Raw genomic sequence first — 60,948 nt, 5'->3', positions numbered from 1 at the left:
CAGAGCTTTATAGAAATCCGTCGAAATCGGTGGAAAACTCCATGGCATGATGAAAGCTGTAAATAAACAAGATTGCCAAGGGAGGCAACTCTGAAGCGCTATCAAAAGCCTTCCCGCTAAAAATAGTGCTGCCATTGAAGATATATGAAGTGAGATATGTGCCAAAGCCCACACTCAAAACTTTAAACATTGTGACCCATAACAATTATCACTTCATCAATGATAATGCAAATTACAAAAAAAAACCACTCACATAACACTATCTAGATTTAAAGAGAGACACGGCATTTCGTTTAGACAAGTCTGTGGTGAGGCAAAAGTTAGGGAAATGACATTAGAGTCGATATTGAGTGAGGAAATTGTTCATTGATGTTATCATACATGTACTTTTGTTTCTGTGGAAAGACCACTCACTCAGGGTATCCATTCTTCTTTACCTTTCTTTACGTGCAAATGATTGGAAACATTGAGATATGTATGACAAAAGAAGATTTTCCCTGGTTCGTTAGAAAGATAAGACCTAAACTTGAAAGGATGTAAAAATATATCTTTGGTGTCATAAACGTCTCTATATTTATCCCTGTTATCCCAAAGGCTGCCATCTTTTACAAAATGAATGTCATTCACCATCTGAAGGCCATAAACAATATTTGCAAATCCTATTTCCACCATGACATCATGTTTCAACAGCAGGTTAGCCACAAAAGTGAAATTCTCTTTAAAAGACGTTGGCACGTACATGAAATCACAACCTTGAATAAATAAATTTGTAAGATTATTGGAGTTATGCTGAAAATTGTGAAGAAAGCGATGTGCCAAGGATTTGGGTGACTTTAGCAGTGACATGCTTCTTATTTCATCAATGACCGCCAATATGGCTGGTTTACCCTGTTTCCACCATACCCAATTGGGTGTTAATCTTTCGGCAGAGGTATTAGCGCGTCTGCCCCCTGTATGTAGCCAGATCTTGCCACGTGGCAGCTTGTACATATTCCAAGGGTTGATTAGAGTGTCATCTCCAATCTGTAAGAATCCTTTCACATCAACATTGAGCTTCATAGCTTCAATAAGGCATTCATACATGTAGTACCATCCTCTCTTGAAGAGCTCCATGTATATGAAATACCCTGATGTGGTATTCTGAACATGGGATGTAAACTCCTTGATGTTTGGTCCACAGAAAATGATGTTATGGAAATATGGGCGATACATGGCTTGTAATAATGGAATGTTTGAATACAATGCTGGTTCGTTAAAGGATATAATAAGTGCTATATCATTTATGGTTTTATGAGGGAATGTTATGTTAGTTTTTGGACAAACTGTGCGAAGAATGTCCTTTGCCTCTTTCCATACAGATGTGGAGTATATCGGTGTAGATATAATTCCTGCTGTAAGATCTTTCTTTAAATGAATGACTTTCTTCTGAATAGTCCGTTTTGGAAGTTGATAATAGATAGACCTTAAATCAGAAACCCATTGGTCCACTAAATGTTTATCTCGCAAAGTAACGAGTTGATGGTCTTTCATGAGTTTGACCAAGTCACTCATGCATTGTAACACATCTAAGTCCGCTTTACATTGCCAATACTTCAACAGATCTATCACAGGTTTTGAGGAAGTGTTGTTCATTGTATCTGACTCTTGTTGTACAGACAAGGGATAAATCCCAGCTCTGCCCCCTATATCCCATAAGACCCGTTGCGCCATAAGATCCCCATTGTTGACACCCATCAAAGGAAGAGCCCAGAGGGCACTGTACTGGAAAATCATCAGATCTGAACTAAAGAAGGTGAATGTTTTGAATGGAAGGAATATTGGGGGTTGTACATTAATTGATTCAGAATATGTGGCCTGTTCTTGTGTTGTGCCTGTACGTCTTCTATGCATTTGGGGAAAGTATACTGATAGCATCAAAGCGTTTACATGATCTTCAATGTAAAATGCATTAAATGGCGAGTTCTCTTTCAAGAGACTGTTTGATTTGTTTCCAGTAATGGTTGGTTCAAAGAACGTTTTGTTTGTCATAAGAACTAAGCCAGACCGGGGAAGATCATCAGCTATTCTCTTCAAGGTTTCCGACACAAGTGTATTCACGTGATGAAGGAGACACACGACATTTGCTCTGTGAGATATGGCATAGATGTAAGCCTTGTTTACATCATCAGCATCTTCATCTGATGTGCTTATTGTGTTCATTGTAACACACCATGGTAACCTGTAAGTAAAGAAAGTGAATGAATGGTTTGTGACATTGCCTTTGCTGTTTTGTAGTGTCGCACTCACCATTTTCCTCCTCTACGACGGCATCAACCTGTGCAGTCAAATGTCATGAAGCAAAATCTAGAGTAGTTACAGTATCCACAAGCTGCAAGACAAACTTGACTTGGGTGAAAACGGATTCTCCAAACCCTTTCTCACCTACTACCTCTACTCAAACAGGAGAGTCACTGCCTGGTACATCTCAAATACAATTAGGGACATCCCCTGATCATGAACCATCTTCTCAGTCGTCAACAAGGTCTCACTAAAACCAAAAGTAAAAAGCCAGATTCATCGAAAAAGCTTAGTGGCAGGGCCCGAAAAGGGTCAGACAATAAAATTCAATTATACAACAAATATGGATCTCTTGAGGATATGGACGTGTCCGAAAACGTCCGTAGTAGGGCACACAGCTTGTCGCCCACCAAAAAAGTGCTGGGTAGATCTCCAATAAATCCCCCCAAAAGATAAGTTATCAGAATAATGTTATACAGTGGAATTGCAGAGGTTTAAAGACTAATTTCAATGAATTGCAGCTTTTAGTCTAGGTTTTAACACCATCAGGGTTCTGTCTGCAGGAGACCTATTTAAAACAGACAGATACTTTTGTCCTGCGTTCTTTCAATGCATATCATAGTTTTTCACCTCCGGGTGACAAAGCCACTGGAGGATCTCCCATCCTAGTTGAACAGAACGTTATCCATAGCCCTATTTTACTTACTGCCAATCTGCAGGCTGTTGCAGTGCGACTTACTTTAAACGTTGCGTTTACATTATGCTCTTTATATATCTCTCTCCGTCTTCAACGTTTCACCAAACCGATCTTCAAGCTCTATATGACCAACTGCCGAAACCATGTATTATCATGGGAGATTTAAATGGGCACAATCCACTCTGGGGTGGTGCAACTACAAACGCTAAAGGTAAACTGCTGGATGAGTTTTGTTCAGATAATGATTTATGTATTTGTAACGATGGTTCCAACACTTATTTACACCCTGGCACAGGAACATATTCTGCTCTCGACTTGTCAGTTACAAATTCAGAACTACTGAATGAATTCGAATTGTCAGTCCACGAGGATCTCTGTGGAAGTGACCATTGTCCTACTATACTAAAACCTGTAACTCCATCTGATGTTCCTCCATCATGAAGGCGGAATTTTAAAAAGGCTAATTGGGCTCTGTATGAAACACTGTGTGCTGCAAAACTTAAACTTGAACTTTTTATTGACGTTCCTGATGCTGTCAAGTGTTTTTCTGATGCACTGAACATCATAGCTGATGAATGTATACCAAAATCCTCTGCAATTCCACACATTCGGAAACCTTGGTTCAACAATGAATGCAAACAAGCTAGGAAGGCAAGGAAAAAGCAGAACGTTATTTCCGTCGCCACCCTATAGTGCATAATTAAGATAAATTCAAAATTTGAAATGCTAAAGCGCGGCGTACCTTTCAACTGAATAAACGCCAATTTTGGAAAAATTATGTATCCAAAATAAATTCTCGAACGCCCATGTCTAAAGTGTAGAACATGGTACAGAAAATTAAAGGTAAAGGTACTAAATCTAGCGTCCATCATCTTAAACATGGAGATCAATTACTTACTGATAAATCAGATATTGCAAATAAACTGGGTGAAACTCTTGCTAAACATTCTTCCTCTTCTAATTATGTGCCTAAATTCCAGCAATATCAAAAACAACAAGAAAAGAAACCTATTAATTTCAATTCAGATAATGGGGAAGACTATAATGAACTATTTTCTATTCATGAGCTCCATACTGCTCTTGAACAAGCTCATGATACTCTTACAGGGGCTGATAACATACATAATCAACTCCTGAAGCACTAACCAGAATCCTGTCTAGAAACTCTCTTAAATATTTTTGATGATATTTGGATATCAGGTAAATTTCCTCCCTCATGGCGTGACGCTATAGTAGTACCAATACCTAAACCTGGACGCGATCATACGGATCCGTCAAATTATTGACCTATTAAACTAACTAGCTGTGTTTGCAAAACCGTTGAACAAATGATAACTAATCGACTTGTTTGGTACTTAGAAACAAATAACCTTATAACAGATATACATTGTTGTTTCCGTAAAAACAGAATTACTGTCTATCACTTAGTGCGTTTGGAATCCTTTGTTAAAAACGCTCTAATTAATAAACAACCCGCTGTGTCTATCTTGAAAAGGCATATGACACTACGATGAAATATGGCATTTTAAGAGATTTACATGGCTTCGGATTGATTTGCCTCAATTTATACCCAACTTTTAAATGACACAATTTCAAGTCCGCGTGGGTTCTACCCTGTCTGATCATTACAATCAGGATCAGGATGTTCCCCAAGACAGTATTTTGTCTGTCACAATATTTAGTATAAAGATAAATAGTTTGTGAAAAGTTTTAAATGATTCAATCGATGGATCACTTTTTGTGGATGATTTTAACATTTCCTGTAGTGGTAAAAATATGCATACTATTGAACGGCAACTGCAGTTGTGTTTAAACAAGATACATAAATGGTGTCTTGAAAATGGCTTTAAATTTTCTAAAACGAAAACTAATTGCATCATACATTTCTGCCATAAATACAAACCACATAAAGACCCTGAACTATCTCTAGATGCCACGCCCATTAATGTTGTCAAGGAGGCCAAGTTCTTGGGTCTACTTTTTGACTCACACTTAACGTTTCTGCCACATATTAAATCCCTTAAAACTAAATGCCTGAAGGCACTTGACTTGTTGAAGGTGGTTTTAAATTCTAAATGGGGAGGGGATCAAGCTACCCTCCTTCATCTATATAGATCACTGGTCCGCACCAAGCTTGATTATGGCTCCATGGTATACGGTAGTGCTTGTAGCAGCTCATTATGTTCATCTTTGCAAACTATGCACGGGTACTTAGTGACGAAAACGTTATTTTCAAATATCACAAGGATCATCAGATCCTGATTTTTTTGTTCAAGTGTTTCTCACCTCAATTTGGAGTTCACAAAACTTTCTTACAGCTGACCCTGGATTTTTAAAAATATTTGCATTCAAGCAGCTTCAAGCGAACGTGAAGGTGATTTAACAACGAATGTAATTTTGCCATTGTCTAAATAATCTCAGTTCTCTTACTTACAACCCGGCCCATTAGGACAATTACCGCTGTACTGTTTTTTTACTGGTGTTTGGCCTAGTTTGAAGTGAACTAAGGCATTCCGAGCAGATGAATAAGATGACTTTACCACTACTGGGGGAATAAGTCAGAAACCAACAAAACAAAGTAAAACACGGTAAGAAGTACTTTTGGATTTGCACACACGATGACAGGATTCTGGCATACCTAAGACAGTATATAGCCATCCATACCCCTGTGAGTGGAAATATCTTCTTGTCATTGACATCAGATGCAGAACTGCAAAGTTTCAGCAGAAAATGAAAGCATGGATACCAATGCCCAATGTTTTACCTGCAAGCAGATTCTGATTTGGTTGACCTTTCCAGCAACAATACTCTCCACCCTGCCACTCTGATGTCGTTCATCTCAGCAACCGTTGATAGGATCAGCCATTTGTCACGTGCAGCAGATATGTTCTGACGTACGGTATAGGGGACATCCCTTGAAAATAAACAGACAAATGTTTGTCACCACAGTTTTGCACATGGTAGATCACCACACCATAGTCTTAACATGATGTGAACACTGGCTACTTACTAGTAAACTGAGCTTTCCATCTAAATAAAACAGAACCAGGTATAAAAGATATATAAATATTTACACTTTACTATGGTGTATGCTAAAATATTGAATTACATTATGGACAAATAGCTGCGCTTGCCAAATGATGATTTCTTTAAACAGTGTAAAATAAGCCTTTATACCTACCCATTATTATCCCCAGATGGTGAAGTTGCTGAAATCCGTGCATGATTCAGCTTTGACAACTCAGTCCAATAAAACTGATATACAAGAACCACGAGTAACAGGACAAACGTCGAAAGGACGATCCCCTTTTCTGTCAATGAATAAATCAATCAATCACAGTGTACACAAAACAAGAGGGGTGAAACTATTCTTGAAGTATGCTATACCTCGCTTAGATACATTGTACTGACTTCGAGAAACCAGTTCTTGTTTTATCCCCGAGATGCCGACCGCTATGCAAGGTAACACTAATTACCACAATAAGCACGGCGCTGACACCCTAACATACTGGAATGCAAATGTAAAAGTACGTGCTTCATACCTAATCTCAAAAGCTGTTGTTCGTATGTCCACCTTCTAGCCCTGGTGCTAAGACATTTTTGTGTATAAATGTCATGTTTGCGTCATACTTACAACTGTTTTCTGAACGGATATAAAAGATGATCAGTACTTGCAAAGACAGAGGGCAACAACTCATTATCACAAATTGAAATATTTCAAATACTAGAATTTATAATGTTCACTCGGATATGTAATCTAAAAAAATAACTATTGGCTTAATACATAACGATTCCAAGTGGTCATACAAAAATTATATGAATGAGAATAAATACTAAGAACCTGTTCGTCTCTGCATCATTACCCGCGTCTCGATGTAAATGGTTTGACGCTTGTACCGGGAGCTGAAGGTTTGTGAAGAGGCCACAACACGTCCGTTCAATCTTGACAGCAGGGTAGATTTGCCTGAGACAGCCAACGATCTAACACAAGACACAAATCGAAAATTTACAAAATTATTACTTTTGTAAAGTTCATATTTACAACAATTTACAAAGTTTTGTAAAGTTCATATTTACAAAGCTTGTAATTTCTTTTCGTTAATTCAAAGGATTTAACACCTGCCTCTTTCAGTTTCTCCTTTTCCTATGATGGATCCCCTGTTTTCACATCTCTCCGATGTCAGTGACAAGTCACATTCTAATATAATCCTTTTATGCGTCATAGTAATGCAGCTGGTCCTGACACGTTAAGAAATAAAATATGTATTTTTTCTCAATATTTTTTTTTTTATAGTTAGAATAATTTTCCATGTAAGAATTTTTATATTCACAATCTTCTGTGAACAAGTAGGTTCCAGTGAGTGAGTGAATTTAGTTTGACGCCGCTTTTAGCAATAATCCAGTAATATCACGACGGGGGACACCACAAACAGACATCAGTCATTGCAACCATGTGGGGAATCGAACCCAGGTCTCCAGCGTGACCACTAGGCTACACTACCGCCTTGATCATCAAGGAACGAGTTCCATAAATAGGCATAACATTTACTCAATCTGCATCCTTCTTATTGTATGTTTCAAAATTCATATTGACAATGCACCATTTACACGTGCCGTACAAACAGCACATACCATCACGTGCATGCACGGGCAAACAGCACCTACCAACACTTGTATGCACCTCGCTACATAAGTGAAATAATCTCGAACGCAATGTATAACCCCATTTTAATAGTTTACTTTGAAATATCTTATAATATTTTATAATTTTATAATTCAGGTTAGCTAAGCCAACATAAGGCATCAGTCTGTAATGGTCAAGAACAAATCCAATTCCCTATGTATATGTCCGTGCGCTAGATATGAAAGAGGTCACTATATTTGTTTCATATCTATATCCATGAAAAAAATCCCAGGGTGACAAGAAATATAATCAAGGACTGTATGGTAAGAGGGTATTACTTCTTCTCTTTCCAAAAGTCAACACCACTTCATGTGAGAAATATTCATTCAGTTCCAACATTTATGCCACGCTGGTCATCACATTCAGATGCCATTGATCAATATCAGTGAAGATCAGGGTTAGAATTAATCTTCAGCTACCCATGCTTGTCAAAAAGGCGACTAACGGGATCGGGTGATGGGGCTCGCTGTGTGCTGTTGATCACTGGATTGTCTTGTCCAGACTCGATTCTTTCAGACCACCCACATATAGCTGGAATATTGGTAAGTGCGGCGTTAAACAAACGAACAGGCAAACAAACAAACATTGATCAACCAGTCTTAGAGCACGACTGCATCAGCTCGCTGTGGTTCCATTTACTAAAAGGCTCGAACACTATTTGACAAAACAAGAACACATTCACATTCAGTGACACAAAATTCCACTACGGATCTTCATGTCTACTCAAAGTAGCATGTAGGTGATGTACAAACTCATGAATTCCAAATTACTAAATGTTCAAAGACCAGTTTAAGAAATTGAAAGCACAAATGACTTTTAAATAAAAGAAGCGAGAATTTATAGACAGAGAAACTAAGAAAACAGACAATTGTAAAAGTGACAGGTTCCAAGAAGTATCTGTTGAAACACTGGCAAAGCAATTAATGGATATACTGAATATGAAACAGAATGGGGGTGGTGGGACGGTGGGGGTAGGGGTGTGTGTGTGGTGGTGGTGGTGTCATTGTCTTCAGAGAATGAATACGAGACCAGTGGTATCGCAAATAGTTTTAGTCAAGGCGATGGTTTGTTCTATTGATGAATTCCGGTGTCGGTATCTGCAATATCCGAACGTGGTATTCTGATGTTTCAAGTTTTCAAAATTAGATTTATATTCTCTGTGTGAGACATGTTTAACATTTGAACCTGTTGTATCAAAATAAAATAGAAGAATGCATACTTTGAGAAACATATGATGACTGTTCACAAACAATTATTTTCATAAATATACCCAATATTAAGTGCTGCTGCAACAGGTGTATTCAGGTTATACAGATATCTTAACTACTGAAGTGATGCAGTCAGCGTATCGATGCCAGCACAGTGCCGAAACTGCTCTTGTTAGAGTACAGAATGGCATCTTGGAAGCTGTTGATACCAGTGGAGCTGTCATTCTTGTATTACTAGACCTAACAGCTGCATTTGACACCATCGACCAGACCATCTTGCTGCAGACCCTAAACCATGGATTTGGTGTTGACAGCTCCGCTTATGACTGGCTTCAATCATATCTATCTGGGCGCACTCAGGCTGTGAAGATGAAGAATAGCATGTCTATGAAGGTAGAACTTCGCTATATGGTGTACCTCAGGGATCCGTCTTAGGGCCGATCTTATTCACCATATATACTTCTTCTTTGGGAGATATAGCCCGCCGTCATGGTCTGTCCATACATCTCTATGCAGATGACACGCAACTATATCTAGCATTCAAACCCACCGACCAGAGATCTATCAGCACGGCTTTCTGTCGGATGACACTCTGTGCAGAAGACATCAAACAGTGGATGGCTTGCCACTTCTTAAAGCTGAACAGCGAAAAAACAGAATTAATGATCTTTTGTTACAAATCTGCACAACAGAAGTTGAGTCTTCCATCATTTCACATTGGAGAACATGTCATAAAACAAGCACATGAGGCAAGGAATCTTGGATTTGTCTTTGAGTCAACTCTCTCAGCTGAATCACACATCAACAAAATCTGAAATCTGACAGCATAACAGCTGTTCTGAAGCGCCTTCATTGGTTGAAAGTGGAGAAAAGGGTGAAATACAAAGTACTGATGCTTGTGTTTAAGTCAAAACACAACTTGCGCCACCTTATCTTCAGTATCTCATCACAGATTATCAACCAGACAGAGCCTTACTGTCAGCTAGCCAGAATCTGCTTGACACTCCATCTTCAAGGTCAGCAACCTAGTATGGTGACCGTAGATTTACAGCAGCAGGCCCAGCACTGCGGAACTCACTTCCAGAAAGCATATGATCTATTTCGTATCTTGATGATTTCAAGAATGCCATCAAGACTAACTTGTTCCAAGAGGCATACAGATAGACATTCCCAGCATTGTGTATATCCATACGTTGTCACACTTTAGCATCGCTTTTGAGCAGCTCTGCTCAGCTAGTAAATGCGCTATATAAATCTTAAAGTTATTATGTTTTACAGATTAAAGATGAAAATGCAGCAGAAAGGGTTCGGGTGATCCTGGCACAGTCAGGCTGGTAAGGCTCATCATCAGCTCAGGGCCCCCTCTACACGCAGCCCTGACAGCGAATGGGACTTTTCCCAGGAAACACTGCCTAGTCGAACCCACCAAGACCTTTTCGGAGAATATGAAGGGTCCCCAACACTGCAGCCTTCTGCATTACCCAGAGCGTCAGAAGGTCTGTGCTCCCGGTGGAGAACCCGGGCACTCCCCTGGTCTGCGCCAAGAGATCAGGAGGTACCAAACCAAGGGCACCGAGAACAATGGGGAGCCTGACGACAGTGTACTTGGGATGCAAGTGACACATTTCAAAGGCGAGGTCCGCATATTTATCATGCTTGTCAATCTTGTCAATCACATTGCTGTCAAAAGGGACAGAAAATTCAATGATATAAATAAATTCGCTGGCTTTATCAAAAAGAACAAGATCAGGTTTGTTGGCAGGAATTCTTCTGAGGCTGCATATGGGCCTGTTCCACAGAAGTTTGAAAGCATCATTTTCCATGATGCCCTGGACATGTTCAGGGTCGTACCATGGATTGACCTCGGAGTCAAAGCCACAAACATGTCGGAGACGGTAGTAAAAGCAACGAGCCATGCCATCATGTCTTTTAAGATATGCTGTTTGTGCCAAGGTAGGGCATCCACTAACAACACAAGAAAAAAAATGGTGATTTCCAAATATTTCCAATTTGGAAATATCATATTTCCAAAAATTTCCAAAATTGGAAACATCATGTTTCCAAAAATTTCCAAGGCTTGGAAATATTTGGAAATTTAAGAAGGATTTTAGTACCACTTTTTTCAATTTCTCCTCAACCCAAGGATCCCCATGAGTGTATAGATGTTTCACGCATCTTTTGTTCTGTTCGAGTTCTTATTGTTGATATACATAATGCATCTTGCATGTGACATATTTTTTCATGAGAACTGCAGGAATAGGCCGTATTTTGATATTATGCATTTGTGCTTTATATTAATGTAATTGCATCTGACGTGTGAAGAGATACGTTTCTGAAAGTCGGGATCATGTTGAAAGTAAGTGTTTTCTATTCGCCGTCCTATGCGATCAACTGGGAACCAATTCTATATAATAGTATAACTTCACTCATCTGCATCCTTCTTGTTCTAAGTGTCAAAAATTGATATTGACTGTCAGTATGGCTAGCATTTTTAAGTGTATGTTTTACTGTTATCCACAGAAGCGCAAAACAAATTTCCCTTGTTACTGTTTGTATAAACACAAATTACATAGACCTACGTTACATCATGGATTAAATAAAGGTTTACCGGACTCACTGGCTGACTGGGCAGGGTTTATTAATGTCATAAAAGTGAATCCTTGCCAGGGAATAATAGACATATCGTTGCAGAATACATTCTCTAATTGGTACCGTCTAGTTAACACCTGTCACAAGGGATGGGCCGTTTGGGTTTATGGTCAGAGATGGTGTTATGCAATTGATGTATTCACGAAATATCATGACTTGTTTATAGATAATTGCTTATGTTGTCCACACACGGGCGGACTGAGGCAAAAACGGTGGTATCTTCTTTTGCCAGTCGGGCAAAGTTGTTTATTTAAAGAGTAAGAAGATTATGAGGCATGGTCGACTGGGTTTGTTTGTTTAACTAATCCCACACGGCCTTCACTAGTAGAGGGAATGATTCTGGTTCAGTTATTACATGGCTGTTCTCCATACATCTCCATGTTCCCCATACATCTCCATGTATCTAGAATAGCAATAAATAACAATGTTGTTTTACTGTAAGGTATATTAGGTGCCAAGTTATGGCAAGTTTTCACTTTATGATGGCAAATGCTTTGGTGAACTTTCAGTTTGTTCCAAATGATCGAGGTGGTAGACGTTTAGTGTATCAGGGATATAAGTTTCGAATTATGACTAGCAAGCGGGATACAACACATTGGAGATGTTGCTATCCTTCTTGTTGAGCAACGATTAACACCAGGGACGACTTGATCACAAGCTACAGAGACCATTTCCTTGTCGCCTAATCACAATCATACATAACACATAACATACGTAACTGTACACAATGTTTAGCATTATGTAACTGCGTAAATATAAGAAATTGATAAGGTACTAATCACAATCACAATCATACATCATCAATGTCCACAATTATGGTTCATACACAATTGACTTTAAAGTCAAACAAGATGAGAAACAGCATCTCCATATTCTATCATGGTCTTCCTTCCTGCTTGAAGATAGTCTTTTTCTCTCTGTAGTCTGTCGTTTAGTTCTCTGTATTTTCGTTTTCTGGGTCATTTATGTATGCTGAACATAAAAATACAATTGATAGTCCACTTGTGTCTTTCTTGGCTTGGTCATCTCCTCAGTCATCCCCTACCATTGTCTTGCTAATTAACATGATCTGGTGATCATCTTAATCCCTAAATAAACAACTTGCCCGACTGGCAAAAGAGGAACACCCTGCAAAAACAACCCAAATGAATTCCTTCTTTAATAAATTATAGTATAACTAATTAATTTGGTCATTTACAATAAAAGGTGACTAAATGTTTAATACATTATTCACTTTAGATCACGTTGAATAACTTCTAAAGAATCAGTACACAAGTTCATCTCACAGATGATTCCAGAAACATATAGTTTATGAGATTCTAGTTTATGAAAAGCATTAAAGGGCCACTGATCGAGAGCGATTAATGTTTCTCGCCAACAGTCTTATTACGAAACCTAGCTGCAAACTGGTCAGCCCCTACTCCCTCGACCGTGACGGACGCGGGGACACTGCTACTGTCCGCCTTGGCAGAATTTCTTCAACCTAATCAGTGGGACATTAGGAAGGGTGGATACCCATCAGACGCTGTTAATTGAAACTATCCCCAGCAGTTCTTGTCTAATTGTAATAAAGTATGCCAGCAGTGTAGGCTTTTTCAGATTTTCAAATGTTTTGATGGTTTAGTGACTGATCCAAATTGATCCTATTTCTGTGTTTTTTACCTCAATATTTAATCGTGTAAGAATATGATGTCTATTACGTATGATATGATATCAAAAACACACATTAGATATATTTGAATCCATAAACTAAACAAGCCCACTTTGCCATTGCAAAATAAATCTGAAATTGTACTTAGGTACATAGGTATATATACATTTTTTAACTAAGTACACAGCAAATGCTTATATATATTTCCTATGTGACAATGAAGTTCCGTTCGTATCCTCAAAACAGTGTTGGCCCATAAGTTGTTGTTTTTTCAGGCAAAGAAACTTGCATGCAATACAGCGATTACTAATCTCTTGCTGTAACCCTTGTTTGGTGGTAAACCTACACATATGTTATTTGTCATCATTCACTTGATGGTCAGTCAAAAAGGTATAATTAGTGATAACACCACTCAGATTATCCGACAAAGGTTCCCATTTGGCATTTCTTGTGTCTGGAGTAAATACTCATCATTATAAATTGAGGTCTGATGTGGCAAATGTATTACATCTTATGTAATACGCGCATGGAAGTGCAGTAAGAGGAATTATCAGCTGAGTTACAAAACAAACATCAATCAAAGGATTAACCGATAACACGCTAATTGATTAATTGCTTTTATCCTGCACAGCGGATTTGTAAAAGGTAGTGTTTATGTATGTAGATTCACTCGTCTATACTGAATACACCCTGTCGTTAAGTGCCTGTGTAAAAAACAATGTCCTTCCTTCAAAGGATTAACCGCCAATACATTGATTCATTGCTCATTACTGGCTAACTAAATTACTTTTTTTTTAAAATGGCGGACATCATGCAATTAGTTGCCAGGTGTGCTATCTTGGGTGACCAATGGGACTATACACCAATGTGAAAAACCTGAAACAATAGATTTCTTTTTTCGCATATTAGACTGTTAAAAGACACATGTCATGGAACAGGATACTTTGTCAGCTGCAGATGAATGGCATCTCATTCATTTATGTGGATATTGATGGATACATTCCCCGAATAAGGTAATAGCTTGATATCGTTGCTATAACTTTAGTCTGTTTTAATTTTAATATTTGCATTTTGTTTTTATTTATTTGTTATGACATTCAACAGAATCATTTCTTTTTGCCGTGAAGTGTAATAAGACAGACAACATACACCAGGTCGCACTCAGGGCGCGGGTGTGAAATATGATACACGTTGGCAATTTATGAAATGTCTAGATATTACAATCTTGTTATAAATTCACTAAGTATAAGCATTCTATTAAGTTTCAAAGTGCATACAAATATGATAGTAAACTAATTAGGATTTAAAGACAAAATATAAAGACGTACATTGACTTCGTTATCAGTCCTAACATTTTTTACCACTGGCAGATGGTTAAACTTAAAAAGTTAAAACCTGCATTGAGAACACAACGTCAATCGTAATCCAATGCTTGTTTGATCAGCATTCTTGATTTACTCCCACTTTGCCAGTAGTTAATCTGACTACATTTAACGAATATCAGATTATAATTAACACCCTAATTAGCAAGGTCATGTCTGGCTGGTTTTTGCCAGTTTCTGAGGTGTCCTCTCACGCAGCCAGATTCTGTCAAAACAGGTCTCTAACATAGCCAGAGCGGGATCTGGCTGACCAGGGTTAGTGTTTTGATAACGTATGTCCAGATGAGCCATATAGTCAACAAAATGCTCAATTAGTGAGATTTGTGAATTTTGTACTGAGACACATTTGGATGGTATTATTTGAATTTCTTTACATTTGTCATATTACGTGTGCTCAGTTTGTAAGATTAGTAAGTTTATATTTAAGTGAGATACATTGATATGGTATTATTTGAGTTCTTTACATTTTACAGAGAATGTAAATACAAATATGCTTGGTGCAAAAGATGTAGTGTATTAAGAAAATTAAGAGAAATGGTGGCTGAAAATGTTAACAAATGATGCTTCTTTGGCTGTAATATTACACACACATGGACACCACATATATCGAGTGCAAGTATCCACTTCTGAATACCAGCCTAATCATTGAGAGTGCTAGTAACCACTTCTAAATCCTAGCCTATTCACAAAGTCAACAATCGGTTCTAAAGTCATGTTTTTTTGCTGCTTGTTAAGAACCAGTTCTTAAGTCAAGACTATTTATGTATGTTAGCATCCACTTTTTAACAGTGATAAACAGTGCCAATACCAATCAACACGTGTACGACAAGGTAACATTTTAACTGTTACACTTACAAATTCCATTCACATATGTATTCCTGTATGGACCAATGGATTATAAGTGACACTGGGCGGTGGGACAGCCTTGTGGACACGAAATTGTGCAGAACTATGGATTGAGAAATAACTAAATTTTACGTTGTCGTATTAGACTGGGATGCAGCAACTTGGACACTGCATTATCTAATCTTTGAAGGACTGTTGTAATATGTATTAGTTTGGGGAGCGACATTAATATAGGGGAAACACTGTTTGTCAATCCCACTGTACACTACTAGTGGTACAAGAATAAGTATTGTTTAAACTATACACACACTTGCATACATCTTCAATCGTGTCGCATTGTAGACATACACTATAGCCCTAGAACAAAGGCTCACCCTTCAAGTGGCTAATGCTAATTCCCTGGCTCGCGTCTCTCACCTAGCCATAGTGCAATGTTGTCTTAACAAGACCTTTCTAGGAAGACTCGGGCTAAGTGAGAGTGAACCGTTTCTGAGTGTGGTGAGCCATGAACAGTGTTCACCACATGCAAAACAATTTTAATCAATAAGTGTTCACAATTTGTAGCTTCAATTATCAATTTCTTATGCTGTCTCCCACTTAGTGGGATTGTAAATATTTGTATTGTGTTTGTATTTGATTAAAATGACATTACATGATTATAAGTTATATATGTATCATTTATTTATCTGTAACTAAATTTATAACACTAATCATCTGCTAAAAATGATTAAAATGTTAAAGAAACATTATGTGACTATAAACTGTTATGTTATGTTATAATTATATATGTATAATGAATGATTTGTTTATTTTTGTATATCTGTAACTTTATATATAACATGAATCGTATATATTTTTGTAAATTTTGTAAAATGAAATAAATTGGCAAAGTGTTGAATCCCAAACTAATCCCCTTTGTTGCACCATTAACGTTAATTAATTGCTTGACAATGAAACTGGCAAAGTGGGAGGACACCACATTCTTAAAGTACGACTTTACAAATGCCGATTTCTTGTCGATTTATAGAGGGGAGATTTTATATTTATTCCCACACCGTTATCAATATAAAAGTTACTACAACCAGGTGAATAGAAGTATATATGCATAATGACAACCAGCAAATTAACAGATAATTTAGCAAGTAGCACATCGTTGGATGGAGGCAGCAGGAGAGTAAGATCAACAAATTGTAAACAGGCTGATTGGATGCTAATTGAACAGCTGATTGACAGATTCTAGCTGTAAATCAACTTCAGTATGACAAAGTCGAAATCCACTCCATTGTCAAAGTGATGGAATCAATCAACATTCAAATCAGCTTGTTTATCCTGAACGATGTACATCGAAATGCCGCTCTATTCAATAAACAGGTAGTTGTTATCACTTAAGTGATAATATTTCGTTATGTACCCCCATACTGTTTACTGCAGTATAAGTGAGATCTGATTCAGTTTGCGAATGACCACACTTTTGAAGATTATTTAAGTTCTACTTTAGTAAACTGCATCCTAAAAATTTGATTTCAGATTGAAACATCTCATTCCGAATTTGTGTAATCCTATTTCAGGTACTAAGAAATGCTGTATTTTTACATATTAGATATAAATCTATCAGTACCAGTTTGATGTGTCTGGTCATGAGTTAACTAACATAATGATTATATATTTATTGTCATTACATGTGTCATTTATGCAATTATAATGTTCTCTAAGCCATTTCATCGTACAGCATTTATTTCATTCAATATTTTCAATCTCACATGATGACATGAGAAATGTTACTGTTCCAGTTAAGTTCTTTCTTCAAGTGTTCCAACCAATATCGTCATTATGGTTACAAACGGCCTGATTTTAATACCTATCAAGTTAGATGTTATATATGAGTGTATACACACACATTCACACAAAACATACGTAATTTGTGAATTCTGTTCAGACGAAACAGAAATATCTAATTTGATAAGAAACACTACTTAAAGTATCTTCCCTCACTCTGAGAGATGCATGGCATTATTCGTTCAGTTTAAATAATTTTATCCGCATAAAAGAAGGGATTATAACAAAAGCTGAAACAAACTTCCGTATACTAGCATTTCACCAACATTGCGACATTGACCATGGAATCATGTTAATTTCAGTCTGATATTAATGTCATAATTATGCGAGGTTCCTCATTCACACATTCATACCAACTGACAGCTCAACACAAAACAATATGCAACCAACCAAATTCAATACAACTTTCACCTGCTGTGCATACCACACTGGTGATTTTGTATATTTGTATACATGCAATATTGTGTATGCATATGATGTTACATGCAATATTAGTAAATTAAAAATGTCACCATATTTTCAAATAACTCATATTCGTATATTTGCTATTGCTATATGCATTAAACAAAATAGGATAAACTTTACTGTTTACCAACAAGCGCTGAATGCTTGCTTTTCTACAACAGACTATAGCTTTAATCCCCATTGTTGTAAGGATTAGTACGGTCCAGTAATTTCAATCTCAAAACAGTACGTGCAGGCAAAAAGATAACACCCCGAAGCTTGGAACTTGGTTTTCCTTCCAGAGGCCGTCTTAAATGACTTGACTCACTCATAAATCAACAAGGCAGTACGCCTTGTTAATTGGTGAATCTTAACTGCCTTGAATCACTCATCAATTAACAGGGGATTAGGTCTTGGGGCGTGCAAACTACAATCCTTTACCATCACCCACCAGTTATCTCCCCTTGTGGACATTTCCATAATTGGAAATCTCATATTTCCAAGATTGGAAATTTTTGGAAATCTCATCTTTCCAAAATTGGAAATGTCTTGGAAACATCATCTTTCCAAGACATTTCCAAGCTTGTTAATGTGGACTTTTTTCCAGTGCAAGGTGTTGGACAGTCTCTGTAAATTCATTACACAGTCGACATTTCATATTGATATTTTCTTTAAGAATCACATTTTGGCGATTACGAGTGGGAAGTGACTGGTCCTGAGCAGCAAAAAGGAAGCCCTCAGTTTCACATTTGAGATCACCCGACTTCATCCAGGCGAAGGAGTCGGTGGGATTGCTATTCTGTTCCACACACTGCATGTACACACGATGCAATAGCTTTCAGAAAGCCTCTCCACAAAAGACCGACTCTGGGCAGACTTGGTAAAGGACTTCACCTGGTTTACTCCCATCGCTGTACCGTCCAGGAGTACATCACCATCATCAAAATCAACCTCAAATTTCAGATTCTGTCCAACAACCTTGGCATGCTTAAAATAGCTGTGGAATTCTTCGCTTTCATCACGAGTCTTCACATGCATCACCAGAGGATCATCCGATGCATAAATATGTGCAAAAGTACACAGAAGAATTCTATCATGAAGAGCCTCCACATTAATCAAACGCCGTCCTCCAGAATTGACTGGCATGTATAAACGGTTGAGAGAGGAACGAGGGTGGTGGGCTCTGTTATCTGACATGATCCTTCTGGTCAGGCGGTCAAGACTCTGAATGTCTGGTTTTGTCCAATCAACTACTCCAAAGGAATAGGACAGGACTGGCACAGCAAAAGTATTGGTGGCCTTGACCTTGTTTCGCGCATTTAGCTCAGAGCTCCAAATTTTCTTTAAGCGAGATTAATACTCGGCCGGATTTTTGACTTGAATTTGGACATTCTGGAGCTTGTCTCGAACTTGCATTCCAAGATAGGTGTAGGCCTGATCTTCCACAAGATGCTCAATAACTCCTCCCCCATGTAACTTGACCGATCCACCATTAACTACCTTGCCACGTTTCAAATGAAGAGTATTACATTTGTCGAGTCCAAATGGCATGCTAATATCATTAGAAAACGACTCGACAAGGCGAACCTGCTTTTTCAAATTGGTATCTCCTTTGGCAAGGAGCTCGATGTCATCTATGTAAAGGAGATGAATAAGCGGTGTTGGGGATCTGTGCTGAGGAGGACCGGGATGGTAACCCTCCTCTCTGTTGAGCAGAAAGCTCAAAGGATTTAAAGACAAACAAAAAAGTAAAGGACTGAAGGAGTCCCCTGGAAAATTCCCCTTCTGAAGTCTGCACCTGCCCTTGCGAGTACATCTTAGGTTGAGTCGACCAGCAACTCATTAAAGACTTGTGTAAATCAAGTAGTCGCTCCGGGAGGTCAATACAACGAAGAGACTTCAGAATCCATACCTGAGGGACAGAGTCGTATGCTTTTTTGTAGTCAATCCAGCACGTGGAGAGGTTGCGATGATATGTTTTAGCCTCTAGTGCAGGGGCTTATGTAGCAAAAATGCTTCCCGTGGGAAGTGCATGTTAATATTGGAACCACTGATAATTGTGATCAGTATTGCATATGGATTCAGAAAAAAACATGGTTCCATTTTTTTCTGATGATTATAAGTGTCATTCTGGGGTAACTGAACATCGGTACCCATAATCGAGCTGCAACACCAATGTGAGAAAAACATATTTTTATAAAGCTATCACAACATAGGCATGTAGTATGTCAAAATGTACCTTGTGATGGGTGTTTTACAACTACCATATATATCATGAATCACAACAATATATGTATGCATAATAATCACTATGATCATAATTGCTTCTGCCAAAACGGAAGGTTTGTCACAGAGGGTATGCATTTAATCCTGTTTGTGTGTGTGTGTATTTATGTGTTAGCATCTTTACTCAAATACTGCTAGACGGATTTCAATGAAACTTTCTGGATCTCTTGGGTATGTCCCCAGGTCAAATCAATTAAATGTTGAAAAAGTACACTCTTCAAGAAAAGAAACGCAAAAGCAAAATATCATTGAAACATTTGGTCTTCTTCAATTATGTAAATCAACGAAAATAAACGGTAGAGCATTGAAATTATGTAGAGCAATACATTGATATCTCGTGCACATTTCACAAGAATGACAGTTATCATAGTCATTACTGCTGTCCACGAGGTGACGTTGCCTTTACTGCCTTGTATGGCCACCTCTTACTGCTAGAACTGCACGACACCTCCTTGACACAGATTGAATCAGTTGTTGGATGTTTCGTTGTGGAATCCTCCATTTCTCCTGCAGCATGTTGAACAACAGTTACTGTTAAAGCCTGAATGGCGGATTACGACGTTGACGTACACGTTTATCTATCTGATCCCACATGTAATCAATTGGTTTCAGATCTTGGGATCTGGAGGGCCAGGTGAGGACATTGATGTTGTTATTGTCCAGGTAGTCCACTGTAGTACGTGCTGTGTGAGATCTGGCGTTGACCTGGTGGTACAGCTCCCTTTGGCGGTCGACAAGACAATGCACTAGAGAACAGAGAATCTGGTCGGTATATCTCGCGGCCGTAAGATTGCCTTGGACGAGCACCAATTCCGATGTACCCCCACATCATCACACCGCCTCCACCAAATCTGTCCACTTGCCTAATGCAGTTGGATGCAAAACGTTCATTGCGTGGTCTGTAGACACGTTTTCTTCCGTCACGTTGCTTGAGGGGATACCGCGATTCATCCTTTAACTATATGTACCTTCAGTTTGAAATGCACCATGGCTGCTCCGTGTCACACCACCTGACGGACGTTGATGTAATCATGTCAGAGAGGGGGCAACTTGTTGACATCTGGCATGCACACCTACCTCTCGGATACGGTTCCTGATTGTCTGGTCGGACCTTCTCCGGGCTCCAAACCGTTTTTGTGCTGTGTCCCTGGTGGAACGATGGCAGTCACGTAGGTGGGTTACCCGGATGTAGCGATCTTGGGCTGTGTGGTGACTCACGGTCTTCCTGGTCTTGGATGGTCATTTGTCGAAATGGAATGCACAAAACGATCCCACAAACAAGTTATTGTGCTGGGATGAATGCTGAAGGTCCTCACCACGACACTCTTGGAATCCCTAGCTTGTAATCGTCCAAAGGCATTATTTCGGTGGGCACCGTTGATACGTCCCATTTTCTCATCCAATATTTGCAAGGGTCTTTTATAGTCATAGGTTGCACGCGAAAAGCAATAATTGCGGCTTTTGGTTGTGTTCCATACCAGTCAAGCTCATCATGACAATCATGACATTTGCGTACAAACTTTCATTTTTATGTTATGAGTGTATGTTAAAGTACATGTACACAGAGGTACTCTGAAAATAAACATAATGATAAATAAATGGAGAATATGAATAATAACAAAAAGTTATGGAAGGATTTGAATGAATCTTGGTGGTTAAGTTAGGTACTACACAAGGGATATCTGCGTACGGTTTTGTGAAAGAACATTAAAGTACAAGTACACAGTAGTACTTGTACTTTAAATGTAATAGTGAAAGGAAATTGCTGTGCAAAGCAGAGGCATGTTCTCTAACGAGGGCCCTTCTAGTTTCCAAATTAAGGGGAAAAAAGAATCAATGCTTGTGTTTGAATGACAAATAATGTCGAAGCTTGTATTTCAACAGCATATTTTGTTCTTTCAGGTTAATGACGGATTGATTGACTATGCAAGTTACTTAACAATGTGAAAATTAAAATGAATATACTAGTGCACATTATATATTGCACTTGCATACCCCACTTGTAATATGTAGTTATCTGTGTACTGTGATATAATTTCTCACTCCTGTATTAATACATTCAGTTTGTATTGACTGCAGATTTGGCTTTATGTCATTTGTCATTTAATTAACTAGACACGAGTGTCACTTGTGCACGACTATATGATAGTCACATTAACCTTACCTGGGTACTATTATTACTGCGTATATAAGTGTGTCATGGTAGTATATATTATGAAATGGGAGAATACATCAATTGAATAAATGACTTCGATTGACATAGGCCAATACTTACATTGTTGGTGTCCGATGAAGGAAAGACAATATTTGATTAATTTATATGATTATGTCATATTTTATGTCACCAAATTGAAATTAGAAGCATATTATGTGGTTATCTCTATGTCAAACATCATAAGCTGCATTTTGATATGCTACATGACTATGTTGTGATAGGTTTATGAAAACATTCTCGAAATGGTGTCGCAAGCAATTTTGGGAACTCATATTCAATCTCCCCAGAATGACACTTATAGCAAACAGAAAATGGAACCATGTTTTTCCTTAATCCATATACAACAGTGATTACACCCCCAACCCCCAACATCCCTTTCTGGCACCCTTCTGCTCTCTGTAATTTATATCATTTGAAGAGCAGTAAGATGACACGAGACTTCACCCTGTGAAGATTTTATATTGAGTATTCAAACATGTGATAGGGCGGAAGTTTTTGGGATCAGTCAAGTCTCCTTTTTGTGGGGAAGGAGTATTGTGCGACCTTTGCAGAACCATGGAGGAACATCACCTGTGTCTACAAGAGAATTGAAACAGTGAAGTAATGGTGTTGAGACACAGGGGAACAGTGTCCAGTACCGGTTTCGAATGCCATCAGGCCCTGGAGCTGTATTAGATTTGAACTTTTTGATGACACTTTTCAGGCAATCTGGTGAGATGTAACAGACAAACGACCTAGTTACTTTCCCATGCATTGCATGGTCATAATCACGGACCCATGGTGCCTCCAGGTTACAGTCGCCGGGTACAGATCACAGCTGTTTCCACAACCTTTCATTGGCATCCATGGGAGGCCGTTTATCATGTCACCATCACCCTTTGTTTTAAGTTGCCTGTAAAAGTGTTTTTCATTATTTCTAAAAAGTTTATTTTGTTTGATGAATTTATTTTTCTTTTCCCATTTTTTCTTTCTTTCAATCCAAACCTTTATTTTGGCCTTTAGGGGAATCGACAATTTGGACAAGTATCTTTTTTTTCGTTGTTTTGTATTTCAGTTTTAATTTTCTCCAAATTGCCTTTTGCCGTTTAGACATAGGATTCCCTGATGATCTTAACTTTGGGCAAAAGCTATATCCAGGAAATGTATTTTCTAGTTTCTGTTAGTTTCACTTGAAACCGTTTTTTCTTTGGTGTATTGTTCTTAGTACTGGATGTGGCTTTTTTTTTGAAACTGTGTGAAGTTCCTCGAAGGTTGAAGCGGCAGCATGGACACAACAACTTCATGTAACGAACAGTCCGCAGACAGTTTCATAGAAATAATATCATTTAATAAATTAATTTCATTTTTGGGAAAAGATTCAGTTGTTTGTTTAATTGGACTCCGTTTTTCTAAAGTCAAATCAGATATTTCATCATAAATAGAATGAAACAAAATATACACAGGATTTTCGGAAAGATCTGCAACTGAGGATGATGAAGAGAGAGAATCCGAAATTTCGGGGCCAATTGGCTCTATGCCGGAAGAGTTTCCACCAGGAAGAGGAGAGAGGTTAACGCGGACGTCCATTAGAAGTTTTGGGTTTGCTGCCACTTGAGCATTCTGTTCATGCAATAGTTCCTGACGGGCATCAGTTATGGGTTGAACTGGGTCACGGGGCAAGAGAGTTTTTAGCCGCCGGAATTGATCTCGGAGATTATGCTCCGTCAGGAAAGCATACATGGGCATGGCATTGTCCCAATGCAGCTTAAGCGACTTGCCCTTTATTCGCGGATTTGCAGGCCATCCTGTCGCTCTTGCACACTCAAGTTGTGTGGTTTTCATGTGGTTTGACCAAGATAGTCTTGATCGGGTGCTGTGCCTTCCCCTGGGGCAAGTCCCATCTTCAGTGTGGTTTGTTTCTTTACCGGAGGAAGGCTGACTGGGCTGCGGAGGTAAAAGATGGTATTCTCCTTGGCTTTCGGTAACCCAGTAAATAAACCAGGTTCGGGGGATCAGCCCTAACTGGGTGATGCACGTTTGATTAAGGGAATAAAATTCCCCTATCTAGGCCCACTACGGAGAGGCGTACATCATCAGGCCCGTATTATTATGTTTTACAGATTAAGGATGAAAATGCAGCAGAGAGGGTTCGGGTGATCCTGACACAGTCAGGCTGGTAAGGCTCATCATCAGCTCAGGGCCCTCGCCCCCTCTACACGCAGCCCAGACAGCGAATGGAACTTCTCCCAGGAAACACTGCCTATTCGAACCCACCAAGAACTTTCCGGAGTATTTTATCATTATCATTATTATTATGTTTTACAGATTGAAGATAGTATGCAGCAGAGAGGGTTCGGGTGATCCTGGCACAGTCAGGCTGGTAAGGCTCATCATCAGCTCAGGGCCCTTGCCCCCTCTACACGCAGCCCAGACAGCAAATGGGACTTCTCCCGGGGAAACGCTGCCTAGTCGAACCCACCAAGAACTTTCCGGACAATATGAAGGCTACCCAACACTGCAGCCTTCTGCATTACCCAGAGTGTCAGAAGGGCTGTACTCCCGGTGGAGAACCCGGGCACTCTCCTGAGTATTATTATTATTATTATTATTAAGATTGGTACGGACCAACTGCAGATTTTATTCTAGCTGAAAAGGGTCTCAGTCTACAATTGCTTTGTTTAATATTCGGGATTCACTTACTCTTACTGTACAATCTAGCCCTCAATTCAGTTGTGAAATTAAAAGGTACAACTTATTGTAATGCGTGGGATACCAACGGCCCTTGAAATACATATATTACTGCATCAAGCCATGCCAGCTGGAGTTAAAAACGTTGGGGGAAGAAAATGTTTTCTACCAACACCATTGCCAACATTGTATCCGCAACCTGCCTCATATCAAATACAACGTGTAAACAACAGATTATTTTAGTTGTGTTGTAACTTGTAACATATGTTTTATTATGTGACAAATGACACTTGTGTGGGTTAGAGTTGGTTGGTCAATTCCAAACTTGTCAGTATTCCATTTTTCTGAAGGCGGTCTGTAAATCGCAATATTCTGAAAGTGGTCTGGTGTTTGATATCCACGTTATCAGGTTAGGATGACACGCTATCAGCCAGGTCACAGAGCTTGACAACACAGGTTGCTGGGAAGCATTTCTAATCAGATACTATCCCGTCCATTTCCTTGTCTTGCTGGCCACGCATAACAAATCTATTTTCTCCTACAAAATAACATATATATTAATCAGTCAATCTATATTTCTTTGTGGTGGAGGCTACAGGCCCGGATTACGTTTACAAATGACATGATAAATAAATTACACATGGTTTTATTAAAATATCTGCATACATTTGTCAAAGTCACACCGCATTATAAACTAGTGCTCAAAAGAAACTATAAACCACAAAATATTACATAAAAACTCACAAAAATAGAAATGAAGTGATAGAACCATACCGTGCCATGTCACACACGTACAGACCCATCCTTACCGGGAGCAAACGGCGGAACAAGTAAACGAATCGCGTAAACAGCGCAAAAAATCCAAAACGACTTTTTTCAGGTGTAACACGAAATGCGCGTGGATACTGACGGTATAAAACAGCCTACACGACACGTGATCAATAAAGTAGTGAAAAGAACACAAAAATATCCCACGAGACAAATCGAAAGAGAGAGCTGTCAGAATGGCCTAACAAGGAGCTAACCACATCGTCATTGCCAGAACCTTCGGTTGCACCCGAGCAAGTGTCATCAGACTGATGCACCGACTAAGAAAAACAGGCAGTACATCAGACAGTGCTAGCAGCACTAGGATGCCGTAGCTGTAGCCATGCAGTGTGCCGGAGACTAACAGAACATGGTATTCGAGCACGTCGACCCTACCGAGGAGTGCATCTGACGAGAGTAGGTTTTGCTCGTACAGTAGGTGGACGTTTACCTGAATTGCGTTCAGTGTTCATGGCAGCCTGGATACTCGAAGATACAAGGATGAAGTTTTGCGACCAGTTGTATTGCCATTTATGCAGCAAGATCCACGTGGTATTGTCTACCAACACGATAGCGCAAGGAGACTAAGTGAACATGGTATTCGAGCACGTCGACCCTACCGAGGAGTGCATCTGACTTTTCAAAACCAACGTCGTCGATTGACATGACCCAGGCGAGTTCCACGTTGGCAGATTTTCTTTCTTCAAGGTAAACAGCCACTAGAACCAGTAGAGTCAAGAACATAGAACGGTTTTCACGGAGAAGAGATATTCACTTCAAATATTTAGCTGAGAATGAATTTCCAAAGGGTTTCGGGGAACTTATATTGCTCACTGGGATCTAAAAATAGATCATGTGCATAGCAACAGGTTGGGGTTACACAGGTGCAAGGTGACAACCATGACCCTGTTCTCATGTCCAAGGTCAGCAGTACAAGGTGAGACATAACTACATAATTGGGTCACACAGGTATTTGAACAGTAGATCAGGTGCAGGATAAAAATCACAAAATGGTCGTCATTTTTCCTTATTTACCCAACCGCCTCCGTGTTGTAGGGGTTAGAGCGTCCGCCCGCCGGGCGGAAGGTCGCGGGCTCGATCCCCGACCACGTCATACCAAAAGACGTTAAAATATGGTACTTGTTGGTCCCTGCCTGGCGTTCGGCATTAATGGGTACAACAAGGACTGGTCGGCTCGGAGTCAGTATAATGTGTCTGAGTGGGGTATTCATGCTTCACTGCGGCATGGTATCTCAGTGGGCTAGCACTACAAAACCATCTTCACTCTGGGCAAATACAAGCAGCCGCACATACACATACACGCGCATGCACGTCGTCATATGAGCGAAATATTCTCAAGAACGACGTTAAACCCAATTTCACCTCACCTCACCTTATTTACCTCACTATACAAAAATCAGGACTTCACACATGATTGAATATAGCATGCCCGATACACTCTAATACATTACCCATGAAGATCTGGGTTAGAATTGGTCTTTAGCAACCAATAATTGTCGTAAAGAAGCGACTAACGGGGTCTGTGCTGATGATGTTGATCACTGGATTGTCCGGTCCAGACTCGATTATTTACAGACTGATGCCATATAGCTGGAGCATTGCGGCGTTAAACAACAACTAAACTAAACTAAACTAACAAATATATTACCCGAGTGGACAGTTACAGAACGTACACAGTGTGCATAGTCAAAAAACATATTGAAAGGTAAACAGCATAATAATTTTTTATATCTGCAGTTAGTTATTATATATATAATTAAGTGTGAAAGACTGATATTTCTGTGTTTGAGAAAAGTGTGAAAATATCCCTTTGCCGGAACAACTTTACGGCTCAATTTATTTTCTATCCAGTATCTTGTTCCACAACACAATAAATGGCAATTTAAACACATGCATTTCACTATAATTATGCATTTGGTCAGCAAGTCCACGCATCGAATGACCAACTTCCGGTGAAGGAAACTAGCATCGCCAAGAAGATTGTCCCGAAATAACACGAGTGGGTCACGAATTCCATATATATTTGTAGTTCACCTTTTGTATTCGTGCGCCAGAACCGAGTTTTAACGTATGGGCTAAGGCCAAAAGGATTGTTTCATGGATATTATTTTAAGTACTGATCTTATTCAAACAATCACAATGAATAAAAAATAGCAACTGTTACCGATATGTGTTATCTGGTTCTTAAAAACTTTTCGAATACCCAATTGAACAAAGAAGTGGAAAGTGTTTAGTATCCAGTTGGGAGAATTTGGATTATGCTAAGCGAATTTTCTCGGTATTAATTTTACAAAAATGGAAGCGTATAATAAAAAGAATAATTCGTTGCGTCTGGCGAAACATGATCTGTCACCTCGTTAAGAACGCAATATATACACGTCACTTGATCACAGATAAATCGTATTTCACATGTCACAGGAAATATCCTTTATTTATAATGAGTGAGTGAGTTTAGTTTTACCCCGCTTTTAGCAATATTCCAGCAATATCACGGCGGGGGACACCAGAAATGGGTTTCATACATTGTACCCATGTGGGGAATCGAACCCGTGTCTTCGGCGTGACAAGCGAACGCTTTAACCACTAGGCTACCCCACTGCCTCTTATTTGTTATGAACATTAGTACATGAGTATATCAGAGAAACACACTAGAGTATAAACCAAACAGCAAGGCCAGAGGTAGAAGCATATAGCTACTATGTAATAGATCATGGTTGAGATATGATAAGATAGTATGGTAAATAAGTTAACAATGTAGAATATAGTCAAGTTTCTTACCTGAATCAATAAACGTGAGTTTATGTCTCAGTCACAGAGTATTTTGTGACTGTCTGTCGTCCGCATTTTATACCTGTGCACGCTATCACAGAAAAGCATTCGATCGATCTTATAACTTGCTTAGACAAGCGATATGGTTGTTATTGCCAACTAACTCTATCTTGATAGGATTATGTAAAAGAAGTTGTTCAAGGAAGTTGTTGGGCGACGTTCACGAATGAGTAAGATTATCTGCTCAGCTTGAATGCCACCGTTGTACACCTGGTGCATGCGATACACCAACAGTGGATGACAACTGTAGCAGTTAATTCATTGCACTTTGTTAGCATAACTCTATCTGAACAGCACAACACGAGCTCCAGGTCCCGGATGTCCGATACTCGTTATCAGTGTGACCCTCTGCAGGTTTAAGATAGTGGAAAGTGGTCGGTTAGTCAGAATTATTTACATTACTAATACAATATAACGTGAACAATATTTTCTAAACTTTGTTCATTTTATTTATGTAATTACATGAAATACAATCGACAAACCTTTTTTCCTACATCTATAATAGAAGCGACAAAACCCTTGCTGCAATCCATAAGAATCCCTTCTGAAAGTAGAGTCGACGGTACAGTTCTGACTATATCATGAATATGTATCTGTTTCAGTCGTATTACAGCTGTACAGCTGGACTAAACACTCCAGTGATTGATGCCATGTGATACGATGACAGAGCATGAATCACTATCAAATAGTGATGATATCAGATGTTTGCGAAAAGGCGAGCGTATCCTGCCCCACCGGTGGCACCCGTCTTAAACAGTAAAGCATATGGAACGAATGGTACAAGACAAAATAGGAAATTGCATCGGACATAATTTTTGACTGATGTATCAATCTTCTTCTAGACAAGTGTACCTTAAAGGTCACATAAACCCTAGGGGGTAAAAATACATAAATCACTAACTGGCATCGTTATAAATGAAACCCCGTCATTAAAACTACTCATTTCGACCTTTAATTGACTTAAATCGACCTTTTTGACAACAGTGCACAATACTCACCCGCGAACGAAATTTCAACCAATCAGAGCGGCGCGACTCTGTGACGTCATATGAGGAATAGCTTTGAGGGCCGATGCAGAATTCATCTACATTTTAGGGGGTAAATTATCTTGTTTACAGGCTTGTATAAACCTGAAATCCTGACAATTGTTGTGGAAAATGAAAGCTATATGTTCTCACAATCTACTGGCATTTAATTTTGTCTCCTGCTTTGCCTAGTTTCCGAGTTACAACTTGTTTTCATAGACGCTTCTGTCACAATTGATTGGTGTCGTTAGGCCCTATCTGTATAATGACTGATCCAAATTGATCCCATTTCTGTGTTTTTTTACCTCGATATTTAATCATGTCATGTAAAAATCTGTTTGTATTCTCAAAACAGTGTCGGCCCATAAGTTTTCACATGCAATACAGCAATTAATACTCCCTTGTTGTAACCCGTGTTAGGTGGTATAAACCTACACATGTTATTTGTCATCATTTACTTGATGGTCAGTTAATGAATTTATAACAGGTATAATTAGTGGTAACACACTTAGATTACCCGACAAAGGTTCCCATTTGGCATTTCTTGTGTCTGGAGTAAATATTCAACATTATAAACATCGATCAAAGGATTAACCGATAACACGCTGATTGATTAATTACTTTTATCTTACACAGCGGATTTGTCAAAAGGTAGTGTTTATGTATGTAGATTTACTAATCTATACTGAATACACTCTGCCGTGTCGGTGTCTGCGTAAAAACAACGTCCTTCTTTCAAAGGATTAACCGGCAATACATTGATTGATTGCCCATTATTGGCTAACTAAATTACTGTTTTTAATGAAAGGCGGACATTATGCAATTAGTTGCCAGGTGTGCTATCTTGGGTGACCAATGAGACAATACACCAATACCTGAAAAGATTTATCACTTTTTCGTATATTAAACTTTTAAAAGACACATCATTTGGAACAGTTTTGCGGATATTGATGGATACATTCCTCAAACAAGGTAATGGCCTGATATTGTTCCTATAACTTTAATCTGTTTTAATTTTAATATTTGTATTTTGTTTTTTATTCATTTGTCGTAGCATTCAACAGAATCATTGTTTTCGCCGTGAAGTGTAATGAGACAGACAACATACACTAGGGTGTGTGTGCGAATTATGATTCACATTGGCAAACTATAAAATGTCTAGATATTACAGTTCTGTTATAAATTCACTATAAGTATCAGCAGATCGTCAGCTTGTTATTTAGTTTCAAAATGCATAAAAGTATGATAATAAACTAATTAGGATTATAAGACCAAATATAAAGACGCACATTGACTAGTATCTACATACTGGTGAGTGGACATTAACCATGTGAATGTAGCAAGAAATGTATCGCGCAGTATTGTGACTTCGACCCCCACCTCGCTTCCGTGGAAGAAATCGTTATGTTATAAGTTGTGTCATGCAAAATCCTTTTGGTTATGATTCCAATACATATTTAATTACGAGTAGAAAGAAGTTTTGATTTGCTAACTTGATGAAAACAAACTATAATCTCATTAATTCTAACAGACTTTACGATTTTCAAAAATGGCGGCGCCCTGTCGGGAACATCCGCAAGTCTGTGGATAAATGCTATTTAGGTTTGTTTTCACCGAGTTACAAAATCAAAACTACTTTCTACTGGTAGTAAAATATGTATTTTATTGATGACCAATAGGATTTTGCATGACATAGCGTATAACATAACAATTTCTCTCCTGGCAGCGAGGTGGGTGTCAATATAATACTACTTACAATATTATTGTTACTTCGACCACAACCTCACTTCCGAGGAAGAAATCGTTATGTTACAAGTTGTGTTATGGAAAATCTTTATGGTCATCAATCATATACATATTTTACTATAACTAGTAAGTAGTTTTGATTCTTTAACTTCCGTGAAGCGATCTGAACACAAGTAAGATATCGTTTCAGGCTTCCACAACGCTCGCTTCGCACTCACAAACATAACCCATTTAGCACGAACTGTGGGGTCCTGTGGAAATCTGTGCATGGTGACACCATCACCCGACCCTAGGGCAATTGACGACAAAGCAACGATTCGGCATGTCGTCGTTCATGTCGAGAAATCAACAAAATGATGAGCGTGCTACACACTTTCTATACAACTAACTGAAAATCGTTCCTCATATGACGTCACTGCAGTGCTCTGGCGACAGAGTTACGTAACCTGTCTGTGGTTTCGTTGGCGGGCGAGAGGGAAGCAGGCGACTTTTTGGCCACTTTTAATCGCTCGGTATTAATTAACCACAAGTTTTTAAAGAATAAATTTGGTGTTCCGCATAAGACTAACCACAAATCTTTCATATGTAATGGTTAAAAGAGTAACAAAAAACAAAGTTTAGTGGTTCTTTAAAACCTTTTGAAAACTTTACCTGTAGGATAAAGCACGACTCCGCGGTTATGGTTGGGAAAGTAAGACCCGAGATCGGAGGGTGGGGAGAAGTAAGACCGAGAGCGCGTAGCCATAACCGAGGAGGAGTGCTTTATTATACATATAAATCGTCAATGATGGATAATTAGATGATCATGTAATGAAGCTACATAACAGTAACTGAAGCGCTAGTAAAATCAATTGAATGACAGTAAGCCTACCTATAAATAGATATTTCAACCCTTGTTGTTTGTCGGCCCGGTGGCTGTGAGGTAGAGAGTCCGTTTATGAATCTGAAATATACAGTTCCAATCCTGCTAGGGAAAACATTTGCACATTTAAGTTGATCTTTGACTATATGTTTCAATTGATTTCAAATACTAACATATCATCTGAATGTGAATGTTGATGTTAATATAGAGTTAGGAAAAAGTAAAACCGGGAAATAGGTCTTACTGACGAAAAGTAAAACCTGGGAGCAAACAAACACCTCAAATGCGGCATCCGGGAAAAGAAGCCATGTCTAATATATACAGTCCGTTTGAGTCAGAAAGACCCATGAATTGCAAATTTTATCATTGTACAAAATTGCCACATAATTATAAATAGTACACATGCTTATCATTTACTAATACCCAACAGCTTTCTTATATTTGAAAATTTTCCGGACTCCACCCAAAAGTTGTTTAGAAACTATCATCATTGAAAACGCAAAAGTTGTTATCTGTCGCGTCGGGGTGAAACCGCAGAAACGGAACAGCCAGTCATGGCGGGGGACATCTCAAAATCTATTCCGGGAGACCTGTCGGTTCCTCGTCCGTCGTAGTGTCATAATCACGACTTAAAGCGATGACAAGTGGTGCCACAGTTGCCTGTTGTAAGCCATCCCGAGTTCAATGACGTTAGCTACCTTGTTGACACAGTTGTGCCAAGTTTCAGTCGTGATTTTGTTAAGGGATTCCTTAACCAAAACCTCTATGTCACGTAATCTAAAAGTTGTGTTTGATCTGGCAACATCTCCTTTGACAATACCCCATATCATTTCAATTGGCTTAAGGTCACAGTGATAGGGTGGAAGTCGCAGAATATCGTGACCCTTACTTTTTATGTAACTGTCAACTTTGTAGAAAGGTTCACCTTTGTGGGTTTTTATGATCTCATATAGCTGAGTCTTCGTTGCCTTTGAAGGCCGTGCGATCTGAAATTTGTCGAGCCATGATATCATATCACCTTTTCGACTGTTCGATGTCGGGGCTTTACTGTCGGGGTCCTGCACGCTGTGGTATGGGGCATTGTCCATTACGATAAAAGACTTCTCTGGTAGAGCTGGTACCAACTTGTTTTTAACCCAATCGAGGAAAACCGCACCCTTCATCTCGGAATGGTAGTCTCTGTTCTCTGTGGACTTTGCCCTGAATACCAAGTCGCAGCCTGGGAGAAAGCCTTTGCTGGAGCAACCAGCATGGAGAATGATTAGTCTCTCTCCTTTCCCTAGAGGCAGCTTTCTACGTTACCCCTTATCACCCCCATCAGGTACCCACTGACTGCTGGCAGTGTGCGAGGCATTGACCCAGGTCTCGTCCAAGTACACTGGCTCGAACCCTTCCTTGCGCTTCTTCTTTATAACCCTGAGAAAATTATTTCTCAAGCGAACGATATCAGGGCGTTCACAGAGTACTGACCTATTCTCCCCCGAAATTTTCTTATAACGATACCCGAAAGAGTGTAAGAGTCGCCAGAGTGTGTACTTTGATACTCTGAGGTTGTGTTCTTGCTTCAAATGCTTTCTAAAAATTTCAGCCACATGTATTTGTTTTCAGAATAGAGCTTGTTGATAAACTGCCTTACAAGGTTCTTTTGAAAGTTGTCCAAATGTTTTAATTTGTGTGATTTTGAGACGACCCCTACCTGCTTCGCATCACCCTCACAATGTTTGTGTTCCAGAACATTTGTCAGTACCCTTGCTGATACTCCTAAAGCTTTTACTGCCCGCTTACGGAATTTATTAATGGCATAAAATGGTTTGCCCCTTTCGGCTTCAGCACGGAAAAAATCGTACACTTTAATCATCAACTTTTTCACGTCAGCATTCAACTTCATTTTTCATCAGGCATGTGTATCCCGTGCACGACGAGATAGTGGCTGTTCCGTTTCTGCGGTTTCATCCCGACGCGACAGATAACAACTTTTGCGTTTTCAATGATGATAGTTTCTAAACAACTTTTTTGGTGGAGTCCGGAAAATTTTCAAATATCAGAAAGCTGTTGGGTATTAGTAAATGATAAGCATGTGTACTATTTATATTTATGTGCAATTTTGTACAATGATAAAATTTGCAATTCATCGGTCCGTTTCTGACTCAAACGGACTGTAGTGAGAAGCAGCCTTCAGGTTTATATTGGGGTCTTAAATGTAACTTTGATGAAGCAGGTTCTGAGCAAGAATTGTATGACGCTCTTTGAAAAAAAGAGTATACTCGAAAAGTTGTGAAATGTAAACACAAAAGGCTGGAGCTGTTTGAATATTTCGGCTAGCGTAAGCCTATGTTTAAGTAGGGGAGGGCAAAGATCAATCTTTGGTACCATGCTCCTGTTATTTTTCTCTAAATGTAAATGCAAGCATTGAGTGTCAATGGGTAAAACAAGGTATGAAGCAGAATCAATAACCATTTTGGGTGAGATAAACAAAGATAGATGTCATAACTCTCTGTGTTTCAGGACAATCAAAACATTGGAAGATGAACATTAGCTGAAAACTACTGGTGGAAAACTGTTCAATATTCAGATGCTTTTATTGTTAGTGGCTGCATGCTCAAAGGCGGATAAAGCATTGTAAAATTATTGTAATCGTTAAAGTAAATCTTTCAAAGTACATGTATACCTACCACTGTATTTAATCGTAGAATATAGGTTATTGGGGTGTGTGTGTGTGTGTGTGTGTGTGTGTGTGTGTGTGTGTGTGTGTTTGCGCACCCTGTACCCAACTTCTCCATCCGCCTCTGCCCCTGATATCTACTTTGGTGATCTACCTTCAGCTGCTGACGATCTAAAGTCTGTTTTCATATTGTATTGTCTTCAGTAGTTAAAACAGATTTTCATGCTAGTTTTACATCGATACCTGTGATATTCGAGTTGTTTTATTGTCCTTCATGGACAGGGTTTTATAATCTCACTTAATGCATTATGAATGTATAACTTGTTTTAGTCACGATATGCTTGAAATACTGTCGATGTGACTAAAAGTCTTAACTCACTCAATACATTATACACGTGCGTGACCAACCTTCAACTAACATTCATGTGACTTCTTTAAAGCTTGGTTAAGATTAATGGCCTCGAACAAGCTCTACATGGAAAAATAGAGGCGACTCTTTGGACCACAACTTCCACATAATGACCTACAGGGCGACGGCATGACGTCAATAATCATTGGAAATCATGGGAACAAATATAGCTAGTGTAAATGTATCATGGAAACATGTTTTTCCTAAAATATGTTCCATCAGAAGTATTCTCTTAAAAGATATATACAAAAAGACATATGCACCTAGGGAACAGGTTTCAATCCACGGTTATGAAAATTATAGGACAATCTTCTGTTGTTTATTATCAGTTGTTCACCTTATATTTCCAGTTATATTTCTAAACAGGATTTACTGAATATGCAAATAAAATACAAAAATTCAGCTATATTAAGTACCAAAGCAGATACTCAAAATTGACTTCAAAATATTTCTCAAACTGAACATACGTGTAACCTTGCTGTCATACCCTTGGTTGAATTTTAAATGAATTCGCTGAAGAAATAAGAATGACCCCCCAAAAAAGTCAGACTAAAATATCCCATGAGATGTGGAATGTAAGCCCAATGTTAAAGATTAAAGTTGATCAGTTACATACAGATATAATATTATTGTTTTTAAACTCGTAGCCATTTCTGCTCCACCTTGATATTGCGGGAATATTGCTAAAAGAGGCGTAAAACTAAACTCACTCACTCACTCACTCAACTGAAACTCGAAGCGATTTAAAATTGCATTTCCTACAACTGTTCGAAGCACACGTACAATCATCGCCAAACAAGCCCGCTAGAACGTCAGAAATACGCTCAATTGGACCCATGAGAGCCGTTATGTCAACAAACAAGCACGTGCGTGCATTTGAATCTGTATGAGTTAAATGTGTAACAAATATTCACTATGCACAGGGCTCGGCGTTACCAGCTGATCGATAGAATAGGGCCCATTCTACCACCCGTCAAGGTAGGGTCGAAGTGGTGTGTTGGGCAAAGGAACGCTATTGCTGGAACCAGTGCCCTCAACCACCAGAATCCCTTCCTCCACCGACACAGGGGCGCAACCCACGGCAAACAGGTTGAGTGGACAAGGATACCAAAAGGAAATCTTGAGGAGGCATGTAGTGCCTCATTTTGACAATCATCCCCTATCATCATTAGTCATTGATTTCCTGCACTAAGAAGCCATTACCACACTGCCATGGTGTGCCAGAAGCCCTGGTTTGAACCCTATCGAGCATGTTTGGCACATTCTGGGGCGTGAGGTTCGTCAGAGAGATCCGTCAGTTCAGAGTGCTGATGAATTCGAGGAAACATCGCACCAAGAATGGAACAGGTTGCCCCAACATCGGATTCAGCGTCTTGTGCACTCAATGAGGACGAGGATTCCAAACGGCAATTAGTTGGGCGAAGGTTACAGAAGATAAGGGTCCGTTAATAATTTATGGCTGGGGTGGGGGGTGATGATGATTTTTATTGAGAAGCATGTACAATGTGAGTGTCCCCCCCACACACCTATACTTTATGTACAAAGTAAGTGAACCCCTGCATGTCAATGACCCCCCCCCCCTTCCTCCTTCCCATACTTTTAAGCATAATTTAAAATATCTTTATGTACAAAATTGATGACCCCCCTACATCCCAAGAACAACTAAACTCACTCACCTCACCTCCCCCCAACCCCTTTCCTAAAATTTATGTACAGTGGAAGCTGTCAAAACCGGGAGTTGTCCAATCCGACAAGCTGTCAACACCAGCATAAAATCTCAGTCCTGACCTTGGCTAGTTATCATCATAAAAAGCTCTACAATCCGGAAGTGGGTTTATACTGTAGTCAGCGCTGTCTAATCCGGCGCGTGGCGAGGATTCGGCTGGATGTGTATTGTCACCAATTAATCTTGCGTTGAAACTACATGGTTCCCGACAAAGACATTTTAATCTTAGTTCAGCATGGGTTCAGCTTCCACTGTACACAGTAAGTGAACCCCTGCATGTCATTGCCAAAGTTAGTGAACACACACTGACTCCCTCCTCCCTTCCCATACTTTTAAGCATAATTTAAAATATCTTTATGTACAAAATTGATGACCCCCCTACATCACCAGAATAACTAAACTCACTCACTCACTTATTGCTTCATCCAGCGCATGTACGAATCCAACAAGAAATACTGCAACACTTGGAGGAACTTCTTCAAGACAGCTGGCGGAGTGTAGTAGAGGTCATTTCCTATTATGGTGAGTGAGTGAGTTTAGCTTTACACCGCTTTTAGCAACATTCTAGCAATATCACGGCAGGGGACACCTGAAATGGGTTTCACACATTGTACCCATGTGGGGAATCGAACCCGGGCCTTCGGCGTGATGAGCGAATGCTTTAACCACTGAGCTACCCCACCGCCCCTTTATATTATGGGATAGACCTGGGGAACTTCTCTGGAGTAGCTGGCATACGTAATGCGATGGTGCTTGGCGCAAGCAGTGTATGGCTAATACGATCACAATTTTACTATTCTAATCGTTATAACGAACTGCAACATTTCTATAATTTCGACTGCTTTGGGGAATACTACCATGTAACATATTTATGTATTATCAACATGGCTAACGAATTCTGTAGTGAACTGAATTTTGCACATTGTTTCAGTAATTTACTTGCCAAATTGTATCAGCCGCCATCACTTACGTTTTGATTAGCTGAACTGGTCACGTGTTATTTCACTCCTTTCCCAATGACTGTAAATAGTTACTGCACGGTACTTTGACCACCACAGACTGCCATGGAATAACTATTACAGTCGAGGGAATTCCCATTCTGCTTACCTATGTCATCATTCACAGGACTTTTGGCTACATCCATGCACATTCCGGATCCGTCCAACCACTTTTGCGAGGACGGAGACCGAGAAGGAAAGAAAAAAACATACAGTCAATACGTTCATGGTCTGAAGGGTCGCCTGTTTTCTGTGTTTCGCCTGGTTTGCAGAACTTTCATGTTTTTGAGTTTCATATTGAACTCGCATTTTTTCCCTAATGCGTCTACCCGATCTCAGAGAAAAGATGTGTGAAACTGTTGATTACTGATGATGTCATTTGAAACAGCCGCCTGACGTATTTCCTTTTGTTCTCATTGTCTTATGCCTTGATTGACACATCTTATAAACTATGTTTTGATGCTATTCTCCATTGATTGGTTCCTGAATTTATGGGCGTGTGTCCAGTTGTGTGCATGAATTAAAAGGTCACCTGATTCACATGCCTTTCATCTAAAGTCTTCTACTATCATTTATGTGATTGTTTGCCACCCCACTCCACATCTGCGCTGATCTGAGGACTATGAACAGGTTTCATTTTCTTGTCCTTGTTCAAACTTATATCGACGGTGTGTGGTGATCGATGTAATCGTCTTCTTGTCAATGTTTGCCTTCACAAAAAAACAACAACTCTGACTTGTCATACTTTAATTAAAAACGTTTAAAGCTCTGTAAACATGCAGTTTTTAAAATATATTATGTTGATGAAGGCTTTAAACTACACATGATTAATTAACATAATAAAGAAAGAGGTATACAAAAGCTTTTAGACATTGGCGGACATGGTTTAATATTATGCTGTTAAATTTAAAAACACAAGTTATAAAATGTCGTCTCAGACAGGTTACAAGCAAATTACACTAGCCAGCATCGTGTTTCATTATCTTGTATTTATCGCTGAAGACAAAGCAATGTATTCTGATATATTGTGCTGAGTGTGTGTATGTGCATGCGAGGAAGTGCGTGTGTGCATCTGCGTGCGCATATGTCGCATCTGTCCATCTTTTCAATGAGCTTGAAGTCTAAGGATTTATCAACCTGAACAACAAACAGTTTCAGAGGCCTGATTAATACCTTATGGTCACTTTCCTCATTGAGCAACAACAGGGGATTTCGATGGAAACTCTGTTTACACCTTTACATAAACTGTGTATGTAATACAGTGAAGCCCCGATAAGTAAACCTTTTTCTCCAGTCCCGGCAATAGCCTTTATTATTTATCATCATTTTTTCATGTTGCAAGACTAGAGCAAGTAGAAGATGAGCTATTGTCCTGGTTTAAAAACGTTAGAGATCAACATGTGCCAGTGTCAGGGCCTATGCGTCAAATGAAAAGCTGAGGAATTTGCAGAACGTTTAGGTCATTCAGACTTTAAATGTTCAGGGTTCTCAAGTTCAAACACCATTTTGCTGGTTTCACAATTAACTTGCAAAATTGCAAAAGTTTAAATATATTTCACAAAAGGTCTCAGATGTCCAATGAATTCGATCCCGGACGAGCCCCCAATATTGTTACGGTTAATAAAAGGTTTAAGAGTCCCGTTTGAACCAGCAAAATAGAGCACAGACAAGTCTAAAATATTTGATAATATATTGAACAAGCAATGAGCAAGCTACAACGAATGACAATACCGATTTCTAGTAGAATGCAATTGAGTCACAAATCTAACATATTGGGTCACAAATATAAGATATCGACTCACCAGAGTCTTGAAATTTACAGTGAGAGCAGATATACTGATTGAAGGTTGTTTACAGTGAGAGCAGATATACTGATTGAAGGTTGTTAACAATGACAACCGTTGACGGTCAGTCTTGAATGTTGAACAACTTGACGAAGACAGACAGATGTACACAAATCCAGTCATGTCAAGTCCCGCGCACAACACAACAACCAGCCTTTATATAGCTCTTACCCAGTTCTCGAGCATTCTAGCAATGCTAGGCTGTATCATTATCCACTCAGAGCTTTATAGAAATCCGTCGAAATCGGTGGAAAACTCCATGGCATGATGAAAGCTGTAGATAGACAAGATTGCCAAGGGAGGCAACTCTGAAGCGCTATCAAAAGCTTTCCCGCTAAAAATAGTACTGCCATTGAAGATATATGATGTGAGATGCGTGCCAAAACCTACATTCAAAACTTTAAACATTGTGACCCATAACAAATATCACATAATCAATGATGATACAAATTTCAAATAAACACACTCACATAACACTATCTAGATTTAAAGAGAGACACGGCATTTCGTTTAGACAAGTCTGTGGTGAGGCAAAAGTTTGGGAAATGACATTAGAGTCGATATTGAGTGAGGAAATTGTTCACTGATGTTATCATACATATACTTTTGTTTCTGTGGAAAGACCACTCACTCAGGGTATCCATTCATCTTTACCTTTCTTTACGTGCAAATGATTGGAAACATTGAGATATGTATGACAAAAGAAGATTTTCCCTGGTTCGTTAGAAAGATAAGACCTTAACTTGAAAGGATGTAAAAATATATCTTGGGTGTCATAAACGTCTCTATATTTATGCCTATTAACCCAAAGGCTGCCATCTTTTACAAAATGAATGCCATTCAACATCTGAAGGCCATAAACAATATTTGCAAATCCTATTTCCACCATGACATCATGTTTCAACAGCAGGTTAGCCACAAAAGTGAAATTCTCTTTAAAAGAAGTTGGCACGTACATGAAATCACAGCCTTGAATAAATAAATTTGTAAAATTATTGGAGTTACGCTGAAAATTGTGCAGAAAGCGATGTGACAAGGATTTGGGTGACTTTAGCAGTGACATGTTTCTTATTTCATCAATGACCGCCAATATGGCTGGTTTACCCTGTTTCCACCATACCCAATTGGGTGTTAATCTTTCGGCAGAGGTATTAGCGAGCCTGCCCCCTGTATGTAGCCAGATCTTGCCAAGTGGCAGCTTGTACATATTCCAGGGGTTGATTAGAGTGTCATCTCCAATCTGTAAGAATCCTTTCACATCAACATTGAGCTTCATAGCTTCAATAAGGCATTCATACATGTACATCCATCCTCTCTTGAAGAGCTCCATGTATATGAAATACCCTGAGGTGGTATTCTGAACATGGGATGTAAACGCCTTGATGTTTGGTCCACAGAAAATGATGTTATGGAAATATGGGCGATATATGGCTTGTAATAATGGAATGTTTGCATACAATGATGGCTCGTTAAAGGATATGATAAGTGCTATATCATTTATGGTTTTATGAGGGAATGTTATGTTAGTTTTTGGGCAAACTGTGTTGAGAATGTCCTTTGCCTCTTTCCATACAGATGTGGAGTGTTTCGGTGTAGAAATAATTCCTGCTGTAAGATCTTTCTTCAAATGAATGAGTTTCTTCTGGGTAGTCCGTTTTGGAAGTTGATAATGGATAGACCTTAAATCAGAAACCCATCGGTCCACTAAATGTTTATCTCGTAAAGTAACAAGTTGATGGTCTTTCATGAGTTTGACCAAGTCGCTCATGCATTGTAACACATCTAAATCCGCTTTACATTGCCAATACTTCAACAGATCTATCACAGGTTTTGAGGAAGTGTTGTTCATTGTATCTGACTCGTGTTGTACAGACAACGGATAAATCCCAGCTCTGCCCCCTATATCCCATAAGACCCGTTGCGCCATAAGATCCCCATTGTTGACACCCATCAAAGGAAGAGCCCAGAGGGCACTGTACTGGAACATCATCAGACCTGAACTAAAGAAGGTGAATGTCTTGAATGGAAGGAATATTGGGGGTTGTCGATTAATAGATTTAGAATATGTGGCCTGTTCTTGTGGTGTGCCTGTACGTCTTCTAGGCAATTGGGGATAGAATACTGATAGAATCAAAGGGTTTACATGGTCTTCAATGTAAAATGCGTTAAATGGCGACTTCTTTTTCAAAAGGCTGTTTGATTTGTTTCCAGTAATGGTTGGTTCAAAAAACGTTTTGTTTGTCATAAGAACTAAGCCAGACCGGGGAGGATCATCAATTATTCTCTTCAAGGTTTCCAACACAAGTGTATTCACGTGATGAAGGAGACACACGATATTTGCTCCGTGAGATATGGCATAGATGTAAGCCTTGTTTACATCATCATCATCTTCATCTGATGTGCTTATTGTGTTCATTGTAACACACCATGGTAGCCTGTAAGTAAAAAAAGTGAATGAATGGTTTGTGACATTGCCTTTGCTGTTTTGTAGTGTCGCACTCACCATTTTCCCCCTCTACGATGACATCAACCTGTGCAGTCAGACGTCATGATGCAACATCTAGAGTAGTTACAGTATCCACAAGCTGCAAGACAAACTTGACTTGGGTGAAAACGGATTCTCCAAACCCTTTCTCACCTACTACCTCTACTCAAACAGGAGAGTCACTGCCTGGTACATCTCAAATACAATTAGGGACATCCCCTGATCATGAACCATCTTCTCAGTCGTCAACAAGGTCTCACTAAAACCAAAAGTGAAAAGCCAGATTCATGGAAAAAGCTTAGTGGCAGAGCCCGAAAAGGGTCAGACAATAAAATTCAATTATACAACAAATATGGATCTCTTGAGGATATGGACGTGTCCGAAAACGTCCGTAGTAGGGCACACAGCTTGTCACCCACCAAAAAAGTGCTGGGTAGATCCCCAATAAATCCCCCCAAAAGATAGGTTATCAGAATAATATTATACAGTGGAATTGCAGAGGTTTAAAGACTAATTTCAATGAATTGCAGCTTTAAGTCTAGGTTTTAACACCATCAGGGTTCTGTCTGCAGGAGACCTATTTAAAACAGACAGATGCTTTTGTCCTGCGTTCTTTCAATGCATATCATTGTTTTTCACCTCCGGGTGACAAAGCCACTGGAGGATCTCCCATCCTAGTCCAACAGAACGTTATCCATAGCCCTATTTTACTTACTGCCAATCTGCAGGCTGTTGCAGTGCGACTTACTTTAAACGTTGCGTTTACATTATGCTCTTTATATATCTCTCTCCGTCTTCAACGTTTCACAAAACCGATCTTCAAGCTCTATATGACCAACTGCCGAAACCATGTATTATCATGGGAGATTTAAATGGGCACAATCCACTCTGGGGTGGTGCAACTACAAACGCTAAAGGTAAACTACTAGATGAGTTTTGTTCAGATAATGATTTATGTATTTGTAACGATGGTTCCAACACTTATTTACACCCTGGCACAGGAACATATTCTGCTCTCGACTTGTCAGTTACAAATTCAGAACTACTGAATGATTTCGAATTGTCAGTCCTCGAGGACCTCTGTGGAAGTGCCCATTGTCCTACTATACTAAAACCTGTAACTCCATCTGATGTTCCTCCATCATCAAGGCGGAATTTTAAAAAGGCTAATTGGGCTCTGTATGAAACACTGTGTGCTGCAAAACTTAAACTTGAACTTTTTATTGACGTTCCTGATGCTGTCAAGTGTTTTTCTGATGCACTGAACATTATAGCTGATGAATGTATACCAAAATCTTCTGCAATTCCACACATTCGAAAACCTTGGTTCAACGATGAATGCAAACAAGCTAGGAAGGCAAGGAAAAAAGCAGAACGTTATTTCCGTCGCCACCCTATAGTGCATAATTTAGATAAATTCAATTTTTTAAATGCTAAAGCGCGGCGTACCTTTAAACTGAATAAACGCCAATTTTGGAAAAATTATGTATCCAAAATAAATTCTCGAATGCCCATGTCTAAAGTGTGGAACATGATACAGAAAATTAAAGGAAAAGGTACTAAATCTAGTGTCCATCATCTTAAACATGGAGATCAATGACTTACTGATAAATCAGCTATTGCGAATAAACTGGGTGAAACTCTTGCTAAACATTCTTCCCCTTCTAACTATGTGCCTAAATTCCAGAAAAGAAACCTATTAATTTCAATTCAGATAATGGGGAAGACTATAATGAACTATTTTCTATTCATGAGCTCCATACTGCTCTTGAACAAGCTCACGATACTGTTACAGGGGCTGATAACATACATTATCAACTCCTGAAGCACTTACCAGAATCCTGTCTAGAAACTCTCTTAAATATTTTTGATGATATTTGGATATCAGGTAAATTTCCTCCCTCATGGCGTGACGCTATAGTAGTACTTATACCTAAACCTGGACGTGATCATACGGATCCGTCAAAGTATTGACCTATTAAACTAACTAGCTGTGTTTGCAAAACCGTTGAACAAATGATAAATAATCGACTTGTTTGGTACTTAGAAACAAATAACCTTATAACAGATATACATTGTTGTTTCCGTAAAAACAGAATTACTGTCTATCACTTAGTGCGTTTGGAATCATTTGTTAAAAACGCTCTAATTAATAAACAACCCGCTGTGTCTATCTTTTTTATCTTGAAAAGGCATATGACACTACGTGGAAATATGGCATTTTAAGAGATTTACATGGCTTCGGATTGATTTGCCTCAATTTATAGCCAACTTTTTAAATGACAGACAATTTCAAGTCCTCGTGGGTTCTACCCTGTCTGATCATTACAATCAGGATCAGGATGTTCCCCAAGGCAGTATTTTGCCTGTCACAATATTTAGTATAAAGATAAATAGTTTGTGAAAAGTTTTAAATGATTCAATCGATGGATCACTTTTTGTGGATGATTTTAACATTTTCTGTCGTGGTAAAAATATGCATACTATTGAACGGCAACAGTTGTGTTTAAACAAGATACATAAATGGTGTCTTGAAAATGGCTTTAAATTTTCTTAAACGAAAACTAATTGCATCATACATTTCTGCCATAAATACAAACCACATAAAGACCCTGAACTATTTCTAGATGGCACGCCCATTAATGTTGTCAAGGAGGCCAAGTTCTTGGGTCTACTTTTTGACTCACACTTAACGTTTCTGCCACATATTAAATCCCTTAAAACTAAATGCCTGAAGGCACTTGACTTGTTGAAGGTGGTTTTAAATTCTAAATGGGGAGGGGATCAAGCTACCCTCCTTCATCTATATAGATCACTGGTCCGCACCAAGCTTGATTATGGCTCTATTGTATACGGTAGTGCTTGTAGCAGCTCATTCGGTTCATCTTTGCAAACTATGCACGGGTACTTAGTGACGAAAACGTTATTTTCAAATATCACAAGGATCATCAGATCCTGATGTCTTTGTTCAAGTGTTTATCACCTCAATTTGGAGTTCACAAAACTTTCTTAAAGCTGACCCTGGATTTTTAAAAATATTTGCATTCAAGCAGCATCAAGCGAACGTCAAGGTGATTTAACAATGAATGTAATTTTGACATTGTCTAAATAATCTCAGTTCTCTTACTTACAACCCGGCTCATTAGAACAATTACCGTTGTACTGGTACTGGTGTTTTACCTAGGTTGAAGTAAACTAAGGCATTCCGAGCAGATGAATAAGATTACTTTACCACTACTGGAGAATTAGTCAGAAACCAACAAAACAAAGTCAAACACAGTAAGAAGTACTTTTGGATTTGCACCCACGATGACAGGATTCTGGCATACCTAAGACAATATAGCCATCCATACCCCTGTGAGTGGAAATATCTTCTTGTCATTGACATCAGATGCAGAACTGCAAAGTTTCAGCAGAAAATGACAGTGAGCATGGATACCAATGCCCAATGTTTTACCTGCAAGCAGATTCTGATTTGGTTGACCTTTCCAGCAACAATACTCTCCAACCGGCCACTCTGGTGTCGTTCATCTCAGCAACCGTTGATAGGATCAGCCATTTGTCACGTGCAGCAGATATGTTCTGACGTACGGTATAGGGGACATCCCTTGAAAATAAACAGACAAATGATGTGAACACTGGCTACTTACTAGTAAACTGAGCTTTCCATCTAAATAAAACAGAACCAGGTATAAAAGATATACAAATATATACACTTTGCTATGGTGCATGCTAAAATATTGAATTACATTATGGACAAATAGCTGCGCTTGCCAAATGATAATTTCTTTAAACAGTGTAAAATAACCCTTTATACCTACCCATTATTATCCCCAGATGGTGAAGTTGCTGATATCCATGCATGATTCAGCTTTGACAACTCAGTCCAATAAAACTGATACACAAGAACCACGAGTACCAGGACAAAGGTCGACAGGAAGATCCCCTTTTCTGTCAATGAATAAATCAATCAATCACAGTGTACACAAAACAAGAGGGGTGAAACTATTCTTGAAGTATGCTATACCTCGCTTAGATACATTGTACTGACTTCGAGAAACCAGTTTTTGTTTTATCCCGAGATGCCGAGCGCTATGCAAGGTAACACTAATTACCACAATAAGCACGGCGCTGACACCCTAACATACTGGAATGCAAATGTAAAGTACGTGCTTCATACCTAATCTCAAAAGCTGTTGTTCGTATGTCCATGTGCTAGCCCTGGCGCTAAGAAATTTGTGTATAAATGTCATGATTGCGTCATGCTTACAACTGTTTTCTGAACGGATATAAAAGATGATCAGTACTTGCAAAGACAGGCGGCAATAACTGATTATTACAAATTGAAATATTTCAAATACTAGAATTTATAATTTTCACTCGGATCTAAAAAAATAACTATTGGCTTAATACATAACGATTCCAAGTGGCTATACCAAAAATATGTGAATGAGAATAAATACTAAGAACCTGTCCGTCTCTGCATCATTACCGCGTCTCGATGTAAATGGTTTGATGCCTGTACCGGGAGCTGAAGGTTTGTGAAGAGGCCACAAAACGTCCGTCCAATCTTGACAGCAGGGTAGATTTGCCTGAGACAGCCAACGATCTAACACAAGACACAAATCGAAAATTTACAAAATTATTACTTTTGTAAAGTTCATGTTTACAACAATTTACAAAGTTTTGTAAAGTTCATATTTACAAAGCTTGTAATTTCTTTTTGTTAATTCGAAGGATTTTACACCTGCCTCCTTCAGTTTCTCCTTTTCCTATGATGGATCCCCTGTTTTCACATCTCTCCGATGTCAGTGACAAGTCACATTCTAATATAATCCTTTATGTGTAAGCTGGTCCTGACACGTTAAGAAATAAAATATGTATTTTTTCTCAATATTGTTTTTTATAGTTGGGATAATTTTCCATGTAAGAATTTTTATATTCACAGTCTTCTGTGAACAAGTAGGGTGTCAGTAGTAAGTGAGTGAATTTAGTTTGACGCCGCTTTTAGCAATAATCCAGTAATATCACGACGGGGGACACCACAAACAGACATCAGTCATTGCAACCCTGTGGGGAATCGAACCCGGGTCTCCAGCGTGACCACTAGGCTACACTACCGCCTTGATGATCAAGGAACGAGTTCCATAAATAGGCATAACATTTACTCAATCTGCATCCGTCTTATTGTATGTTTCAAAATTCATATTGACAGTGCACCATTTACACGTGCCATACAAACAGCACATACCATCACGTGCATGCATGTGCAACAGCACATACCAACACGTGGATGCACGGGCAAACAGCACCTACCAACACGTGCATGCACGGGCAAACAGCACCTACCAACACTTGTATGCACCTCGCTACATAAGTGAAATAATCTCGAACGCAATGTATAACCCCATTTTAATAGTTTACTTTGAAATATCTTATACTATTTTATAATTTTATAATTCAGGTAAGCTAAGCCAACATAAGGCATCGTTCTGTAATGGTCAAGAACAAATCCAATTCCCTATGTATATGTCCGTGCGCTAGAGCCACTGTCATTGGATCCAGAACAATCTCTTCTCGTTTACCAGATAACAGCTCTATTTTTACAGCAGAAGCTAACGCCATATTAACAGCTCTTAAATATATTAATAAACACCGTAAATATGAGCAATACATCATCTTTTCCGATTCTCTTTCGTGTCTTCAGGCTATTAAAAATCTCTCTTGTAAACATCCACTTTTATTAGAAATTATTGAATTGTATAATGAGCTTGCTACTGGCCAATGCGACATCGTCTTTTGTTGGTTACCCAGCCACGTTGGCATTTCTGGGAACACAATGGCTGATATTGCTGCTAAGGCAGCACTCAACAAATCAGTGACCCCACTTCTGATCCCATACTCTGATTACAAAGCTGCTATAAGATCTTATATCCGCGATCTGATGCAAAAGAAGTGGGACACCCAAGTAGGTATTAATAAATTACATGCAATAAAACCCTACATTGGTTACACCTACTTGGGTTGTCAGTCCAGATTTGAAGAGGTCATTATGCGACGATGTCGCATTGGCCACACTAGATATACTCACCAATATTTACTGAAAGGCGAAGATCCTCCGTTTTGCATCCCTTGTGATGAAAGAATCACAGTCAAGCATGTCCTGCTTGACTGTGTTGAATATTCCATCACAAGGGATAAGTATTTTAATGTCAAGACATTGAAGGATCTTTTTTATAATGTTAATTATCATTTAATAGTTGAATTTTTAAAAGAATTAGATTTGTGGACTGATCTGTAAATAGTTAAATATTATATTGTTGGTAGTTTCTATTAGTAACTGAGATTGTTAGTGGCTGTACCCTTAAAGGGGGTTGACGTAGCGTAAAATTATTGTCCTCCTGAGAGGGTACGTAAGTCCCAAAACTTTCAAAGTCAATTTAAACTTGCCAGGATTTTTAAACGTAGTATTCTTGTTCTTTTAATTTTGGCTAACATTTCTTCCAATCGCCAGCAGCTGAATGGATGGTGTAAATCCAGCTAGGGTCCATGCAGGTAGCAAAAGTAATGTAAGTCCCCATGGTCCCTAGTATGGTGATCTACCTTCAGTTGTTGGCGATCTATTGCCTATTTTTATATTGTGCTGTCCCCTAAAGTTAAAATGTTTTAGATTTAATTACTAGTTTTACATGTATATCTGTGATATTCTAGTTGTTTTACTGTCCTTCGTCGGCAGATTTTTATAATATCTGTATATCTATTCTATTTAAATGTCAAATGTTATTGTCACGATATGGCTGAAATATTGCCGATGTGACGTTAAATATTAACTCACTCACTCACCGTGCGCTAGAAATGAAAGAGGTCACTATATTTGTTTCATATCTATATCCATGAAAAAAATCCAAGAGTGACAAGAAATATAATCAAGGACTGTATGGTATGAGGTTATTACTTCATCTCTTTCCAAAAGTCAACACCACTTCATGTGAGAAATATTCATTCAGTTCCAACATTTATGCCACGCTGGTCATTACATTCAGATGACATTGATCAATATCAGTGAAGATCAGGGTTAGGATTAATCTTCTGCTACCCATGCTTGTCAAAAATGGCGACTAACGGGATCGGGTGATGGGGCTCGCTGTGTGCTGTTGATCACTGGATTGTCTGGTCCAGACTCGATTCTTTCAGACCACCCACATATAGCTGGAATATTGGTAAGTGCGGCGTTAAACAAACGAACAGACAAACAAACAAACATTGATCAACCAGTCTTAGACCACGACTGCATCAGCTCGCTGTGGTTCCATGTACTAAAAGGCTCGAACACTATTTGACAAAACAAGAACACATTCACATTCAGTGACACAAAAAATCCACTACGGACCTTCATGTCTACTCAAAGTAGCATGTAGGTAATGTACAATCTCGGGAATTCCAAATTACTAAATGTTCCAAGACCAGTTTAAGAAATTGAAAGCACAAATGACTTTTAAATCAAAGAAGCGAGAATTTATAGACAGAGAAACTAAGAAAACAGACAATTGTAAAAGTGACAGGTTTCAAGAAGTATCTGTTGAGACACTGGCAAAGCAATTAATGGATATACTGAATATGAAACAGAATGGGGGTGGTGGGGCGGTGGGGGTAGGTGTGTGTGTGTGTGTGTGTGTGTGGGGGGGTGGGGGTGGTGTCATTGTCTTCAGAGAATGAATACGAGACCAGTGGTATCGCAAATAGTTTTAGTCAAGGCGATGGTTTGGTCTACTGATGAATTCCGGTGTCGGTATCTGCAATATCCGAACGTGGTATTCTGATGTTTCAAGTTTTCAAAATTAGATTTATATTCTCTGTATGAGTCATGTTTAACATTTGAACCTGTTGTATCAAAATAAAATAAAAGAATGCATACTTTGAAAAACATATGATGACTGTTCATGAACATTTTTTTCATAAACATACCCAATACTGAGTGCTGCTGCAACAGGTGTATTCAGGTTATACAGATATCTTAACTACTGAAGTGATGCAGTCAGCGTATCGATGCCAGCACAGTGCCGAAACTGCGCTTGTTTAAGTACAGAATGGCATTTTGGAAGCTTTTGATACCAGTGGAGCTGTCATTCTTGTATTACTAGACCTCACGGCTGCATTTGACACCATCGTCCAGACCATCTTGCTGCAGACCCTAAACCATGGATTTGGTGTTGACGGCTTCGCTTATGCCTGGCTTCAATCATATCTATCAGGGCGCACTCAGGCTGTGAAGATGAAGAATAGCATGTCTATGAAGGTAGAACTTCGCTATATGGTGTACCTCAGGGATCCGTCTTAGGGCCGATCTTATTCACCATATATACTTCTCCTTTGGGAGATATAGCCCGCCGTCATGTTCTGTCCATACATCTCTATGCAGATGACACGCAACTATATCTAGCATTCAAACCCACCGACCAGAGATCTAACAGCTCGGCTTTCAGTCGGATGACACTCTGTGCAGAAGACATCAAACAGTGGATGGCTTGCCACTTCTTAAAGCTGAACAGCGAGAAAACAGAATTAATGATCTTTTGTTCCAAAATCTGCACAACAGAAGTTGAGTCTTCCATCATTTCACATTGGAGAACATGTCATAAAACCAGCACATGAGGCAAGGAATCTTGGATTTGCCTTTGAGTCAACTCTCTCAGCTGAATCACACATCAACAAAATATGCCGCAGAGCATATGCCAATATCCGCAATAGCAGACAAATACGGAAGTTCATCACTGCCAAAGCTGCTGTTGCTGGTCCAATCATGTGTGCTCTTGCATCTGGACTATTGCAACGCTCTGTTGTATGGTCTACCCAAGGCCCTCATCAACAAGTTGCAGCGAGTACAGAACTCAGCAGCCAGAGTGGCGACGAGAACACGGAAATCTGACAGCATAACAGCTGTTCTGAAGCGCCTTCACTGGTTGAAAGTGGAGCAAAGGTTGAAATACAAAGTACTGATGCTTGTGTTTAAGTCAAAACACAACTTGCTTCACTTTATCTTCAGGATCTCATCACAGGTTATCAACCAGCCAGAGCCTTACTGTCAGGTAGTCAGAATCTGCTTGACCCTCCATCTTCAAGGTCAGCAACCTATGGCGACCGTAGATTTACAGCAGCAGGCCCAGCACTGTGGAACTCACTTCCAGAAAGCATACGATCTATTTTTTATCTAGATGATTTCTGTGCTCAGCTGGTAAATGCACTATATAAATCTTTAGTTATTATGTTTTACAGATCAAAGATGAAAATGCAGCAGAAAGGGTTCGGGTGATCCTTGCACAGTCAGGCTGGTAAGGCTCATCATCAGCTCAGGGCCCTTGCCCCCTTTACACGCAGCCCAGACAGCGAATGGGACTTCTCCCAGGAAACACTGCCTAGTCGAACCCACCAAGACCTTTTCGGAGAATATGAAGGCTCCCCAACACTGCAGCCGTCTGCATTACCGAGAGTGTTAGAAGGGCTGTGTTCCCGGTGGAGAACCCGGGCACTCCACTGGTCTGCGCCAAGAGATCAGGGTGCCGTTCCACTAACCGATCTTATCTAAGATCAATCTTAGCAAGTTACGCCAATTTTACAATCGTCTTAGCTTAAGGTAACACCCGTTCCACTAACCGATCTTAGGCCGATCTTAGAGATAGAGGAATGCGAGGCACGAGTTATCTCCCTTTGCATACTCTAGCAAATGATGGAAGTAGTTTATGAACCAACTGAGTGAGTGAGTGAGTTTAGATTTACGCCGCACTCAGCAATAGTCCAGCTATATGGCGGCGGTCTGTAAATAATCTAGCTAAGATGCATAGCGTTCACTAACATGAGCGTTCATGTACGCTATGTATCTTAGCTATAAATAATCGAGTCTGGACCAGACAATCCAGTGATCAACAGCATGAGGATCGATCTGCGCAGTTGGGAACCGATGACATGTGTCAAGCAAGTCAGCGAGCCTGACCACCCGATCCCGTTAGTGGCCTCTTACGACAAGCATGGGTTATTGAAGTTCAATATTCTATCCCGGGCCTTCATGGGTATTTTTCCAACCAAGTGTAAACGTGGAGAAAAAAACCTAGAGCAAAATATTAGGGTAGTGAGCCCCTTGGTTTCAGGTGCAAGTGTGTGTGAACGCTGGGTATCAGGCATAATATAATAATAATAAATGCATATTTATAGTGCGCCTATTCAACATCCTTGGGCATGCTCAAAGCGCTATGTACAGATAATTTACACGAGAGTATTTACAGCCGAGATTATAAGTAATATACTGAGAACAGGTTTTAAGTCTGAACTTTAAAAATGTCAATTGTGTCAGAGCTTTTAATATGTGCCTGAACCTTGTCAATCAGAATAAACAAGCCGTGAGGAGGCTATATAGAATCTGTCAGTGGTCTTGAATAACACGCGGCCTGCCTTTAGAATCCCCCTCCAAATATGCGCAGTGAAATCAAACATATTTGTATCTTTTTTGCTTCAGAACATTGTTCACTTCACGGCTGTCCCTATTCTTAACCATGACGTTGCAATATTGTTGTACAAATGTGTTACACCGACTCGCTCGGTTTTGTTCCCATGACGACAGTGGTCAGACATTTGTAAGGCTTCAGTGCAGTGTTTGTTTACATCACAGAAATATACAAATTCATTTCATGGGGGATTTTAGGGGACGCTCACGGTGAAATGCTCGCTCTTATTTTTCACATAAAATAGGAAAGCCACCATTTTCGTTTCTCTACGATTGATTTTAGCTATCCTAAGTTGGTCATGAGCAACTTAGACTTTGAATCTGAACTTTACGATTGACTTAGGTAAGATTGGTTAGTGGAACGGTATGCCGATCGTAACGTCACGCTAAGATTGGGATTTTAGAGGTTTACGATTGGCATAGGGCTAAGATCGGTTAGTGGAACGGCACCCAGGAGGTACCAAACCAAGGGCACCGAGAACAATGGGGAGCCTGACGACGGTGTACTTGGGATGCAAGCGAGGTCCGCAAACTTAGTATGCTTTTCCTGAATCTTGTCAATCACATTCGTGTCAAAAGGGACAGAAAATTCAATGATATAAATAAATTTATAGGTTTTATCAAAAAGGACAAGATCAGGTTTCTTGGCATGAATTCTTCTGAGGCTGTATATGGGCTTATTCCGCAAAAGTTTGAAAGCATGATTTTCTATGACGCCCTGGACCTCGGAGTCAAAGCCACAGGCATGGCGGAGACGGTAGTAAAAGCAATGAGCCATGCCATCATGTCTTTTAAGATATGCTGTTTGTGCCAAAGAAGGGCATCGACTGACAAGGTCTTGGACAGTCTCTGTAAATTCATTACACAGTCGACATTTCATGTTAATATTTTCTTTAAGAATCACACTTTGGCGATTACGAGTGGGAAGTGACTGCTCCTGAGGAGCAAAAAGGAAGCCCTCAGTTTTACATTTTAGACCAGCCGACTTCATCCAGGCGAAGGAGTCGTTGGGATTGCTATTCTGTTCCACACACTGCATGTACAGACGATGCAATAGCTTCTCAGACAGCCTCTCCACAAATGACCGACTGGTAAAGGACTTCACCTGGTTTACTCCCATCACTGTACCGTCCAGCAGTACATCGCCATCAACAAAATCAACCTCAAATTTCAGATTCTGTCCAATAACCTTGGCACGTTTGAAATAGCTGTGGAATTCCTTCCTTTCATCATGAGTCTTCACATGCATCAACAGAGGATCATCCGATAAATAGGGGCGTAGGGGTAGCCTAATGGTTAAAGCGTTTGCTCGTCACGCCGAAGACCCGGGTTCGAATCCCCACATGGGCACAATGTGTGAAGCCCATTTCTGGTGTCCCCCGCCGTGATGTTGCTGGAATATTGCTAAAAGCGGCGTAAAACCAAACTCAGTCAGTCAGTCAGTCATCCGATAAATAAGCATGTGCAAAAGTACACAAAAGAATTCTATCATGAAGAGTCTCCACATTAAGCAAACCCCGACCTCCAGAATTGATTGGCATGTATAAATGGTTGAGAGAGGAACGAGGGTGGTGGGCTTCTGGTCAGGCGGTCAAGACTCTGAATGTCTTGTTTTGTCCAATCAACTACTCCAAAGGAATAGGAGAGGACTGGCACAGCAGGGTATTGGTGGCCTTGACCTTGTTTCGAGCATTTAGCTCTGAGCTCCAAATTTTCTTTAAGCGAGATTTATACTCGGCCCGAAGTTTGTCTTGAATTTGGGCATTCTGGAGCTTGTCTCGAACTTGCATTCCAAGATAGGTGTAGGCCTGATCTTCCACAAGATGCTAAATAACTCCTCCCCCCCCTGTAACTTGACCAATCCACCATTAACTACCTATGTGGTGGGGTCTGCGAGCATTTTCGTCATATTTGGTTTGCTGCCCGACAGCACCTCAAAGTTAATCATTAATAGTTTTACTACTATCAATCTGATCACTTTCATTTTGACTTCTGTGTACTGCTAAAGGATGTAGAAACTATTTGACATAATTTTGTTTCGAAAAAAAAATCAAAATGGCCGCCATTTTTTTTTGTCGTGTTTTGCCTTCTCAGCACTTAAATCTACATAAAAATGAACACCGAATGTTTCCATTTACATCCAAAGTTGATACTTTTGATGTGTTTTGACACTTATTTCTCCTAGAGTGATGGCTTTGGCACAAAACAAGTCATTTGGTTGGTCATATCGTGGTAATTTAATGTTTTACAGCTTATTCTTTAAGACAGGGGGTATTTTAGCTATTCTCCGACTTTTCATGGAAATGTGTGAGGGTGATTTATTTAATGGCAGTTGACATTATTTTTGTTACTAAAACAAGTTGTGTTTGTTTTCTCTTTACTTCTAGAGTGACGGCATATTATTAGGGAATTTTATATATTACCCAGAATTCAAAATGGCCGCCAAAATGGTCCGCCATTGTAGTTTAACTACATATACTTAGTGGAGGACTAAATTTGTACTGATATGAAATCCAAACAAATCATTTGGTGTCTAATGTTTAATACAGTATGGGAATAGAGCTAAATTTCAATGATAGGGTCAATCAAAGCTTCCCACTCCTAAAATATTTGATGAAATAACATTATCCAAAAGTGTTTGAAAACTATGCTTCATGGCCGATAACTACGTCTAAGCTTTGGTTGTAGGCATTCAAATTGTTCTATCAGATAACTCTTAATCACTTTTGATACACCCATAAGCTTGCAATTAACCCTCCTTTCCACTTTCTTTCATTTCATATGTTACTTCATGTCAGAATCGGACCTGTAGAGATCCGGGTTAGAATTGATCTTCAATAACCCATGCTTGTCGTAAGAGGCGACTAACGGGAGTTGGTTGTCAGGCTCGCTGACTGGGTTGACACATGTTATCGTTTCCCAATTGCGCAGATTGATGTTCATGCTGTTGATCCCAGGATTGTCTGGTCCAGACTCGATTATTTACAGACCGCCGCCATATAGCTGAATATTGCTGAGTGCGGTGTAAAACTAAGCTCACTCACTCACTCATGTCAGAATCGGAGTCATCTACTGGCAACAAGTCAAAGGTGTTCAGGCAAAAGACATGCCTATGTGCACACTATATCATTCTTTCTGCTGCATGCTGACTTTTTGCATTTACACGATGTCAGTTCAACCAATCCACGGGGAGCAGGATCTCTCGACATCAGAATAGGAATAAGCTGACCATCACAAATGCTCCAACCATGGTCAGCTGGTGAAAGATTGTTCATGATTGGTTGCAGAGACTGTAGTTGGACTTGGTAGTTTACTCGTTCAATGTGATGTTTTAGACTGTTGGATGTTGGTGGGAGGTTTTCATTCAATATCTTCTGTCATCTACAGACATCACTGGATTATTTGGTACATGCATAGAACTCACAAACTGGCTACAAGATGTAATGAGTGGTTCTTGAACATTCAAATTGTCATCCATTTGTTGTGAAGCTTCTCATCCCTGGGCTTTACAGCATTTTTGGGAATCAATGTAGAAAAGGTTTTCAGGTTCAGTCGATGTAAAGGTAACCACAAGTTTGTCCTGGAAGAGTTCAATCGACTACTTATGAAGTTATCCCTTTGCTCTGCCCCAATCTGTTTAACATGCAAGAGGCTGTGAATCATATCCTTCGGGACAACAACTCCACTTCCAATGTTCACAAGATGCAGACATCATTCATTTGGAAGATTGAATGGATTTGCCATCAACCTTGATGTGAACATGGACATTTCTAGTGTTCATTTTACAATGCCTCATTCAGATGGAACATTCAGAACGAACATCAAAAGCGGTTTGTTAAATGAACTTTAAAAGGAAGCTTTTGGTCCTTCGCTGCTTATACTAGCAGAAGAGAGAATGTTGCTAGTTCATATATACTTCACATTCTTTCTTCAGGGCACTATAAAAGAACAACAGATGGTAAGATGGTTAAATTGTTATTATTTCATTGCTGAGATCTGTGGAATGTACTCGATACACTGACAGTGCCATAATCAGTTCCATTAGGCTACACCGCCGTTCCAAAACATGGGTATACAGAATGTCGAGTCACAAGAATAAAAATGCGAAATTTCTCAGTTCAATATCGTGTATGGCCGCCCCGCGCATTCACCACTGCTAAACACCGTCTCCTTATCGACTGCCTGATGCTTGTGAACACGTGGTTGGGGATTCTGCGCCATTGCTCTTGCAAGGCAGCGCCAAGTTCCTGCAAATTCTGAGGTTGGTTCCTAAGACCACGAAGCCTCTCCCAAGTGCATCCCAAACGTGCTCTATTGAATTAAGGTCAGGGGACCTCGATGGCCAGTCCATGACGTTGAGTCCAGCGTTTTGAAGGAAATTTCGTGTCAACATCGTGGTATGCGGCCGAGCATTATCATGCTGGAAATGTAGACCTGGGCCATGAGCCGCCATGAAAGGAACGAGTTCAGGGGTGAGCACCTTGTCCCGGTAAGCAGCAGCTGTGAGGTTTCCACGGATGACCAGAAGTCGGGAACGGTTGTTCCCACAGAAAGCACCCCACACCATGCAACTTCCGCCCCCGAATCTGTCGACTTCCTGTACACAACATTGGGCATACCGTTCACGACGTCGTCTCCAGACTCTATGCCTGCCGTCCGCGAATCTGAGGGTAAACCTGGATTCATCGCTAAAGACGACTCGATTCCAGTCTCTCTGGGTCCATCGGAGGTGACGTTGGGCCCACAGCAGACGTTGACGTTGATGAAACGGCGTCAATATTGGCCCACAATATGGACGTCAAGAATTGAGAATGGCAGCCCGCAACCGATTTCGAAAGGTCTGTGAGGACAGTCGACTTCTACACATCTCAGCCCTAGTTCGTGTAGCCGGCAGAAATCTGTCACGTAGGTGACGTAGGACGATTTGACGGTCTTCTGCTCGTGACGTCACACATGGACGACCCGACCTTTGGCGATCAGAAGTGGTGCCAGTTTGTTGTAGACGACCTCGCAAGTCATACACAGTACGACGGCTGCATCCCATTGCTCTTGCGACGTCAATAACTGATTCTTACCCACTACAACCATACTATTCAACCCTACCCTTCCAATTTCATATTCCCTCCACAGAAACTTTAATGACATCTTATGTATCTATATAATTGTTGTAATCTCACGATGTTATATTTATATATATGTATACATGCGTGTATGTATGTGCATATGTATGTATATGTATATATGCATGTGTATATATCACAGCAAAAATAACGGAAAGAACGGAAACTCAGTTATTTTTGCTGTGTATGTGTGTGCGTGTGTATATATGTATGCAATGCTGTCTTTTATGTCATATATAACCCTGCAAAACATCACTGAAGCTATATAAATATATATTTGGATGTTGTCCTCTTTGCCATATGTATTTTATGTGAGACTTGAAATGGAATTTAAAAAACCAAAAAAATCCAACAAAACCCTTCTCTCTGTTGAGCAGAAAGCTCAAAGGATTTAAAGACAAACAAAAAAGTAAAGGACTGAAGGAGTCCCCTGAAAATTCCCCTTCTGATTGGAATACACGCCGAAGTCTGCACCTGCCCTTGCGAGTACATCTCCAGTTGACTAGACCAGCAACTCATTAAAGACTTGAGTACATCAAGTAGTCTCTCCGGGAGGTCAATACAACGAAGATACTTCAGAATCCATTCGTGAGGGACAGAGTCGTATGCTTTTTTGCATAGCCTTTTTTGTAGTCAATCCAGCACGTGGAAAGGTTGCGATGATATGTTTTAGCCTCTAGTGCAGGGGCTTATGTAGCAAAAATGCTTCCCGTGGGAAGTGCATGTTAATTTTTGGAACCACGGATAATTGTGATCAGTATTGCATATGGATTCAGAAAAACCATTTTTTCTGATGAATATAAGTGTCATTCTGGGGTAACTGAACATCGGTACCCATAATCAAGCTGCAACCCCAATGTGAGAAAAACATATCACAACATAGGCATGTAGTATGTCAAAATGTACCTTGTGATGGGTGTTTTACAACTACCATTATATATCATGAATCACAATAATATCTGTATGCATAATAATCACTATGACCATAAGTGTTTCTGCCAAAACCGAAGGTTTGTTACAGAGGGTATGCATTCAATCATGTTTATGTGTGTGTGTATTTATGTGTTAGCATCTTTACTCACATACTACTAGACGGATTTCAATGAAACTTTCTGGATCTCTTGGGTATGTCCCCAGGACAAATCAATTAGATGTTGAAAAAGTACACTCTTCAAGAAAAGAGACGCAAAAGCAAAATATCATTGAAAAATTTGGTCTTCTTCAATTATGTAAATCAACGAAAATAAACGGTAGAGCATTGAAATTATGTAGAGCATTACATTGGTATCTCGTGCACATTTCACAAGAATGACAGTTATCATAGTCATTACTGCTGTCCACGAGGTGACGTTGCCTTTACTGCCTTGTATGGCCACCTCTTACTGCTAGAACTGCACGACACCTCCTTGACACAGATTGAATCAGTTGTTGGATGTTTCGTTGTGGAATCCTCCATTTCTCCTGCAGCATGTTGAACAACAGTTACTGTTAAATCCTGAATGGCGGATTACGACGTTGACGTACACGTTTATCTATCTGATCCCACATGTAATCAATTGGTTTCAGATCTTGGGATCTGGAGGGCCAGGGGAGGACATTGATGTTGTTATTGTCCAGGTAGTCCACTGTAGCACGTGCTGTGTGACGTCTGGCGTTGACCTGGTGGTACAGCTCCCTTTGGCGGTCGACAAGACAATGCACTTGAGAACAGAGAATCTGGTCGGTATATCTCGCGGCCGTAAGATTGCCTTGGACGAGCACCAATTCCGATCTGCAGGTGTATGAGATGGCACGTGAAAAGCAATAATTGCGGCTTTTGGTTGTGTTCCATACCAGTCAAGCTCATCATGACAATCAACAATCATTTGCTTACCAACTTTCATTTTTTCAAATTTTGTTTTGCGTCTCTTCTTTTTTTCGAAGAGTGTATGTTAAAGTACATGTACACAGAGGTACTCTGAAAATAATCACAATGTTAAATAAATGGAGAATATGAATAATAACAAAAAGTTATGGATGGATTTGAATGAATCTTGGTGGTTATGTTAGGTACGACACAAGGGCTATCTGCGTACGGTTTGGTGAAAGTACATTAAAGTACAAGTACACAGTAGTACTTGTACTTTAATGTAATAGTGAAAGGAAATTGCTGTGCAAGGTGGAGGCATGTCCTCTAACGAGGGCCCTTCTAGTTTCCAAATTAAGAAAAAAAAAGAATTCATGCTTGTGTTTGTATGAAAAAATAATGTCGAAACTTTATAACTAGCATATTTTGTTCTTTCAGGTTAATGACGGATTGATTGACTATGCAAGTTACTTAACAATGTGAAAGTTAAAATGAATATACTAGTGCACATTATATATTGCACTTGCATACCCCACTTGTAATATGTAGTTATCTGTTTACTGTGATATAATTTCTCACTCCTGTAGTAATACATTCAGTTTGTATTGACTGCAGATTTGGCTTTATGTAATTTGTCATTTAATTAACTAGACAGGAGTGTCACTTGTGCACGACTATATGATAGTCACATTAACCTTACCTGGGTACTATTATTACTACGTATATAAGTTTGGCATGGTAGTATATATTATGAAATGACAGAATACATCAATTGAATAATGGTTTCCATTGACATAGGCCAATACTTACATTGTTGGTGTCTGATGAAGGAAAGACAATATTTGATTAATTTATATGATTATGTCATATTTTATGTCACCAAATTGAAATTAGAAGCATATTATGTGGTTATCTCTATGTCAAACATCAAAAGCTGCATTTTGATATGCTACATGACTATGTTGTGATGAAAACATGTTTTTCTCGAAATGGTGTTGCAAGCAATTTTGGGAACTCATATTCAATCACCCAACAATGACAATTATAGCAAACAGAAAACAATCGAACCATGTTTTTCCTTAATCCATACACAACAGTGATTACAATTAGTATTGGTTCCAAAAATTAACATGGAATCACGGAATTACACAAGCTCCTGCACCACTCTTCCAAAATCATTTTTTGTACAAGAAGTTGATCCTTGTACCCCCAACATCCCTTTCTCGCACCC

General features: G+C 39.4%; 1 protein-coding gene across 1 annotated transcript; it reads right to left on the bottom strand.

Moving 5' to 3' along the window:
- Positions 1 to 1,004: 1,004 nt before the first annotated feature.
- LOC124256436 lies at positions 1,005 to 28,567 on the bottom strand. Its single transcript, XM_046690432.1, has 6 exons — positions 28,449 to 28,567; positions 6,816 to 6,955; positions 6,156 to 6,285; positions 5,739 to 5,888; positions 1,643 to 2,218; positions 1,005 to 1,023 (listed from the first exon to the last, which is right to left on the bottom strand). Exons 2-6 carry the CDS (start codon positions 6,832 to 6,834, stop codon positions 1,005 to 1,007), a joined length of 894 nt encoding a protein of 297 aa, XP_046546388.1. The 5' UTR covers positions 6,835 to 6,955; positions 28,449 to 28,567.
- Between the last annotated feature and the right edge of the window lie 32,381 nt (positions 28,568 to 60,948).

This window comes from Haliotis rubra, unplaced genomic scaffold, assembly GCF_003918875.1.
Source record: "Haliotis rubra isolate DU_JTF1 unplaced genomic scaffold, ASM391887v1 Scf628, whole genome shotgun sequence".
Lineage (NCBI taxonomy): Eukaryota > Metazoa > Mollusca > Gastropoda > Lepetellida > Haliotidae > Haliotis > Haliotis rubra.
This window is presented reverse-complemented; position numbering and strand designations above follow the sequence as displayed.

Excerpts from the sequence above, each read along its gene's own strand:
- LOC124256436 (XM_046690432.1), bottom strand. Across the intron at positions 5,889-6,155 it reads CCATCTGGGGATAATAATGG|GGATGTCCCCTATACCGTAC; the intron begins GTAGGTATAAAG and ends TTTATTTTCAAG. Across the intron at positions 2,219-5,738 it reads AAATCAGAATCTGCTTGCAG|GTTACCATGGTGTGTTACAA; the intron begins GTAAAACATTGG and ends CTTTACTTACAG.